The following is a 72,089-nucleotide window of genomic DNA, read 5'->3' as shown; positions in this document are numbered from 1 at the left end:
TACATGGTATTTTGAGAACTCTATGGTTGTATTGGTCGGAAATAACCATTCTTTACTTTGTGATTCGGAAGTGAAAGTTGTGAATATGGCGAAACATAAACTTACTTTAAGTGAGGTTTTGCAGGTGATTTTGGACAATAATTCTGATCACAATTTTAGCAGTTCTTAAGAAGATTTTAGCGACAATGATGATCAGTAACGTGCGCTGCATGATACTGTGAATGATGACGCATCGGATGATAGCGATGAGTGGGTGTATCCGCAACATCTCAACTGGACTGCTGCCTGTGGTGAACTACCATTTCTGTATCCGATTGAGGCAACGTGTAGATTTACTGTTGATGTAAACAATTACACTGCTAAGCAGTTTTATGAGCTGTTTGTGTCACCCGACTTGATCAGACATTTTGTTCATCAAACAAATCTGTATGCAGCACAGTTTATTGAGAAAAATCCCAATTTACCTCCACATTCCCGTGTTCATGCTTGGGTAGACACTGATGAAAACGAAATGAAAAAATTCATTGGGATTTTGATGTTGATGGGAATAATCAGAAAACCAGATATTGAGATGTACTGGTCTACAGATCCTATGTATGCAACACCTATTTTTGCAGCTATCATGAAACGTAACCGATTCTCTTTGCTGCTGAAATTCTTTCATTTGAATGACAACAGCAATGAGCCAGATAAGAAAGATCCAAACCGTGACCGCTTGTTCAAGCTACGTCCTTTGATTGACCATTTATTTGAAACATTTCAGTTACCCTATGTACCAGGCCCGTCAGTTGCAGTTGATGAAAGTTTATTTTTGTGGAAGGGCCGCTTACAGTTTCGACAGCATCTACTATTGAAAAGGGCACGGTTTGGTATCAAGATGTTTTGCTTAGCTGAGAATTCAGGTTACTTTTATACATTTCCTGTATATACTGGCAAAGAGGATCCTATGAGTAGTAATTCAGCAGTGTTGCCAGACGAATGTAAGAACTTTGGACTTTCAGAGAAAATTGTTGTGTACCTTGCCCTACCACTATTGGACAATGGGTACACCATTTGGATGGATAACTGGTACTCCAGTTGTAGGCTGTTCCATTACCTTCATCATCGTAAAACTACAGCATGTGGCACAAATCGTTCAAACAGGGTCCCTCCAGAAGTTCCCAATTCAGTGCCAGCACCGGGTCAGCACATTGCATACCGCAGTGGCCCATTGCTGTGCCTGAAATTTCGAGACAAGAAAGATGTTCACATGCTAACAACTCAGCACAATGAGTCTGTGCAGGAGGCTACCCGCAGAAGAGGATGCCCATCACCTACTGATGTCCGTTACAAGCCGCAATGCATCACTAAATATAACAGCAACATGGGTGCTGTTGACAATCAGGACCAAGTATTGGAACCCTATTCGGCTGCAAGAAAAACTATGAAGTGGTATAAAAAGTTATCAGTTCATCTGCTCCAAATGGCAATGCTGAATGCTCACATTCTGTACCAGAAAAATGGAGGCACAAAAACATTTCTGCAGTTTGAACATGACGTCATTGCAGACTTCATTTTCTCTGGTGAGGAACAACATGCAGATAGAGTAGAAGCAGTGGTGAGGCTCACAGAACGTCACTTTCCGGACAAACTCGAACCAACAACAACTTGGACCAAGCCACAGGCACTCTGTCGTGTATGTTCAAAGAAGGGTCAACGTGGAGACGTCAAGACCTTCTGCTCAAAGTGTCCCAGCAATCCAGGACTTTGTGCAGTTCCCTGCTTTGGCCTGTGGCACAGCAAACTCAAATACAGGGAATGAAACTATGATTGACCGAACTACTTCGATAGCTTTTGACTGTTCCGTTTTGTAGTAGACACTAAATCCAGAAGCCTAAGAAAATGTACATGTTTGTGTTTTATTACGCGTTTGCCCATTTCTAGAACTTGCACAACATTTAGTGGTAAATACTGCTTGAATAAATGTAAAAAAGTAAAAAAACGAAAATTGTTCAGATTTCGCCCGGCGTGGGGAATATTTAGGGAGTAGGCGGTTAAAGGGTTAAATACCTCGGGGTAAACATCATAAGTAATCATAAAGCTCTTTATCAACAAAATTTCACCGTCTGCATGGATAAAATTAAGCAAGACTTGCATAGATGGTCAACCCTTCATCTCACACTAGCTGGAAGAATTAACACTGTTAAGATGAATATTCTTCCTAAGCTCCTTTTTTTATTTCAAAACATCCCAATATACATTAATAAATCATTTTTTAAGCAATTAGATTCAACAATAACCTCATTTATTTGGAATTCAAAACATCCACGCATCAAAAGAGCGACCCTACAAAGACAAAAGGCAAAAGGTGGCATGGCTCTACCTAACTTCCAGTTTTATTACTGGGCAGCAAACATACACGCTGTAAAAACCTGGACACAAATAGAAGAACATACACAGGCTTGGTCCGCAATAGAAGTAAAATCCTGCAGTACTTCATTATATTCCCTGCTCTGTGCCCCAATAAATGCAAGTTATCGGCAATACACTAATAACCCAATTGTGCTTCACTCACTCAGAATATGAACCAATGTAGAAAGCATTTTAAGACGGAGAAGCTTCTATCTGTGGCACCTCTGCAAGAGAACCACCTCTTTCAACCTTCACAAATATATGCAGTTTTTAATATCTGGAAAAGATTTTGGATTAATTTGCTTAGAGATCTTTATATAGACAACGTCTTTGCATCCTATGAACAATTACATTCCAAATTTAACATTCCAGCTACACATTTTTTTCACTATCTTCAAATCAGGAACTTTGTTAAACAGAACCTTCCAGATTTTCCTCATCTTGGACTCTCATCCATGCTGGAAAAAATATTGTTCAATTTCAGGGACTCAGACACCATCTCTGCAATATATAAAATTATTTTACAGTCCCTCCCTTTCAAAGATCCAAGAGGACACTGGGAAAAAGATCTCTCAATTAATATATCAAAAAAGGAGTGGAAAGCAGCAATGCAGAGAACTCACTCGAGCTCCATATGCGCAAAGCATACAATTATACAACTCAAAATTATATATCGAGCACATCTGTCTCGACTAAAACTCTCCAAAATGTTTCCAGGGCATGATCCAACCTGCGAACGTTGCAACCAAGTGCTAGCCTCACTGGGTCACATGTTCTGGGCCTGCACCAAATTAACATTATTCTGGACCAAAATTTTTAATTACCTTTCAGACAGCCTTGGACTCACAATCCCTCCTAACCCATTAACAGCTGTGTTTGGGGGTCTTCCAGAGGGGCTCAAAGTGGAGAAAGACAAACTAATTGTGATTGCATTCACTACACTTTTGGCCTGCAGACTTCTTCTGCTAAACTGGAAGAACCCAAACTCTCCTCTTTTAAGTCAGTGGGAAACCGATGTGTTATACTATTTGAAATTGGAAAAAATCAAATACTCAGAGGATCTGTAGAGATTTTTTCAAAACATAGCAGGATCTAATCAGTAATATATTAAATCTAGCAAAATACCCACGCTTCACAGCGGCGAAGTACTGCCTTAAAATATTTATTAAGAAGAAAATGAAACCTTTTTAAACTGAGGGAAAATATCCCAATAATTATTTGTTAAGGATCTCTTTGTATGCCACATTGTTAGTTCGGCCCTCCAGTTGTAATATGACCAAGCTGTGCGCTGAGCTTACTCTTGAACATGTAACGTACAGATGGCCATGTGAACAGTAATCTTGTCTCAAATCTCACAGCTTGGATTGCTGCTGTCATAATCGGTTTGAGTTTCATGGTTTGTTTCAATTACGACAGTATTTGTAGGACTTGTGTTGAAGTGACATTCGACATCTGTCAAGCGTTGTAAGCATACAACCGGTTTCATCGATAACTTCACATCCAGCTTTTGAGAGTTTAAACATTCATAAACATCGAAGTGTCCACTACTGAAATCGTCACCTGTGAGTCTAAGATGTTTAGGAGGCATTGGCGGTTGTCCAAAGGTGTAAAATATTTGGCTATTTTGGTACACTTGAAAGCGACAACCGAACAATTCAGCAGCAGCCATCAACTCACATGCAGATCCATAGGTGAAGGGCTTAAGGATTTCACTCTTCTAGTGCTCCTGTGTAGTATAATTATCTCCTGTACCGTCATCAGTCCACACCTTGAACCTGTCCCAGTCATTCAATACATAAGACAGAATGTTCCTCCGGATATCAAGAGTGAGCCTGATATGGCCGTGCAATATGTAACACAGAGAATGGAAAAGGTAGGTGCCATCTCCGGGCATGGAAACCACTCGGTAAGTGACAGTTCTTTGATCGATGGTGATCACCTCGATAGACATGTTAATGCGGGTACGATTGGAATGATAAAGGAAATGGGTACCTGAACAATGTAAAGTAAGTCTAAAATACCTACACAATAACTATAATCGTAATAAATGAACAATAAAACAGCGGAGAAGCCGTGGATTAAATAAAAAGGCTGTAGTCATCAGCAGGGAGACGTGAATCCGGTGGCGATGCAAGGAAGGGAATGTAGAGACTGGAGCGACGGACGGCCTTATATAGGCAGGCAGCCAACAACGTGGGAGGCGTTGGGATGAGAGACCCAACGCCACCTCACACGGTGACCGAGCTGCAGGCTATGGATGTATATATGTACGTAAGTAGGATTCAGTTAGCGTTGGGAACCTGCGTACCAAATTTCTTGAAGATGGGCCCATAAGTAACAAAGACCGTTGAAAACTTCAATATGGCGGCCGACAGTGGCATCATACTACCGAAATAAGTACCAAATTTCAGCCTTCTACCTACACGGGAAGTTAGAGAATTAGTGACGTTGGAAAGTTCAATATGGTGGCTGACAGTGGCGTCATACCACCGAAATAAGTACGTACATCGGTTTTGCTTAGCGCAGGGAAGCCACCTACCAAATTTCGTGAAGATGGGGTCAGCCTTCTACCTACACAGGAAGTTGGAAAATTAGTGACGTTGGAAAGTTCAATATGCCGGCCGACAGTGGCGTCATACCATTGAAATAAGTACGTACATCGGTTTCAGTTAGTGCAGGGAAGCCGCCTACCAAATTTCGTGAAGATGGGGCCATAAATAAGAAAGTTCACTATGGCAGACTTTGTCGACCATTATCGACCATTATGACCGTTAAGTGTAGAATTTTAAAATGAAACCTGCCCAACTTTTGTAAGTAAGCTGTAAGGAATGAGCCTGCCAAATGTCAGCCTTCTACCTACATGGGAAGTTGGAGAATTAGTGATGAGTCAGTCAGTGAGTCAGTCAGTGAGTGAGTGAGGGCTTTGCCTTTTATTAGCATAGACTAGCAAAATACCCGCGCCTCGCAGCGGAGAAGTAGTGTGTTAAAGAAGTAATGAAAAAGAAAAGGAAACATTTTGAAAATAACGTAAAATGATTGTTAATGTAATTGTTTTGTCACTGTTGTGAGTGATGAGTGTTGCTGTCATATATATATATATATATATATATCTATATATATATCTATATATATATATACATACATATATATATACACATATACATACATACATACATACACACACACACATATATAAACATATACATACATATCTACATATATACATATACACACACAGTCTTTTGGGTGCGAGCAGCTGTTGCTGGAGGTGGCAGAATCCATAAAGGAAGAAAAATGAAAAACATTATTTGTACAAAATCTTAATTTATTTATCCATTCCTAAATAATTAAATGGGCAGGCTATTTCGTATCAGTGCAATACGCTGTTTGTTAAAATGGATGACTCCCGCTCTTACATGCAAGTCTGCGTGGATATTATGAACTATCGTATCTGTTCAAGTTCTATTTAAATTTTAAATAGAAGGAATTTTTATTTAGTTGACAAAATTCTTTTTTTGTTCTTCAAAGTCACCAAAGCGCCGTGTGAACTCAGCGCACTCAGTTTATCAGCAAAGTGCGTATTTGGGAACATCGTTGTGCCGATTTGGTTCAATATTACTTGGCAACAGGGAAAGTGGGGCAAGTTGCACTGGTGTATTTGTGTCTCCCATAAAAGCAGCTTCACTTGAAATCACTTTGTGATTTTGCACAGGTAAAAACGTCTGCTGAAGTGTCAGATGTTTTGTCTCATAGTGTCCTGATGTTTTGTCTCATAGTGCCGTTTTAGATTAAATTCTGTAATTACAGCCACATTTGCTCCACAAATGAGACACACGGGTTCAGTAAACATATACTCAGCCTCCCATTGGTTTTTAAAGGCTCTATTTTCAGAATCAACTTTTTTCTTCAGCATCGTATGAGCTAGCTTCGCAATAACTTGCAGCATCATAAGGTAGACTTGATTAACGCGGTAAGTGTTCGGCAAGGCAGCTGAAGCGCTGCATTATGGGATCTGTAGTTTATTGTGTTACCAGCTTCATATACCCGGCTTTAATAACAATAATACAGTATATAAAATGATCTCGGGCCGGATATAATTACGCCGGGCCGGATGTGGCCCGCGGCCCTTGAGTTTGACACATATGGACTAAATAGAACTTGAAAAGATATATTTTTTCGAATGTGATCACACAATTCAGATCGAGTTGACGCGCATTACAGTACATCGTGCCCGCGTGCTATTGTGGTTTTGCCTGCGTGCGTCAATAAGTCACCATCCCCTTGCTCTTACTTTTTTACCATTCATTTAAAAGTTTCTCTCGCAGTTTCGCTGAGTTTGTGCCAAACACCACCCTGACCATCTCATCTTCCTCTGCATAAGCACAGTCCTTCACCCATGAATATTTAGGAGCAGTGTTTTTATTGGATTGCCGTGACGGATGGCCTTATATGGGCAGGCACTAAATTACAAACGCCAGCGGCAGCCTGTCTATAAACTTAATATAAACTTACGGTTCACGCCGTGCTTTGTTTCCGCAGTAGCTGTACTTATGAATATCCTTGTATTTATGAATACGCTTGTATGCATCACTTGCTTCATAATCTTTTTCTGCCTTCTCAATTGTGAAATGGCGTTTTTTTTTTTTAGCGCATTTGGAGGTCTTCCTTGTTCTCTACGTGCTTACGTAGGAGGCGTGATGATGTCACACGAAACTCCGCCCCCCACGTACTTCCAGCTCAACTCCATTACATTATATGGTGAAAAATAGCTTCCAGTTATGACCATTACGCGTAGATTTTCGAAATGAAACCTGCCCAACTTTTGTAAGGAAGCTGTAAGGAATGATCCTGCCAAATTTCAGCCTTCTACCAATACGGGAAGTTGGAGAATTAGTGATGAGTGAGTGAGTGAGTGAGTGAGTGAGTGAGTGAGTGAGTGAGTGAGTGAGTGAGTGAGTGAGGGCTTTGCCTTTTATTATTATAGATAAGCCCTTAAAGCACAGATGAAGCAATTATTTCTGTATTTCTTTTTCTTCTCCATTCATCTCTATTGACTTATCAAACTTATCAATTTAGGTATGTTTACAAGTCTTAAGTTTTACTCAGTTTGCCTTGCTCTCTTTCTCAGGGGTGGGGGTCGACTTGTTCTCAATTCTACTTTTTGTAAAAACTGATTGATTTGTATGGAATGATTGCAATAAAATTATTTGATGTGCAGTTGCTGAAAAGCAAATCCCACTTTTGAATGATTGTGTCTCTGAATATTAGTTTGGTTTTAAAGTCTGTGTGATCCCTGGCATTGCAGCGGTAAATATTCACTCATGTTCACTCAAGTTGCTCCACCAGGGTACAAGTACTTTGAACTTAAGCAGACCTCTGGATGAGGTGGAGAGCTTGCGATATTTTAGAGAGTGGACACCTTCTGCTTCAGTAACGAGTCAGGTGCGTGGAGGTGGTCAGTTTGTTCACGTGAACAGTGATTGGTGCAGAAATGCTTCACTAGAGTCACGCCACTGCTATCCAGTGCTGCCATCCTGGAGTTTACTGTTGTTCATATTCTGCCATTTACATTCCACCACAGTTCATTGTAAAGAAGCACAGAGCATCCTTTACAAAACTATGAAGGAGCTGCAAGCCACGCATCCCGGTGCTTTTATCATTGAAGCTGGAGATTTAATCACGTGAACTTGAAGACAGTTCTCCCCAATGTTTATCATGACATGAACTTTCCAACCAGTTGAGAGAGCAAGCTGGACGTCATGTTCACAAGCTCTCATGATGCTTACAAAGCTGTACCTCGCTTCGCAGGAAGTCCAGGACCCAGATGTATAGGGAAGACTTGCAGTTTCTCTCATGGTGTTTCTGTGATGTCTGCATGCTGAACTCTGCTTAAAAGATCCAAACTCTCAAACAGATCAGCGTTTGGCCACAGGGAGCTGTTTCAGCCTTGCAGGACTGTTCTGATCATATGGACTGGGTCACGTTTAAAGCAGTTGCAACCTGTGGCCATCAGATCAACTTTGAGGATCAAATATGCATCATCAGTCACTGGCTACATTTACAAGTGCTTGGACGATGGGGCTGTCTTGCAGACCACCAGAACACATAAACGTCAGAAACCATTGGTGACACTGGAGGTACATGTATTGCATTTAAATCAGGTGACAAGGTAGCCTTCAGGACAGAGAGGGCAAACCTTCTGTATCTCAGGGCATCAAGCGAGAATATGCCTAGAAAATCCTCAGCCACTCTCAGGACACCAGAGACACTCACACAGTGCATGTGGCAGGGAATCCAAGCCATCCCCATCTATAAGACCAGACCACCTGCCTACAGTGGTGATGCCTCCCTTCCAGATGTCCTAAGTAACGTCTACACACAGTTTGATGCCCTGAACAATATCCCTGTGAGGTAATCCACCCTAGGTACTGTGCTTGTCCAGTGCTGATGTGAGAAGAACTTTGTTGAATGCAAACCCATGCAAACCTGCAGGGACCAAACAACACACCTGGAAAGGTGCTCAAACCATTTGTCAAGTCAAGTCAGGATTTGAAGGTCCTCAGTTACTTCTTTCCACCACACAACTTAATCTCTTATTCCATTTGTCAAAACCAGCTGACAGGTATCTGTACAGACATGTTTAACATCTACCTGAAGCAAGTCACCATCCCCAAGTGCTTCAAAATTACCGCCAGCTACCTGTAAGGAAGCAGTGCGTTGTCTCAATGACTGTCACCCTGTAGCACACACCTGTCATCATGAAGAGCTTCGAGAGGCTAGTCCTCGACCACTTGAATGCATATCACATGACCCTCTCTATTTTGTCATTCCACTGGAGATGCCATATTGACTACTTTTCATCTGGCTCTGTCCCATTTGAACAAAAAGAGAAATCTTTTCATTGACTTCAGTCATCCCATCATCCCCAGACGCTCATAGAGAAGTTGCAAGTCTTCCCTATACAAATGGGTCCTGAACTTCCTGGCAGAGAGACCCCAGACAGACCTCATTGGATACACCATCTCCAGTACCATCATATTAAGCATTGGTGCCCCCCAGGCCTGCATACTCAGCCCACTTCAGTTCACTCTGCTGACTCGTGTCTCTATGGCTGCATGATGAACACCATAATTAAGTTTGTGGATGACATGACCGTGGTGAGTCTCATCAGCAATAGAGGTGAGTCAGTTTACAAAATGGAGATATGACAGTTGGTGGACTGGTGGAAGTGGATCAATCTGTCCCTTGGCAAAGGGGAGCAGCAGGTGAATTGAGATGAGATGAAGGAGATGATTGTTGACTTCAGGAAAGCCCATGCTGTCCCCACTTCACTACACATCTAGGGAAATGTGGTGGAACTGGTCAAGAGTATCAAATGTCTTGGTATGTACGTACCTAGCAGATGTGTCTCTACTTCCTTCAGTAGCTAAAGAAGGCAAACCTACCTCCTGCCATTTAGAGCACACTCCTCAGTGTGATGGCGTGGGATGACTCCATGCTCCTGCTTCCCTTTGGGATCTTCTTGAACCCGCCACTATCAATAGTCATAATCAAGATGAGTCAGCCAAATGAGGACACACACCTACAGCAAGAGGTGCTTTTATTAAAAATCAAATCCAAACCAAACAGTGTCCAAATAAATAGTGCAGTACATCAAATCCATTAAATATCCAATACGTAATCCAATAAAATTTGTGAGAAAATGCAGAGGTTAAAATATCACAAACAAATCCATAAAAGCAAGGTTAAAATGTCAGAGACAGTTTCTTTTCAAACCTGAGCCCCAATGCTTCCATCTAAAGTTGACGTCTCCTCCGCTTACCCCAACTGGGCTCTTGCTGCCAGAGGAGACGACCACCAGACAGGTACAGACTATCCTACAGTCTATTCTTGGCTCGGGTCCCCATTGCCAGGCCCACGGCAGTCCTGGGGTGCCATGCCGAGCTGCACACGTCTCCCACTGCCTGTCCCTTGGCATCTGACAGTGACACTTCAGGTCAAGTCACTCTGGAGGAGCGCCCCTGCAGCCCTTAGGCTCACACCTGACCACCTGACTCTCTCACTGCTGTCTCCCTTCCAATTCTTTCATCTCCTTTACACCCCTGATCTCTCTCATTCTTTTTTTATTAAGTAAGACTCATAATGTTTAATCTGAGTGTCTCATTTAGATGTGACGACCGGACTGTAGACATACTAGAGACCTTATAAGGGAACTCCAATCGTGATTCAAGCCCTCGGTCTCTGGTTGTGTCTTGCTGGTCAGAAAATGGACAGGCAAAGGGGAGCAGCAGGTGAATTGGCTACACGAGAACTGAGTGTCAAAACAGAAATGTAAAGCAAGAAGATTGAAAATAAATCAGCAAGATTTCTTAACACTCACTGGGTATCCGTTTTCCAACTAGGCCTTTGTCCTGAGAGCTTATGAGAGTTTGTTGTTTTTTAATCCAAAGCACAGACAGGCTGGGCAGGACAGAACGCCACCATCTTAAAAAGGATCACTGCTAACAGCCTTGTTTCTGTGGCATGTCTGCTATTGTTCACAACACAGTTATCTGTAAAACAAGCACACATCCATGAACTACTATGTCAGTAAGGCACCATGCATTCTAAACAGCATGACAGAAGAAAAAGCCACAGTGTGAAAGCAAAATAAATATTTGAATTCTGCAAAGAAGATTTAGCCATGTAACATGGCAGGTTTAATTAGAAGCTGCAGGCCCCAATGTCACAAATGCAATTCTGTGTAAGAAACTTTCTTCTCACATTCAGCCATGTAGGACTAGGGGTGCCCAAACCCGACCCTGGAGGTCCACAATGGCTGCAGTTTTTTATTTAAATCCTTTTCTTAATTATTGACCAGTTTTTGGGCTAATTAGCTTTATTTAATTGGTTTGCTATTTAAGAATCAGACCCTTTAAATCAGGGATAATCAACGTCGGTCCTGGAGGGCCGCAGGATTTTGTTTCAACCCAATTGCTCCATGACAAGTCATTTATTGCTCAAGTGACATTTTCCTGCTTCATTTTAGTTGTCTTGCTTGTTAAGATTTTTAACCCCTAATTGCTTGTCCATGTCTTAAACAACTGCATAGATTGTCTTTAATGGCTCCTTATTAGGAAGAAGATGCAGATGACAAAGAAACTGGCAGGTCTCCATCTACCTTTCCTCTTTTTACACCTGTGTGTAATCATCACAAACTATCCGGTTTAATAAAATATTTGAAATTGAAGAAAAAAGGAAAGGAATGAGAATTAATCATTCATTTTAGGCCTCAAATTGTAGAAGCACTACGTGAGTGAAGAACTTCAACTCCTGGCCAACCCTGCTGTGGCCCTAATTGGACATCTGAGGAGAGTGCAGGGGCTGCTGGGGACAAGACTGGCGAGTGGGAAGTTTGAAAAGGGACATCAAGAGTCAGTAGATAAGGTCGGAAGTCTGCTGTTTGTGTCAACAACACCATCACCAGTGGATTGTCATCGTGGATCATCACACCTGTATGGATGTATGGACTGTCTTGTGCCTGCCTGTCATCTGTGTAGTGAGTCGGATTGATCATCGTGCTTCGTCAGAAGGAGCGCTCCATAATCTCACTACCCCTTGCCATATCAGGAATAATGGTAGGACTGTTTGTACGTTACGTACAGCAAGCAGTTCCCTGCATTGTCATTTTTCTCCTTCATTCCACATCATCTGTTGCTGCTCCATATTGGACTGTGATCTGGACTTTCTCGTTAGTGTTTCTTGTTAGGTATTTATTATGCTTGATGTTGCTGCCGGATTGAGCTAACTTTGGGATCGCTGATCGAGGGCTGGGGAGTTATTGGGGTTTGGTTTGTCTAGTTATATTTTACGTTTTATTTTTATTGTTATTTAATATATTTAGTTTGATTACTATTTAATTTGCTTCCATGTCTGTGTGTGTGAGAGGTGAGATTTGGGCCAAGGTTGGGTGCATTTCTGGGGTCCCCACAGGTCACGGAAGGTCAGATTGGGGAGCATGCACTGGTACAGTGTGTTACTGCACCCACCACATGATGAAACACCCCAGAAGGACACAGTCCCACCCTCTGGAAATGTCCATCTACCTGCTACAGCCAGGTGTTACGTGGGCATTCTCTTGCCTGGTCCAACCACGCTGGTCCTCAGCAATAAGGATCACCCTCATGCTCTCCCAATCCATCTACTTACTTCATAGGAAGAATCACCAGACAATGAACATCACTGCCGAGGCAAGTAAACCTCTCGATGAGGTCAACACTCTGCTGATGGCTGTGCCCAAGAGGCCATTAAAGGCCTGGCTCTTTGGTTTTTATCAGGACACTCACAAGCCCAGACACTCAGACCCATCACTCAAGAGCCCCCATTGACATTGTGAAGATCACAGCATCGTCAGCAAAGTCAAGATCTGTGAATCTTTCTTCACCAACAGATACCCCACAGCTGCTGGACCCCACAACCTTGTCCAACACCCAGTCCATACCAACACTGAACAGAGTAGGAGCAGAACACACCGCTGATGATCCCCAGAATCATCAAAACAGGGCAAAATGCAGAGGGTCTGCCTCCACTCTGCACAGCACTCACAGTACCAGTGGACAGGCCGGCCATGATATCCAGCAACTTTGGGGAATCCTGCAAAGTCTCAGGATGTCCTACAGGGCAGCTCAATCAACTGAGTCGAACACTTTATGAAAATCGACAAACGCTGAAAAGAAACTCTGCCGATATTTGTGTTTGTGCTGCATGAGAGCCAGGATGCAGTTAATGATCAACTTCTTAGGTGTAAAGTCAGACTGTTCCGGTCGCTGGTAGGTGAGCAACTGATCATGGATCCTATTGAGGATGACCCTAGCAAGGACCTCACCCGGCACCAAGAGCAGCGTTATCCCCTGCAGTTGCCACAATCCAGGTGATCACCCTTCCTTTTCCTGATAGGGACCACAAGTCCCATTTTCCAGTCAAGTGGGATAATGCCAGTCTCCCAGATGGAAGCAAAGATTGCTTACAATGCCAGGAGGACAGCCTTACCACCAGCCTGGAGAAGTTCACCCCGGATACCACAGATCTCTGCAGCCTTCCCTATCCTCAGCTGGGTCACCACCTGTGCAATCTCAGTGAAGCTGGGACCCCACAGAAAAAATAAAAAATAAATCACCATCCTTGCAGTGGTGTGAATCTTATCAGCACTGCATCCGCTACAAAATCTTTTGGGTAATATCATTAGAAAGGAAAAAAACATGTGATTTCAGAATGACCCATCATGGCAGAGTTAACACACTAACAAGTCATGATATTAAATGAGACCTGATATTGGAAAGGATTGGTTTCTAAGTAAGCAACTACATTGGAACAAAGACCTGCAGTCACAGCAGTCCTCCAGGACCAATGACATCAATCACCCTTGATCTGGGTTAGCAGCTCATTGTCATTTAAACCACGTCAATGGTGACATAAAACCAATTGTTATATTTCTGGGCATTAATCAACAGCACTGGCATGAGAAGTAGTCATCTTATGAAGGCTTCAGGCCAATCCAGAAGTGAGCTGAAAACTCACAAGAGAAGCGAGTTTCAGGTACAGTCAAGTAAATGTGTGCAAGAAAGGACAACTGCTTATCATCCCCAACTTTAAAAGAATTTGAAGAACAGATGGACTGAAAAAGAACGCTGACTGAGCTTCATGGAAAGTCCAGTGGAGAACACCGGACAAAGCGGAGCCCCCAAACCTACTGAATGTTCTCAGAGACCGAGCAACATGATGGAGTATTAAGAGATGGGACCCTAAGATATCAGACAAGTTGGTATAATGGAGAGTGTGAGGGGTTTGTAAATCAGCACAGGGAGCTGCCACCTGGTATATGACAGCATGTGATGTGGCACTTTACAATGTGTGATGGGCACAGTGATGGAAATGTCATCTAGTCAAAGTATGACAACAGTGACAGATTGTGCCCACCATGAATCTGAAGTTCAGGGTTGATTTCCAGTGGGCAGTCATGAGACTGCAGGTTTTATTATCAACTACATTTGACCAAGATATTTTTCTACACTGTACATTTCTTATGAGTGAAAAATCAATTTAACAATCAACAGAGTAAAATTTACACACACTCTCACACACACACACACATATATATATATACACATACATACATACATACACACATACAGTGATGCTTGAAAGTTTGTGAACCCTTTAGGATTTTCTATATTTCTGCATAAATATGACCTAAAACATCATCAGATTTTCACTGGTCCTAAAAGTAGATAAAGATAAACCAGTTAAACAAATGAGACAAAAATAGTATACTTGGCCATTTATTTATTGAGAAAAATGATCGAATATTCCATATTTGTGAGTGGCAAAAGTGTGTGAATTTGTGCCGGGTTATATAGCACCTTTTTCACAGTCTAAAAGTAAAATTCATATCTTATCCATATAGGCTAATATTTTTCAAACTATTGTGCCAAATACAGAAAGCCCTTGAGTCAGACCATCCCACATTTACGCTTTTGGAAATCACATGCCACTTTATAGAAAGGTAAGAAGCCATTGGCTTTATAAGAAATCAAGGAAACCCCTACATACTATATGTCAAGGTTGACATAACTTTTTGGACATTATACAGACTAAATGGAAAATACAAATAACAATTCCGTAAATGTAACTTTAGGGTAATAATAACATTTAAAACATACCAGAGATCTTTGGAACATTCATACAAAGATCAAAGCCGCTGTTTAGAGTTGTCTGCACCTTTCTAGTCACACTTGGGTTTCTCACCTGGTCGCTTGTCTGATTTATATAAGACTGTCAGAGTGGTAAGGAGACCTTCATGAAGTGTATTTAGATGGACAGAGTGTTTGTCCTGATTTAATCAAGTTTTAAACGTACATTCTCAAAAGCCAATCAGTCCTTGCTAAATTAACATTACAGTCTGTCTGGTGCTGTGGTCCTTTGATTTACTGAACAGCTCACTGATCTTATGTGGGGCTCCAGCTTGCTAGGATTGTACCAGTTCTGGATAAAGATAGTGTTAGTGGACTTGATGATTACAGGCCATTTACTCTGGTATGAAGGTCTTTGAGTGTCCGCCTCCAGTCCATTACTGATCTTCTCCTTGACTCACGCAGGTCACCACCAGAGCAAACCAGCCATTTGATGTTGTGGAAAGTTGGTTCCTCCATCACATTCTTACACATCTCAACTCTACTAATGCCTGTTAGGCCCTTGATTGTGAATCTCAGCTCCCCTTTCAACACTCCAGCCCCAGAATCACTTATTAGGCTAGTTGGACCCCCCGTACTGGCACTGGATGACCAATGTTGTGACTTAAAGGCCACAGTATGACAGCCTGGGCGCCCATCTGTCTGCATAGAAGATCCAAAGCTGTGACCTTTCACTCCTCTTTTTCTCACTTTACATTCAAGACAGCACTTCCTTTTACAATTCTACTGAAATTATCAGATTTTCTAACACTATGATGTCATAAAGATATCCCACCTAAGTGAAATGGAGCACCGTGTAGCACAATTTGCTTGTAAAAATACAGAACTCAACACCATCAAGACAGTGGAAGTAGAGATTGACTTCCACAGACTCCCTCCTGGATATCCACCTCTGGAAACTTGTAGCCAAGCTGTCTCCATGGTGCAGTGTTTTACCAACACCCTTAAAAGGGACAAGAACACCACCTCCATTTTTAGGAAGCACACCAGAGACTGTTTTTCTTACACCAGTCTAAGTAGCTCAACATTTCTCCCTCAACAACAGTGTTCTGATGTTTTCCGTCCCTTCTCCCATTCCAGTTCCAGGATACAGCGGGTGGTCTGCTCTGCTGAGAAGACCTTTGGCTTCCATAACTAAAAGAGTTCTTCATTGGCAGTGTTTAAGAATAAAGTGGGATGATTGCCACAGTCTCCACTCAGTCCAGCTGTTATTTCTCAGATTACATCCCAGCGCTGATACAAGTTCAATGCCACTCAAATGATGCACAATCTCCAAAGCTTATGTTATGGAAATGAAGGCCACTGCTGTCTGAAATCCTTAATCACATTCAAGACAATACATTTTTTTTGTCTGTCTTTACGTGTATGAATAGTTTCATGAAGATTCCTGCTGTTTGTTAATTATTTGTTGTATTTCAGATAACAGTAAGGTTTCTCTACTTTATGAATTCATACGTGGCTCTGAAGTTGTCTTACATCTAAGAATCATTTGCCACATTTAGTGCCATAAGTGTTTTCTCCAATAAAAATAATTACATTCTTGTTTACTACTTAAAATGAGAACCCTCTACCTCGTTCAAAAGATTTTTCTTCACTTTTCGGTGTTTGTAGAGACAGTGGGAAAATCATCTGTCACATTTAGTGCAGACTTTTCTGCAGTATGAATCTGTGTGTGCCTCTGAAAACTTTTTTTGCAGGAGTACATTTTTCCACATTCAGAACAGCTATATGGTTTCTCTCCAAAGTGGATTCTCGTGTGACACTTAAAACTACTTTTATGTGAGAATCGTTTGCCACATTCTGGACAGCAATGGGGTTTCTCTCCAGAGTGAATTCTCATGTGGTCTTTAAGATGCCTGCTGAGTGAGAAACACTTGCCACATTCAGAACAGCTATGATGTTTCTTATCAGTATGAATTCTTTTATGGTTGTGAAGACAACTGTTGTATGAGAATTGCTTACCACATTTAGTACAACTGTAAGGTTTCTCTCCAGTATGAATTCTTCTATGGTTATAAAGATAACTGAGACGTAAAAATTGTTTGCCACATTCCAAACAACGGTGAGGTTTCTCTCCAGTGTGAATTCTGATGTGAACCTGTAGGGTGTTGACTTGTGAGAATCGCTTACCACATTCTGGACAGAGGTGAGGTTTTTCCCCAGTGTGGATTCTAATGTGTCTCTGGAGACTGCTTCTACGTGAGAATTGTTTGCCACATTCTGGACAGCAGTGAGGTTTTTCTCCAGTGTGAATTCTTGTATGCATCTGAAGATAACTTAAAAACAAGAATTGTTTGCCACAATCTAGACAGGAATAGGGTTTCTCTCCAGAGTGAATTCTCATGTGTCTGTTAAGGTTCAAGGTCTCTGGAAAGTGCTTTCCACATTCTGGACAACAATACGGTTTTTCTCCACTGTGAATCTTCATATGTGTGTGAAGATTACTTTTGCGTGGGAAACATTTGCCACATTCCAGACAATAATGACGTTTTTTCCCATTGAAAATTTGGACGTGTTTATACGCTTGTTGTTGATCAGTTTTGACTGCTACTGTCTGTGTTACATTAGCAGCAGGAGGCGAACTGCACTGTAGAGAGTCTGCTGTCAAATTCTCTGATCCTCTTGTTAATTTCTTCATATGTTGCTCATTGTACTGAAGAGATTTCTGAGCAAATGAAGATGTGGAGATGCAGCCATGCTCTTCTGAATCTGGAACAACAGAAACAGTTTAGAGAAGTTAAATAGTACAAGAAGAGTAGTGGCACACAGGTTGGAGTAGCTGCCTCATAATTTGTTGCTATTCCTGGTCTGGCAAGTGTATGTGTGAACTTTACATGTTCTCCTGTTGTATGTTCATTTTTTCCTTCAGTGTGTCAGGTCTCAGATAAAGAAGAAGACGAGCTGTTTATTGATGCAGTAAGAAACGAATCGATGAATGAAACCTGTCATCTTTACAACGATTGACAAACACGGAATGTAACTTGAACACAACACATCGTACAAATACGACCCTGATTGAAAGAAATAATGATAATCAAATCCTTGATGACAGCAACATTCAATAACACTCACAAAACAATTACTGTATATTGACAATCATGTTACGTTAATTTTAAAATGTTCCCTTTTCTTTTTCATAACTTCTACTTCTCCACTGCGATACGCGGGTATATATTTAAATGTATATATATACCCCTATCTACAGTACATACTCGCATAGATAAGCCATATGCTGTGGCTCAATTGTAGAGTCTTCGCCTCTAATGCCGACATTCGAGGTTCGATTCGAGAGGGGATGCACTGAGTATGTACGCGCTACTGATTCATTTACCTTAGCATCTCCTTGGTTTAGGGCGTATGAAAAATATTCGGTTAGCGCAGAATCATGTTACGTTATTTTTAAAATGTTTCCCTTTATTAGCACAAGCACAGCTGAGAAGCTTCGATGCATGTACTCCATAACGCGTTAAAAAAATAACGCATTTAATCACACTTTCAATTCCAAGCAAACGGGAACTTTTGTCAATGCATCATTTCCTGGTACATCCATTACACTGATGCACACATCACAGCTACAAAAATGTTAGAGTCGGAATAAAGCGCGTTCCTACGACTGATCATTTCGACTTCCCGAGCGAAGCCTTGATAAAAGTGTGGTTTTGTGCACACTGAAAAGCAAGCAAAATTAGATGCATTACAGAAAGCGGACTTTGTGGCTCTTACTGGGGATCATTGGACTTCGTGACCGTTAGTAATTCTAATTACATCTAATTACAAAATGTTCAATGATCTCACTGTTTTAGCCTAATGTACAAAATAATTTTGGCTAAGGTTACTCAGAGTTTAAAGATTAAGTTGGTCAAATTACCTTTTATGTTTCTGACTTATTTTTTTCAGAAGAATAACTGCACTTTATGTTGAAATTTTGGTTATTATTATTTAAAGAAAATACTATTCTGAAAATCTACTTAAAGTACTTAAACTACCACTTTATTTTTAAGTCTGCCCAATTTTAACCAGGGATGATATTTTTGTTTCTGTTTTGAATTCAAATGCAGTTTAAAGGCTTTTTTTTTTCAGAAATTAAAACAGCTTCAGTTTACAATATTCATGTCCATGTCTATTATTTGATTCTGTAAGCCCACTAAAACCGTTTTAAATTAAAAAAACAAAAACATTTGCGATTTGGGGCAAATTTACGTGCGATTACATACGATTAATCAAGATTAATTCTTACACAGCCTCTAATTAATTGGATTAATTTTTTTAATCGAGTCCCACCCCTAATATATATATATATGTGGATATATATATGTAGATTTGTATATATAAATGTGTATATACAGTATGTTTATATACAGTATGTATATATATGTATGTGTGTATATGTATATATATATAACTGTGTATATATATGTGTATAGATGTATATATATATATTTATATATATATATGCCAGCAACACTCATGACAATGACAAAACAATTACATTGTCAATCATGTTACGTTATTATTAAAATGTTTCCTTTTCTTTTACTTCTCCGCCAAACCAGGTATTTTGCTATATATATATACAGATATATATATATACAGATATATATATATACAGATATATATAAATATATATATACAGATATATATAAATAGATAGATATGACAACAACACTCAATATCAATGACAAAACAATTACATTAACAATCATCTTACGTTATTTTTAAAATGTTTGCTTTTCATTTTCATAACTTCTTTAACACACTACTTCTCCATGCTTGAAGCCTTGGTATTTTGCTAGTATATATATATACACATATATATACATACATATATATATATATATATATATATACACATATATATACATACATATATATATATATATATATATATATATATATATATATATATATATATATATATATATATATATATATATATATATATATATATATATATATATATATATATATATATATATATATATATATATATATATATATATATATATATATATATATATATATATATATATATATATATATATACATATATATATATATATATATATATATATATACATATATACATATATATATATATATATATATATATATATATATATATATATATATATATATATATATATATATATATATATATATATATATATACATATATATACACACACATATATATAACATATATATACATATACATACATATCTACATATATACACACACAGCTATTTCAGTATCAGTGCAATACGCTGCTTGTTAAAACTCCCGCTCTTACGTGCAAGTCTGCGTGGATATTATGAACTATCGTATTTGTTCAAGTTCTATTTAAATTTTAAATAGAAGGAATTTTTATTTAGAATATTATTCCTGAATAAATCAACTCAAACCTTAAACAACTTATAATATTTTGCTCTCCATAAAAATATATCCTGTCTAAATTATACAAGTTAGAAATAAAGTAAACGTTAAAAGAACAAACATTCAAATTTCTTTACTCTTATGTAATTTTATATAAAAATAAACTTAGATTTTAAATATCCCAAAAGATTTTGCTCTCCATAAAAATATATCCTGTCAAAATTATACAAATTCAAATATGAACATGCTGCATAACAAAACCTGGAAATATAAATAAAATGTGTTCCTTTCAGCAATAACAAATCAAATCATTCAGTTGTCTTTGCTCATATGTCATTTTAGAGCTGGACGCCTGGCATCTTTTTTGGCCACAGGTTCGTTTCTGTTTGGTGTGAGGTTCTGTGTTGTGGAGATTCTCAGGATGGATTGCAGGTGCTCATCAGTGAGGCGACTCCTGTGTGCTGTTTTGTTAGTCTTTATCACTGAGAAGAGCTTCTCACACAGATATGTGCTACCAAACATGCACAAGGTTCGAGCCGCATGTAGACGGACTTTTTGTTCTTCAAAGTCACCAAAGCGCCGTGCAAACTCAGTGCGCTCAGTTTATCAGCAAAGTGCGATTTGGGAACACCGTAGTGACGACTTGGTTTAACATTACTTGGCAACAGGAAAGTGGGGCAAGTGCACTGGTGCATTTGTGTCTCCCATAAAAGCAGCTTCACTTGAAATCACTTTGTGATTGTGCACGGGTAAAACGTCCGCTGAAGTGTCAGATTCTTATTTAATTCTTCTGCTTTCTGTATCTTCTGCATTGCATTCAGGTTACCCTGATGTTTTGTCTCATAGTGCCGTCTTAGATTAAATTCTGTAATTACAGCCACATTAGCTCCACAAATGAGACACACGGGTTCAGTAAACATATACTCAGCCTCCCATCGGTTTTAAAGGCTCTATTTTCAGAATCAACTTTTCTCTTCAGCATCGTGTGAGCTAGCTTCGCAATAACTTGCAGCATCATAAGCTAGACTTGATTAACGCGTAAGTGTTGGCAAGGCAGCTGAAGCGCTGCATTATGGGATCTGTAGTTTATTGTGTTACCAGCGCTTCATATACCGGGCCATTAATAACAATAATACAGTATATAAAATGATCTCGGGCGGATATAATTACGCCGGGCGGATGTGGCCCGCGCCCTTGAGTTTGACACATATGGACTAAATAGAACTTGAAAAGATATATTTTTTCAAATGTGATCGCGCAATTCAGATAGAGTTGACGCAAGACTACAGCCTGCATGCCTCAATAAGTCATCCTCCCTCGCTCTTACTTTTTACCGTTCATCTAATGAATACACTGAGTATGGCTTTACCAAAACAATCATTGATGGCGAATAAAGTATCCATTATTCGAGTATGTAGATCGGGATATATATATATACATATATATATATACCAGCATATCGCAGAGAGAGTAGTGTGTTAAAAAGCTAGAAAAGAAAAGGGAACATTTTAAAAATAACGTAACATGACTGTCAATATACAGTATTTGTTTTGTGAGTGTTACTGAGTGTTGCTGTCATCAAGGATTTGATTATCATTATTTCTTTCAATCAGGTTCGTATTTGTAGGATGTGTTGTGTTCAAGTTACATTCCGTGTTTGTCAATCGTTGTAAAGATGACAGGTTTCATTCATCGATTCGTTTCTTACTGCATCAATAAACAGCTCGTCTTCTTCTTTATCTGAGACCTGACACACTGCATGCACGGGTTTTTTACACTGTCTTCCTTTAGCGGGACATTGACTTTTCCACCGTGTGCTTTGTTTCCGCAGTAGCTGGATTTATGAATATGCTTATCAGACCTTCATATTTTTGCTGCCTTTTCAATTGTGTAATTGGTTTTGTTCAGCTCTTTGGAACTGTTGCTTTTATCTGTGCACTGCGTCAGTTCACGTGAGCCGCTCGGTGTACATGCATCGAAGGTTCCCAGCTGTGCTGGTGCCATCTCGTGCTATGTCCATGGCTGTATTTAATGTTACCTTAGTCCTGGCACTTAAAACTTTCTCTCGCAGTTTCGCTGAGTTTGTGTCAAACACCACCCTGACCATCTCATCTTCCTCTCCATAAGCACAGTCCTTCACCCGTGAATATTTAGTGGAGTTTGCTATTGGATTGCCGCTGACGGACGGCCTTATATGGGCAGGCACTAAATTTCAAACGCCAGCGGCAGCCTGTCTATGAACTTAATTTAAAGTGTAGGTTTACATCGTGCTTTGTTTCAGTAGCAGAACTCATGAATATGGTTGTATATGTCACTTTCGCTCGCTTCTTATTGCTTCGCTGCCTTCTCAATTATATAATGCATGTTTTCTTCAGCGCTTTTTGGAGGTCTTCCTGGTTTTCTATGTACTGCGTGATTACGGGAGGCGTGATGATGTCACACTAAACTCCGCCCCACGGCGTTCAAGCTCATCTCCATTACAGTAAATGGAGAAAAACAGCTTCCAGTTATGACCATTACGCGTAGAATTTCGATATAAAACCTGCCCAACTTTTGTAAGGAAGCTGTAAGGAATGAACCTGCCAAATTTCAGCCTTCCACCCACACGGGAAGTTGGAGAATTAGTGATGAGTCAGTGAGTGAGTGAATGAGTGAGTGAGGGCTTTGCCTTTTATTAGTATAGATTCTTGAGCTAATACTCACATATCAGGGCACTATATAACCTGACATTCCATTATCCTTCTTAATGGCTTCTGAACACTGTCTGGCACTTGATAGTAATGAGTTCACTACGACTGTTAAATCCTTCTCATGAGGCATACTTTCGATTTTCAGAACTCCCATTGTGTATTCAAACCTAATATCTTCACTTCATGGGTGTAATACTTTATATTTAGTTTCATTAAATTTCATCTGCCACAAATCTACTCAAACCTGTATGCTGTCCTAGTCCTTCTGTAATGATTTAATGGATTCTTGATCATCTGCCAATACATCTATTTTGGTACCATCTGCAAACTTAACCAGCTTGTTACTTATGTTCCTATCCAAATCATTTTTATATATTAAAAATAGCAGCGGCCCCAGCACTGACCCCTGTTGGACACCACATTAACATCGGCCAGTTCTGATGAGGTTCCTGAAATCTTCACCCTCTGCTTCCTGTATCTGAGCCAATTCCGCAACCATCTAATAACATCACCTTGAACTCCCACTTCTTTTAATTTGATGCCCAACCTTTCATGTGGCACCTTATCAAATGCTTTCTGAAAGTCCAGATAAATAATTTAAGTTCCACTTTGATCATATACGTTTCTTGTATCCTCAGAATTCCGGCATGTTAGTAAAACACGACCTCCCTCTTCTGAATCCATGCTGACTATTCAGTAAAACTCCTGTTCTTGCCAGGTGTTGCTCAATCTTCTCTTTAATAATTCCTTCCGTTAATTTTCTTGTGACGCATGATAAGCTTACTGGCCTATAGTTGCTTGGATCTGCCCAGCTGTCCTTTTTATATAATGGGATATTTGCCATTTTCCAGTCCTTTAATATTTCCCCTGTGACTTCCTAAAAATGTGTGTCAAAGGTTTATATCTGTACTCACTAATCTCCTTAAGAACTCAAGACTAAATATTATCTGGTCCTGGTGATTTGTTTGATTTCAACATTTTAAATCTGAGCAGTGATTCTCCTTCTACAATTTCTAATTCCCTCAGTACTTCCTTAGTAGTCCTTTTTACCGCTGGGAGGTTATCCACTTTCTCACATATCCCCTTTACTATTCCTGATGCACTTCACCTCCTCCTTGACTGTTCTTTTACTACTAAAATACTGAAGGAAGCTCTTGGGGTCGTCTTTCGCCTTATCTGCTATTCGTCTCCAAATGTCTTTTAGCCTTCCTGATATCTTTCTTAATGGCTGCCCTCATGTTCTCAAACACCCTACAATTCACTTTGGAGTTACAAGTCTTAAATGCTTTATATCTCGTTTTTTTTTTTTTTAATTTTATTTTGCAGCTTCTTTTTCAACTCATTATTAACCCACTGCAGTTTTTTTTTTTTTTTTAATTTCCTACTAATTCCAAATGTAAGTATGTATCTCTCTTGCATTAAATGTAAATCACTTTTAAACTTGCTCCAATGCTCCTTGAATGTTTCCACACTTAAAAGCTTATCCCAGTTCATCCTCCTTAAACTTTGCTTCATCTGCTCAACATTTGCCCTACAAAAGGTCCACTTTAACAGTTTTTGTCTTTGCATTCCCACTCTTCCAATACACTCAGAATTGTATTATATTATGGTCACTTGACCTTATTGGTTCAATTACCTCTACACCCCCAATTCTCTCCTGAATCACCAAATACCAAATTCAGACAACCCGTGTTGGTGCTTTAACATACTGCATTAATAAACTGTCGCTGACTACTTCTAAACACTTCTGATTTGTGCTCTGCTATTTATAAAGTTATCTCAGTTAATGTTCAGGTAGTTAAAGTCCTGCTTGACTATAATATCTCCCTGTAAACTTGCCTTTTTAATATTACTAAAAAGATGTGCATTGAAATTACTGTCTGTAGAAATCTCCAAAAATAAGACCTCTCTCTTTAATGCTTTCCAGACAAACCCAGACATCCTCACAAAGATGGGACTGATTGTCTAAATAAAGAAGACATACCTTTAAATTATCTTTGACATAAACAGCAACCTCCTTTTCTGTTACGTCCATCCTGTCTAAACCTCGTGTACCCCTCTATGGTCTACTCATGGCCATCTCTGTTATTTAGCCAGGTTTCTGTTATTGCTATAATATCATACTTATGCTCTGCTACATACAATTTCAACTCACTAGTTATATTTTTTGATACTTCTAGCATTAAGGCAAGCTATTTTTAATGTGTTATTCATTTTACTTTTGCATTTAAACGTTGGGATAGAATTTACATTACCATGCATTTTTATTTTAATACTATATGTTCTTCAATGTATGTTCTAAACCTGGCCTGTCCTAAGCTCCCTGCCTCCCATACCTAGTCTATACAATCCTTGACTAACCTACTCCAACACACCGTGAGACTCTCCGTCTCTGGAGCAAACGTGTGTTTCAATCGCCCAACTATCACTTTCTGGGAACTGCTATTGAGGTGGCATGCATTCCACCTTAGAGTCTTCAGAGACACCGTCCATCTCCACAAGGACCTGAAAATAGTTTGACACTTCCAGTTCAATGGTTGATGCCCCCGGACAGTGGGTACCCTTAATCCTGCGCCTTGTGACCGTGACCCTCCTATTTCTATCTGTCTGGTCTGGAATCTCCTCCTGTTCCACTTTCGACGTGCACACTATCTGTCTATAGGACACCTGGGACAGGTCCACCAATTACCTACTGCAACGCAGGCCATCCAACTCCTCCTCCAGTTCAGTGACCCTGAGTCAAGGTGCTGGATCAGCTGGCATCTCCTGCAGATGAGGCCATCCTAGAAGACTGGCGCCTCCAAGTTGTCCTCTAAAAAGTGCAACATTCAGTAGGACTTGCATTGCACTGGCCTTATTATTAAAATTTGATTTTGGATTACTAAAACTGCTTGTTTTTAAAGTTGTTTTTTTTAATCAAAATTAAATTATTTAACTTAAATGGTAAAGCTAAAAAAAAAAATTATATTAAAGAACTGTTACAGTTATTTTATTCCTTCTTGCCCTTAAGCTCCTGTACTCTTCTTTGCTTTGACTGCCTGCCCTTCTGTGAGGTTAACTTTACTTTTCTCTGCCTGTCCTCCTAACTTTGCACTCCTCTTATTTCTTACTTAAAAGCTCTCCACTCGCACTGTTTGTATTCCTTCGTATTAATGAACCCTTACGCTGTCACCCCCTAAACTGCTCTGCTTTCCTGACCTCTAAGAACTGTTGAATGTAGAAGACCTTGTTTACTGAATATCTGCAATTAGTTCATTTCTTACTGTCTTGTCTTCTCTGACAGCCCTTTGTGCCCGATTGCCACCTTAACACTAGCTGCCTGCTTACATACCTGTGGAAGAATAATTTTAGGGTAACATGGCATTCATCTTAAAGAAATAGCATGAAGGGTTAATAAATGTCAGAAATCAGATAAAGATCAAGTGAACATCAAAATGTAGTGAAAGATGACTAAGAAGTCAGCCGATGTCCTGTAAACAACCAGAAAGGACAGTTGTTAGATGCACAGAAATTTCAAGGGTGGTGGCTCAACTAAAGGGTATAAAGAACCAGAATAGATTTTTATTTTATATACGTCGCTTGGGTGTAAACCAATGAACCAACCAGAGTGAAGTGTATGCACTGATTGACACTGTAAGTAAATTCAGTAGTTTATGAACTTCTATTCTTTGTTTCTCTGACCATTCCAGGCTGTAACGGACTGCTTCTGATGAATGCTCCATCTAAGGCATTTTGTTGAGAAGTAATTAAAAGATACAGCTTTTCTCCTGCCGGATTACTGATTTGTCCTGTTAGAGGATGTTTCTTTCTTTACTAAGATATTAAATTTCTACCACATACTGCAGAGCCCTTCTCTTTACTGCTTTAAAGTCAGTCGCTGACCTTTTTTCCCCCACTAAGGAATCGTCGTTTCTGTTACTTCCTCCAAAGCCGGTTATTTACTTAGAGATGCTGGTGTCGGCTACTGCTGCTTACTGCCCTGCCTCACTAATGCTAGTCTGAATACAAACAACCAGTACAAGTGACGAGTAATTTTTCCCAAATGCTTCCCCAAACATTCAGCTATTTTTTTCTCCTGTGTGGGCGAAAAAACAAGAAAAAACCCTTCTAAAGAGAACTCCTGCACAGCTCTTTAACACCAAGTGTTTTGGAGCAAAATGAATTTTGAATGAACTTCTCACACCACAGAACACAACAACTCTCAGCGGCTTCTCCTTCATTTGCAAGGATGACATCAGCACGTCAGTACGTGTCAGTCAGTCTCCATTGAGCAATGTGAGTTCTTTAGTTAAAATACAGGTCATTTATCTGAGGCTGTATAGTAGTGTGCACTGGCTGGCACTGCCACCTTTCAGAAACAACTTACTTGGGTCAAATCCAATACCTGATTATTGATGTGGAGCTTCTATGTTCTGTCCGTGTCCATGTGCAGTTTTACCCCCTCACATTCTCAAAGCCCTGTAGTTGCTTTAAATGGTCCCAGTGTGGTGGTGTGTGTAAGTGGCCCTGCAATGGACAGGTATGACAATGACTGACTAGGCCTTTTATTAGTTTGCCAGTCAACATATTTACTTTGAGATGACTATGAACTTCGCCAAGACCAGAGGACATTTCTAATACACCATAAAGGAATGTAAAGATGAATTGCGGTATCTTTGAGAAAAGCATTGTACAAAAATCCGTCTTGTTTGAGTTAGGGAGATGGCAGCCTTAGCAATGCCACAGCTGATATTCCTGAGAGCTTTTTACCTTTCTTTGTGTGTCACCAATGTTACTTTTCAGATTCAGATTTAAAGGCAGTCAGTTTACCAACAACACTTTAAAGAAATGATGAGAAGGCTGGTGCCAATTTGTGGCTAGTTGGTGACAATTCAAGACACTCATAATCGTCAAGTAAAAGGCGCAAAACTAAATACAAATTCATTAAATAATCCAAGTCAATTTCCTAAATGTTTGAATTGATTTAGCCTTCACTTTAACAAAGTTTATTTGAGTTTCTTTTAAACTTAAGGCATTACATGCTGCCTACAATAAACAGAGCAGACACACATGGGTAACACATACAGGACAATGCCGTGCAGTCAAATACTTCACACTGATAAGTGACTGGCAAGTTAGGCAGAAATTAAGATGAACTTACTTAACTCTTTCAGGGTGGATGTCGACTTTTGTCAAAATTCAGGTGTAGAGGACAGTAATCACCCGTATACTGCAACAATGTTTAGTTCAACTCTCTTTTCTAGAAAGAAAGTGAACTTCATTGATTTGACCTCAATTACCTGTGCATGCTTGAGAAGCGAAGAGCAAACAACCTCTAAAATGGCATCAACATCTGTCAATAGACCAAAGCGAATGCACAAAGCAAAATACCATGGACAACATTTTGCGTATTATTGCCAAATCGGAATCTGACTTGTTGGACTCTGATTTTGATGCAAATGATCTGGAGGTGGAGATTGAAAATGAAATTGAGGGACCCGCTTCAGCTGATCGTGGTGCTGAACACGCTTGTGTAGCTGACGCATCTGCGGCAATATTCGCCTGGGAGGACCGCCACTTATGAGGTCAAGAGGTACAAGCCAGATTGTGTTGCACTTCCACGTGAAGATGGGCCAGGCAGCTTGCCCTCCACACATTCCTACCAGCCATCGAGCTGCCCCCACACAGCCACCAGAGATGCTGAACAGGCACAGACAGCAGCCACAGCAACAAGCGTTTTACTTTGATTTACACGTGAAACCTTTGCTTTGTGTGCTTTTCAAAAAACGGAGTTGCCTGCAAAAAATATTCTGCCCTCAAAGAGTTAAAGGTAAAGGCAAGGTCTCAAAGATGGCCGATTAAATTCAATCCGTTTCCTCTTTTCTCATAACAGGGTAGTCATCTTCAGTTCATTGTAATGCAACATTTTTCAAAAAACTAAAAGAGGACCATTCTTTAGGATTAGTCCTCTTAGCTCTGAAACACTGTCACCGCCAGTTATGCTAAATCACTAGCTGCCCAACTTACATGCTACACATGCATCATTATGTACTTTTTAATGAATGTCTGACACAAGCAAAACACTCCAAGTAGAACCAGTTGCATCAGATCAGATGCTAATGATTAGAACATCAGTAGACAGGGTCTTGTCTGAACCCTTATTTAAACTTCAGACATTTTGTTTGGTTTGCTCTTTGTTGTTTGACGTGTGTGCTATCACTATTGCCAAGGTCAAAAGTGTTATCTGAGATCTTTAGAAAGAAGGTCATACATGCCTATGAGTCTGGGAAGGGATGTAAAAAACATTAACTGTCTAAAAGATCATCTACAAGAACATTTCAATCTTCTGTCAGCTTGTCCATGCAATGCTGCCCCAGTAATTTTGGCCAGAGAGCAGAGCACAAGATGCTTAAAGTTGTCTCTAAGAAGTCCAGAATTTCATCATGGATCCAACAGGTCACTCTTGCTATTGTTGATGAGTTTACCATTACAAACATAGGTGTTCATGGACGTGTGCCTGGAGGAAAACTTTGCTGTTCAGAAAGAACAACAGGGCAAGACTACAGTTTTCCCATGAACACCTAGGAAAAGACCAGGATTCTGGAAATATGTGCTCTCGACAGATGAGGCAAGATAGGGTTATTTGGCCACAGCACCAGACGATGAAAATGAAAGATGGCACCAGAAGACCACATACCAACTGCAAAACATGGCGATGGAAAGGTCATGGTTTGCATCAGGGTCAGGGCAGCTCACAATCATAGAATCCACTATGAATTTTTCATTGTGCCAGAGGGTGCTTGAGGAGAATGAGAGACCATGTGTTTGAAGGTTAAGGTTTAACTGAAAGTGGACCGTGTGACTGGACAATGACTCTAAAAATACCAGTAAATCCACCAAGAAATGGATGAAAAGAAAGAAATGGAGCGTTCTGAAATGGCCAAGTCAAAGCCCAGATTTGAATCCCATTGATATCCTGTGGGGAGATTTGAAATGAGCTGTGCAGTCAGGACACCCCTCAAACACTATACATATGAGACTACTCTGAATGGTGGAGTAGGAAAAACTTCTTTCCATTTGATATAAGAGACTGCTAGATGGTTAGCGGAAATACCAGCACCAAAGTAATACCAGCTATCAGAGTCAAGGGTCTACTTACTTTTTTAACAGACAGAAATGGCACGTCTTTTCTTTTCAATTGAACACATTATTGTAAAGTCAATTTTCCATTGTTGCGTTTTTAAATGTATTTACATTGTACTATTTGAATGAAGATCATATGTCCACAAATCACATTTCATGGGGTGTACTTGAGTGTTTATGGGTCCTCAGTGTATATTATGCCACCCTCAAATTCTGCAGGTGTAGATTAAATCATAAGCAGCATAATGAGAGGACTGTGACAGAGTGCAGTATCTGGAAGTAATCAAACAGAAGGTAGCGGGCACTATGAGGGGTGGAGAGGAAAAGGAAGAGACAGGAGCAAATAAAACAAACACACAAAGTTAATCTGGTAACCTTATTATTATATTAAGACAGCAGGGCAGAAAGTCCACTGTGAATGTCTGTCTGCATGTCAGGATACAACTGTGTGGACACAGCAACTTAAAAATGGAATCCCTAAGTTGGAATGAAATGTGGCACAGCATTGGAAAGTGACAGCCATGCACTGGGTTGAGCAAAATAACTTTTATTTAGTGCACAGGGGTAAGGATTTTATTCAAATTTATTGATTTGTTTTTGTAGACATCTCTGCTCTGACTGCAGCAAAATGTACAAAATATACATCTTTCCCAACATTTATCTTTTGCTATATTCATTAACCATGATGCGATACTGTTCTAGCACACAAAATGTAATGTAGTTTAATCTAATTATTCAGATTCAATCAACCATGCACCCCATTCTTATTTCATCCATCCATCCATCTATTATCCAACCCGCTATATCCTAACTACAGGGTCACAGGGAGCCTGATGGAGCCAACCCCAACCAACACAGGGAGCAAGGCAGGAAACAAACCCCAGGCAGGGCGCCAGCCCACCACAGGACGCACACACACACACTAAGCACACACAGTAGGGACAATATAGAATCACCAATGCACCTAACCTGCATGTCTTTGGACTGTGGGAGGAAACAAACCCATGCAGACACGGGGAGGACATACAAACTCCACGCAGGGAGGACCCGGGAAGTGAACCCAGGTCTCCTATCTGCGAGGCAGCAGCGCTACCACTGCGCCACCGTGCCACATTCTCATTTCAATCTATTAAAAGCAGCAAAGCAACCCCCATTAGATGATGAAAATGTTCACAGTATCACTTTATTTTACATTTCATCTCATTACTTACTTATTCTCACACTTCTAGATGACCGTTGCTCTTCTCCTTCTCTCTCGTTCCCTTCAGTGATGTTTTCTTCAAACTCAGATAACTCAGATTTCAGCTCTACAGAATCCCCCTGAGTTGCCAAATGTTCCATATTAGTGAACCAAGGTGGTACACTAGAATGAAACTCTTCACAGACATCTTGCTTGAAAATATTCCCAGTTTCATGCTTTTGAAGTTCAAGGCCAACTGAGAAATCATTTAAATCCTCAACTTTAATGTCAACAGTCCCCCACTTGGGCTCCTCTTTAAAAACTGAAATCCCTTCTTTGTGATCCTCCAACTCCACACACAAACTCTCTGGTGTGTCCCACTCACAGTCCTCTTCTTTAATGTGCACCAGTTTTTCGTCCATGCCACCTTCTTTGGTTGAGGCCATGCTCCCACTCAAAGTGTCTGCTCTTTTCTACGAAGATCCCCTTCTCACATGGACAGCCCCAGGCTGGAGGTCATTAGGCCCCTCAGTGTATGTCCATGTGAATGGAAGAGGCTCCTTTGTACCCTGTGAAAATAAAAGTGGTACAATTACTTCATAAAGTCATCAAAAATATCAAGCACATTTCAGGGTCGACTTACAGTTTTTATCTAATCCAGAACAACACCAACTAAGTTTTTATGAGAGACTGGAATGCTGTGAGCTCTCCATTTTAGCCTAAGAATCCCTTTGCAGATATGAAGGGAAAACCTACTTGAAATGGAGACAAAGTCCAGCTGACTAAGACAACAAGGAAATGTGTAAAAATATATTCTTTTTTTCAGTTTGAACCCTTTCATGTTGACAGCACTGGTCTAATCAAAGCTGGACCAAACACAACAGTCAAAGATCCAAAGGCCAAAGTTTTCCCTGAACTAAGACTACCATTTGAAAGAGACTTGGGCTATGATGTACTGATATGACACATCTCAGCTACAGTGGAAATAACACAAATGAACACTGAATAAAACACCTGGACCACAAGCATGCATTGTGTCCAGTTTGATTGATTGACTTGATCCAGTCCTGTTGATCCTGGTCTGTTAAGAAGGTTGACTCTGCCAATGTGCCTACTGCTCCTCTTCTCCTCTCTCTTACTCTTGCCAGTTGACCCTGTGCTCCAACATACCTTCTACTCCAGACTCCATATACTTCTGGCATTGAGAGTGCAATAGACCCTGCAAATCCAAGTGGACAAAGGCACAGACAGGAAAGGGAGATGGAGCAGGAGATGAAAAGGTATAAAAAGCAGTGGACACAAATCATAGACAGGAGACCAGCAGGAGTTGAAGAAACCGAGAGAAACACACAGCACATGATCATGACAACCAGAACAGGAGATCCAACAAATCACAACAGAGAAAAATGGAAAGGAAAAGGAAAACACCTCCATCTTTTATAATAACTATGCAGACGACATGCCATAAGACGACTCCAATTTATACATTTTGTAAATATTACACTTTTACTTGTCTGACAGACACCCCAGTGGGAATGTGGATCCCCAATACACATCAGTCAAACACTGGGAGAGGGGCGCCCAAGCTGCCTGTACTCCAGCTCACTTCTCCTGCTTCTTGTGGTAAAATTTATGGCCAAAGACATGAGGACCCCCTCCAAATGACTGAGTTCAGATGTTTCATTGTTTACACGGGCATCGAATCAAGTCATACACCCTTCATTGACAAACAAACAAACTCAGTGACTTTAAACATGGCACTCGCATTAGTATGTGAACTTTAGGCTATGCTAGATCTGCCCCAGTCAACTAGAACAGCCATTATTATGACAGCCATTCTTGTGACCGGCCACACAGACTCACAAAGCGGGGCTAACCAGTGCTGAAGTGTGCTACAAATGGCCTGTCCTCTGTGGCACCACTCACAAAAAGAGTTGCAAACTACTTCTGGAAGCAATAGTAGCACAAGAACTGTGTATCAGGAGCCTCGTGAAATGGCCAAGCCTGACATCTCTGTGGTCAATGCCAAGTGTTGGCTGGAGTGAGTGGTGTAAAGTATGTCACCACTGGACTCTGGAGCAGTGGAAACGTGTTATCAGAAGTGATGACTCACGTGTCACTATCTGGCAGGCTGATGGAGGAATCTGGCCAGGAGAATGCTGCCTCCCTGACTGTAAAATTGGATGAAGGAGGGAAAAATACCAGAATTTGGGCTAGACCCCATTGGTCCATTGCAGGGTCCTGTTTATGCTACAGCAGACAAAGACATCTGAGACAATTCTGCAGTTCACTTTATTGAGGGCCCTTTTCCAGTATGACTGTGCCCCAGTGCACAAAGACAGGTCCATGAAGACATGGAGGAACTCTTGTGGCCTGCACAGGGCCCTGATCTCAGTCCTACTAAACACCTTTGAGATGAGTTGGAACAGTGATTGTGAGCCTTGTCTTCTCATCCAACATCAGTGACTGATCTCACAAAGGTTCTTTTGGTTAAATGTGCACAACTTCCCACAGACACACTCCAAAATCTTGTGGAAAGAAGACTGGAGGCTGTTATGGGGAATTGACTTCACATTAATGCCAATGTTCTGCAATGGAATGTCCAACAAGCTCACACTGGTGTGAAGGACAGGTGCTGTTCCTTTAGGGGGCGATAGCTCCCTAGTTGGAATAAGTTCTTTTGTAATTGCGGCGTTTTAAGTAACCCGAAACTATGTATAGATATAATGTAAAAAGGCGACATCCCTCCTATAGTGATACGGCGGCAAAAATCACATACGAGAAAATAACTTAGCTTTCTTTAATGACGATTTATGCGGCATAACAGACAAGGAAGCCATGACAACACTTTGTGTATAGTTTGTCGTTTTTGTCGCCGCACTGAAAGGATTTTCAGGACAGATGACGTAATCACCCATCCGTCCAATGGCTTCAAAGTATTTGGCTGCTGTCCAAGCCTTTTATACTGGTTCCTCCACATGCAGGCCCTTACTTAGGTAAATAGTTCATTTCCAAACAAGGAAAGAAGATTTTGTGCTGACTTTTAACAGAGGACAAAGTAGTATACACCTGTCTTTAGGCGGACTATACATTCCTCCAGCTGTCTTTGTCCATCTTGTCCTATGCTTGGCTCAGCAATTCTAAATGCTGAGAGTCCCTGTGTGCTAACTTTGGCCTGACCTGTACATGCAAGTGGATTTATAAAATAACTTTTGTACAGAGCACAGTGACATTAAACTCATATTCTGATTACAGGTGTCCGCAGACTTTTGGCCATAGGGTGTATTTGAGAAATAAACACACTGTGCACAGTTCTGTGGAGGATCATCTGTAACAAATTTAAATGCAATCCAATTTGTTAACTACATTACAATGCAATACATACACATATGGTACATTTAATTTTGGCAATTTTTAAATGAATTAATAATTAAAAACACATCAAATAAATGATCGCTTGCTTTACAATGTGTATCATCATTTTAATGTTAGTTTAAAATGTAAAATAAAGGTGTACTGCGTTTTAACTCATGTCCATAGATTGTGTGTCACAACTCAAATCAAAGCAAATATATTGCACTTCGCTTAGCAGCCACGGTGAGTGGATTGCCTTTCAATTCAAGACCACACATTCGCCAGGCCAAACTGAATGTAATCAAATGAAAATGAAAATGAAATGACTGTTGTGGAGGAAACCTCTTCAGAAAAAACACATAGAGTTTCTGGGTAGGCAGTTAGGGTAAACTTTACAGCAAAGCATATAAAACCATAGCAGAGCACACAAAGCCCTCTCAGTTCAGCGAGGTGTGCCCAGTAGTTCAGGCGTGGCTCATATTTATTTCAGTTCTAATTACAAAACAACCCCACTTAGCACATTTTTCTCATCATCTACTTTATATGTTACTTTTTGTAGACTTTTCCCTAATAATCGTAAATATTTTCATAACAATCATTTTGACTTAAACATTTCTACTTGCTTCCTGGCCTGGAGGTGACCGGCAATTAATCATCTTTCATATTCCTCACATTCCTAATCTAATACATGCGCTAATAAAAATTGGTGGCCTTTCAGTTAATCAATTGTCACCATTAAGACAGAATCAGGGAGGACCCACATATAGAAACTGAATTGATCAATTAATAAGAACTTGTGGCACCAGCATCACGTAAGGCTAACATCATAGGCTGCTATGCCGGTAAGTGACTGCTAGTGTGCAGCTTCACTGATAACTGAAAACAAGCATAGAGCTTCCTGACCGCTTGGATGAAAGAAAACATACAAGTGTTTAACAATGAACTCTTACAAAACTTAAAGCTAGCCAATATAATAAAGTGCTGTAACGTGATTAATAATTTGTCAGGTTTCTGAACTCTTTTAGGACACACCAAACCCCCGGGCTACTTGTCCGTCGCCCGAAAATTAACGACGGAGATGACAAGTGCGAGCGGCGGCGCGTGCGCGTGCCAGTGCGGAGCATGCGTAAAATCAAAAGGCAAGGCGAGCCGGGCCGGAGAGGCAGGCAAGCGTGAAGAGAGCGGAAGGAATATCGATTTAATGCGCCTGCGCCAAAAGAAAAGACATCAACCACAGCCCACAGGCATATAATCCTCACAGCACGGCAGCTGAAAATGCGCGACGCTCGTGATTCACAATTAACTTAGGAAGGGGCGAAGGTGGGATTCGTTATCTCACCTCCTGAACTCCGTAAAGATGGACAGCAAGAAGCGCTCGATCCTCACCGCAAAATTTAACCAGCCCACGCGACGCTGGGCACCTCCTCGAAATTCGAATCTGTCGTTATGTCGCGTTATGCCCCTCGGTCGGCATTCCCACCCTAGCGCGATATCCCCACCGCCGACTCGGACTGACCTTCCGCACTGTTATTTGTCCTTATGGCCCGAAAGAAGCCCAGCGTATCGAACAGGAGCACGTGCTTGAATGAAGGCAGCGCAAGAACAAACACGTCATCAGCAGGCGACGAGGGAGACGTGACCGAGGCGGGCGTCCTCTTATTTATATGATTTCATCAAGTTTAGAGGGTCGTTACTGTCAAGTAGGCTTTCGAGGGCTTAGGAATTGGAGGGCTAGACGATCCGCAGGCAATATCGAACACAATAAACGATCTCGACGAGAAGGAGTAGATTGATCAATGTGAATAGTAGGATACCGGTAGGGGGCGATTGCATGCTGTTAAAATTCGAGCTAAAAAATAAGGTATTAGACAATCTCAGTATTTGGAGCAAATTGAATAAATGCACAAAGTTTGAAGTTCATGGTCACAAAGAGACTCGGTGGTGTCATGGTATCGTGTTGTAGTTGGCGATATGGACGTCCTTCTAAGACGTGACTTTCATTTAAAACGACTGCCAGTCCACTGATCACAATTCCATCAAGACCTGTCACTGCATTGGGAAAGAATCTGCAAACCTACACTGTGAAAAACAGGCAGGGCACAGAATGTACTCAATAAAACTGTGCCAGCAATTTACACTCATTTTTTAATAAATTTAATCCATGCTTAGGAGTGACGTTTAACTAAATGTAACACAGAATATTCATAAAGTAAGCCATGGGACGTCAACCTCACATTTTTAGTGTATTCTGCCTTCTAACATAGTTTGGATATTCTTTAAAAAGCAGGTAACAAATAATTGTTAATTTATCTTCTAGCTAGTTGTCTGTTTTCCTGCTTTAAGTTGTATAGTCTAAGGTTATTTTAAAGTCACTCGCAGGCTCCCAAATGAACCTCACACATTTTGGAACTCATGACTATTACATTGAATCTAATTCTCATTTGTGACTTCATTTATTATTTGCTCTATGGGTTTGCTCCAAACGCTATTTCATTGTAGCATACAGTGACAATAAAGGTATCTTGCTCTTTCTCTTTTGATTTTATTGTGGCACAAGTGCCCTGAAAGGGGGTACAGTGGGACCCCTTTACATTTTGTCTTAAAGTATCCAGTTATGTGCTTTCATGGTTCATATCTTAGTATAAACACCATTGACAAAGAATATTGATATAACAGTTCACTTCTTTGTCAGTCTTGGCACTAAGAAGTCAGAAGTTGACAGCATTTTAAAATTCAAACCACAGCTTACACTTCACTCTTTTATGGCACAAACATAATCCGATACCCGTGGAGCACTTCACCTGTGGCATGTTATAAATTAACAGTATACACAGAAAGAACAAATTGTACTAATAACTGTACCATCCTTATCGTACAACAGCTTTGAAACAATACACTTTGATTTACAGAATAGACAGTTGTTAAAGAAAAGCAAAATACATACTTCTAACTGACACAGGCTTTCTGCCAAAACAAAAAAAATGCTGTTTAAAAAATAAAGTTTTCAGTTTTTCAGGACACAGTGAAGTTTCAGCAGCAAGGAATAAGAAGAATGTTACCCGCTATAAAGGGAGTAATGACATTCAAGACAACAGTTTGCCCTTTGGTGCCTCCACTTTATTAAGTAAGCAGCCTCATCCCATCAAGCTCTGGGAACATCTTTAGGAAAACACGGGGGTATACTTGAGTTTTTCTGAACAGACCTGAAGGCACAAATGAGTCCCGCCATTGGAGTGCAAGCCTTGGCTCTGTTTCCACAATCAGTCAGCGCTTTACAGTCCTCAGTAATAATAATGGCAGCATTCACAAGATAGGACTGGCACGGTTTGTTGTGCTGAATGGCCAGTTCCTGTCTGATTTGTTCTAATGTACTAAAATCCACTGGATCCTCTGCTGTGGCACCATGGAGAACACAGATCTTCAAGATGTGCCAAGTGTTCCATCTTCACTGTTAATAATAATAACACAAAGGGTGACAGATTAGACCAAATGTAAGGATGTGAACTGTACATTGTGAAAAGGCGCTATATATGCACCCGACCCGACACAGATTGGACACGGAGCCACACGTATAAAATAAATAAACTATTTTCTTCACCTGTGGGGCATGCCTCCCCCGTAATCCCCACAGGCACAACACAGTCCCAAGCACAATACACCAATACAACGCGCTCTTTCTCTGCACCACCACTCCTCCCAGGCAACCTCGTCATCCTCCTCCACCCGACTGGCCCCTAAGTGGTAGTTGCTGGCTCCTTTTATTGGGAAGTGCTCCAGGTGCTTAATTGCTGACATCCTGCTGCACTTCTTTGTGTGACGAAACCAGTGCCCAGAAGGCTCCAGCAGCACCCCCTGGTGGCGCCTGCAGAACCCAACAGGGCTGCACAACACTCCAACCCCCATGAAGCCCTGGGGGAGTCCGAGGCACCGCTACAACCCAGGGAGGCTGCCATCTAGTGTCCAGGGGGAGATACTGTGTTTTCCATGCTTGCTCCCCTGGAACATATGCTGCAGGGGCGTCCCGGCCAGGCATGGGCCCAGCCATCTGTCACAATATTTAGAGCACAAAGTTTTGTTTTTTTTATCAAATTCTGTATAAATAATTATACTCCAAAGCTTCTACTGAATAAAATATCTAATTCCTTCAGTAGCCAAAATGAAAGGACATGACTGGTACTCTTGAAGAGCTCCTCCTTACTTTCTCTGAGTTTAAACAGTGATTTCTCCATTTCTTCTTCTTTATAGATTGCGGCTCTGATGAGACATCATCTATAGACCCATAATATTTTAAAAAAGTCATCACAAACTTCAAAGGATTTTGTTGGACAGTCATCTTATCCAAAGATCTTGACCATACATTGTTCTTCTCTCTCTTGTTAAATTAATCTTAGCCTGAAGCAATCTATTAATTTTTTACATTTAAGATTTTTCATGTAAAGGTTTACCAGTGTTGTTTCTTGTCCTTGTGTGGATATAAACGCAGGGAACTCCAGTTTCTGTATTCCATCTCACCTGAAGAAGGGGCCCGAGTTGCCTCGAAAGCTTTCATATTGTAATCTTTTTAGTTAGCCAATAAAAGGGGTCATTGTGCTTGGCTTTTCTCTACAGTCCATTTCAAGAGAATTCATTTTACACATCCTACACTAGACGTTGTTTCTGGTACATTTCCAGTTCAAAACACTAAAACTCACAATCATTTTAATGTGGCATTATTTTAGATTAGAATGAACTGAAATATGCAGTTTCATGAGTTTTCATTTTGTACACTTCCAACATTTTTCTAGAGCCAACCTTTGCAGCAATGGAGGCTTTGCAGCCCCCCAGACTGAGCATTTCTCAAACAAGCAGCAACGTCTGGCAGGGACACCATAGCGGGCTGCACCGTCTATTCTGTTACAAAATGCCAAGGGTGTTTTTTTGTAAGTAGCGTAACCCTTCCACCATTATATTTTTTTTTGAAGTGTGTGCCGTGTTTACTTGTATCGAATTGTACAGTAAATAAATTTTACAAACTTGCTGTTCAACAGAATGACAGGACTGGCTGTGGGTCTGATCATCCCAAATTCATTGCGTTACTACATATACCTTATTCAAGCCATCCAGGATTGTATTTGTCTTAGTTAGCTCTTAAAGACGCGACGTGTATGTGTCAAATCTGCTCAGATATATTTGCTTCAGGCCAATAGTGATAATTCTGAATTCTTCTTTGACATTGTGAGTCCATAATGCGTTTATTGTGCAATTATGAGAAAACTTTTGTGAATTGTTTGGAATGACCTAGAACTCTGAATTAATGACTGATATAATGTGGTTTGATCTTCAAATATATTAAAATTAATGGACTATCATGGCCAGGAAGAGCCCACGATAAATGGTGGGGAGACAGCCAGGCAACCCCGTTTAATGAAAGAAACACAAAAGTATTGGGGCTTGCTACCAAAAGAAAGGTTGGCCAATTCACCCTCTACAGAAATAAATAAAGCAGCCATGACAACTTTTCAAAATATACAAGAGGTGAAGAACGTCTGTTTCAGGCAGCTCTAGAGCTCCTTCCACGTTTGAGTTCAGGGTCCAAGTGAGACATGGTAGTCCAGGTAAGCTCTTTCTATTTGGCCTCATCCAGAAAGAGAAGGAGCCTTCAGAAGGGCAGAGGGCACAGTCATTTGCCGAGACTCTTCTCAGTACTGTGGACGGAGGAGAGAGTAAGGTTAGTGACCGCACCTCCACCCTGTTTGATGTGGAATCGCTTACCTTGCTGAAGTCCTGAAGGTTATCCCCAAACTCATGTATGTGACTCGACACAGAAACAGTCATACAGCTGATTATAAAATGTCCACAAACTGTCTTGCAAATGCAAAAAGTACCACAATATGAAACCCTGGCATACCTTATGAATGATCAAGCAGCTCCACCTGATCCAGCAGTGTGTTGGTGACAGCGTGTGGCGTTTCAGAAATCCGACTGTGGAGGAAATAAATGACGTTAAAGTCTCATATATTTTACCAGGCAGTACAGTTCTCTTTTAGTCTGTGATAAACAGGTTTCTATTTGCGTTGCACATATAGTTTATACAAAATGTAAATGGTGCCAAGCTTTGACGTGCACCAGTTAAGTGACCCATTGAAGAAGGACCAATTTATAATGAAATATAATTTAGGGATTTAACTGGATTGGAAACGCATTACACCTGATACTGCTGCTTACACAAAGTTCTTTTCCTATTTATTGTTCATTCACTTCTGTCTGCTCTGTTGCACTTTTAACATCCAACTATGGTGGCTGATGCCCTGTAGCTCACTGCAGAAAATCAAATCAATAAAATCAATCAATTTTATAAATTCTCTTAAAATCAAACTTAAAGTGAACACTTTTTTCCCTCAGAATATACATTTGTTAATAATCTGGATGGAGAAAGTATGATTAATGACATTTACATGTGACACATAGATGTTTAAAATTATGAGCAGTAATTCACATTTTTATTCAATTTACTATGAAATAGAAATTCTCTAATTAAACCATCCATCATCCAACCCTCTATATCCTAACTACAGGGTCACAAGGGTCTGCTGGAGCCAATCCCAGCCCACCGCAGGGCACACACCAAGCACAATTTAGGATTGCCAATGCACCTAACAATTCCTTAAACTGGGGAAAGGGGGTCTTTGATGTCACATGCAGCTAATATGCGAGCAGCGTGCTGTTCTTGAAACTCCTTCAAACGGCGGTAAAGCCCACTTTCTTCATGTCGGTTGTCATCTAAGCCGGTTAACATCCAAATGACTTCAAAGCTTTGCTGCTAGTAACGAGCGTATTCGCTGTTTCATCTCACTTCTGTTGTCGAGTCAGTCCTTCTAACACCGTTTTTAAATTGTCACTTTGAAATTATCAGGTTCGCCTCTTTCCATTTGCTGCACATCATTGCCATGTTTCAACATCAGCAACATTTATTTCTAGAGCACATATTCATACAATTGATGTAGCTCAAAGTGCTTTACAAGATGAAGAAGGAAAAGTTTACAAACTAAAAAAGTTAAGATTAGGCAATATTAAATAACATAATAAAGTAAGGTTCAAATGGCCAGGAGGACAGAAAAACAAAAAAATTCCAGAAGACTGTAGAAAAAACAAAACAAAATCTGCAGGGGTTCCAAGGCCACGAGACCACCCAGCCCCCACTGGCCATTCTGCTTCTCAGTGATTTACGTATGGCCGTTGTCGTCTACCGCGGTGTAATGAGTATGCTTAGCTGTGGAGCGCCGTTACCCCGCCACGTTACACATTAATGCACAACTCCAAATATTGGAACGCTCAGCATTCAATTTTCAATAAATGCAGTGAACCAACTTTACAAAGTAATGTCATTGTAAGTTTTTACATTTTTTGCTGCATTGGCATTTTTATGTCGCACAACTCAATTTTAAACAGCATAGGGTTGTGTGGTGTTCCCAATATCTCTGCAAAAGGACGAAGGTCTTTAGAGTCCTGGTGCTTCCGTCTTGCTCCCTGTTTGCGAGACATGGACGCTATCCAGTGACCTGAGATGAACACTGGACTCCTTCGGTACTGTGTCTCTCCGGAAAATCCTTGGGTACTTCTGGTTTGATTTTGTGTCGAATGAGCGTTTGCTCATGGAGTCCCGAATGAAGCACATTACCTGCATTGTGAGGGAGCATCAGTTACAGCACTGCGGCCGATTCCCCGAGAGTGATCCAGCTCACAGGACCCTCATTGTTAAAGGCCCGAATGGCTGGACCAGGTCAAGGGGACGCCCACGTAACACCTGGCTGTGGCAGATAGATGGTCATTTCCAGAGGGCGGGACTGGACCGCATGTCTGTCCTGGGGGGGTTGCCAACCGGAATCCCAAACTGTTTCGTCATGTGGTGGGTGCGACGACGTGCTGTATCAGTGCATGCTCCCTGATCTGACCCTGACCTGTAGGACAGGAGAACAAACCAGGATGACGGAGTCTGTTTTCAGCAACAGTGTCATTTTCACATACATTTGAGAATAAATATTGTAACGACCAACTGTAAGGGAGACTGCTTAAGAGACTAAACCACCATCTCGATCTGCCATTCATTGGCCAAGGAAGACGCCACCACCAGGGATGAAAGAGGCTATGAGTGCCAGGCAATGTCTGGCAGTGGCGTTCCAATTGCACAGTCTCTCCATACCAGCTGTTCATGGGCGTTCTGCCACATAGCTGTTCTGGCCCCTTTTTATGTCACTCATCGGTCACAGCTCTGCCCCCTTTCTCAGCTGCTGTGCAGACCTCACCTGTCATGGTGTCTTTGGAGGCTCAGTGTTGTGCCATCAAATACAGTATTAGTGTTAATGACAGCTGCCGTCAGCCATTAATAATGTTGTGCTCTTAAATGTATTGACCTGGGGACTCGAAAGCTCAAGTCAAAGAGCTTCAACTCCACAGTAAAATGAACTTACACACTCCATGTTGTTAACTTTCCCAAAAACAAATTAATAAGAACGGGAGAAACTGCATGGCCTCTGAGTAATGCAGCCGGCTGTTAATTGGCATTTGTGAAGGAACTGAAGCCCAATTCTTCTATGTGTGCGTGCAGATAAATGTCACCTATAATAAGAACTATTGAACTCCACCTGGTGTGAAGGTCCACAGCATTCTAGAAGTTTCTTTAACGAGACTGCTTGATGTGCCTCCCTCGAATGTCCTGCATTGTCCAGTTGCCTCCTCCACATTCTCCAGGAAATGAGGCGCATGTGCGTGTTATACATTTGAGTCAATTTAACTAGGCTTTGGCATGAGGAGGGCTTAATTTTTATTTATTTTACTTGAATTACTTTACTGCATTGCACAAACAATTTAAACAATACAATACAATATAATCTTCTAAACTGTACTTTATACTGTTAAAAATGGGCAGCGGATGTGAATTTTACCCCGATTACTTCACATAAAAAATCATTTAATGTAAATTTTACTCCTTTCATACATATTATATTTAACACCCCAAAAATCCATTTTTATCAGTGTAATTTCAAACCTCTGTGGAATCACTGATATGCATTGATTAGAAGAATCTGTAGGAATTTCTTGGAAAAGGGGATGTGTGTGATTAGACAGGAAATTTTATGTTATATGAAAATTTCTGTACGAATTGTAAGAGTTAATGGATTCCTCAGTCAGTTTGCGTCACAGAAGGCTTTAAACCCCTTATCAAGCGGGGTCATTTTTGTTAAATCGCTTGTAATTCGACCTCTCCAAATTAGAATCATTGCTGTTATTGAACTATCTGGAGTATAAACACATGTTTGGTCTCTTTGTAAAGGTAACATTCTCTAGTTTCACCCTTAGTAGTCAGAATCACTGTAGGTGTGACTGATCAAAAGTTATGCACATTAGAACTCACAAAAAAAAAATTTTATGAAAATAAAGGAAAATAAAGCTGCAGTAGGTAGGTGGGGACAGAAACACACTATGTACCAACAGAATAACTTGTTGACTACTCACATTTCAAATTTGAAAAGAATACCTGTCAAAATGACATTTTGACACCAGTTTTTATGTGGGCATGCCCAGGGCTTTTAGAGGGACCATTATCCACATTTTGGAACGTATGTTAAAAGTGTAATAACTTTTGAATGCTTCAACCCACAGATATCAATGAGGGCTCTACTGAACGCTTACACCTAAAGGAATCTATATCTACACACAGTGTCACTCTATTAGTTATAAAAATAATAAAAACAATAAAAAATACACATTTCTATGTAAAATAGTCAATACAAGTCTTATGGGCCAAAAATATATTTATATTTTTATTTTTACTTTTTTTATAAAATGCACACAAACTATATACATTTCTTTTACAAACTGTTACAACACAGCTCAGCGTTTTCCATGTGCCACTTGATGGCAGCAATCACTAGCAAGCAGAAAGCACAAGGGCGTGGCACATGTCGCTCTCTGCCATTAGACGTCTATAGGGCTGATTGAATACTTTCACGCTGCGTACATGCATCTATTATTTAATCGAGCGTTTATTTACGTTTTCTACTTTATTCATATTTAAAATGCGAAAAAACTTGGCAAAATCACAATAAACAACCACGCACCAACTCTGCAGACTGGCACAAATGCCACCTTCGCAGCTCGATCGTTTGTTTACAAGTTAGTATGGCAAGTTACATATCAAAATGCTCGGCTGCTCATTGGCTGTAAGTTTTGAGTGTCAGTCACAGTGTCCAATCAAACTGGTAGATTCTACCAGGGTTTAGAGTGCACGTCATCATTCAGCTTCTGTGACACTCGTTGGCTATACGAGGTGCCAGTCAACCCCAGACCCGTCGTAATTGGCCAACTTAGGTGTCGATCAGAAGCTAACACTTCCGTGTTTCATGCGTAGCATGGTTATCGCCGACAGAAACAAATTACGTCTGATATGATCAATAGAAATGAAAAAAAATTACGTAGGTGGTCTCAAGTTATGAAACGTTTTCTGGAGTTTTTGTCCCTTTGAGGATATATCGTGTGTTTTGGACCTAAATCGTTTTACTGGATTATATTCGCTGGAGCCTTACGGACACAATGGGATCAATACTGCTCGGAAATATTGATGTTTGACTTGCAGGGGGTCTTCAAAGGTAGGGAAAGTCAACTCTTAAAAGTATGTACTTCTCTGTATAAAAGGCTTTAGTGTCAGTGCTGTGGTTGTTGTGTGTCAAAATGGTTTATATCATCGGTAAGACGAGACTTTGAAGTTTCATTTGATGGGTAGTATGTCGAGATGCATGGCAGATGGGCATGCACACATTACTGTAACGTTTTTAAAACGCTGTTATGTCCCGGGACCGGTACGGGTGCGCGTTAAGGGGTGTTCTGCTCTGTCTCCAAAAGTGCTGAGTGGGTGAGCATCGTCACTGGCCTCAAACTTCTAAATACCATTAGTCGGGTATTTTTAATGACAGGTCATTCAATTTTCAATCAAACAGAAATTCAGTCAGCGATTTAAAAAAAAAAAAACAAGATAATGAGGAAGAACTTAAGGACAAATTCTATTCAATTTACAACAACACCAAAAGTGAAAGAAATCAGAATTCTTAACAGGGACTGATGTGTATGCACAGGTGAGCCAAGCAGCTCTGAGACCCTTTTGAGAAGTCCTCTTGATGGCCAGGGCTGGAGTTGGCCGTCTTGTCCAGTGCAGTCACGGAGGTCTTGTGAAGCTTGATAGCACAAGTCGGCCCCTCTGTAAACTCCTTGTAATTTAAGACATTTTAAACGTTCTGCTGCACAGTAGGAGAGCCGCTTCACCAGACACACTTTAATTTGATGTCCTGTAGGTCGTATTGGTGTTTCAGCTTCACAAGAATTCCGCATTTACAATTCATCTCACAACCCGGGCCCTGGCGGTGTGGACTTAATAATCTATCTATCTATCTATCTATCTATCTATCTATCTATCTATCTATCTATCTATCTATCTATCTATCTATCTATCTATCTATCTATCTATCTGTCTGTCTGTCTGTGTGGATTTCCCTTTAACACCCCAAGCCTTTATGCTGCAGCTTATGGTTGACTCCATTCTGTCCATGGTGTCAGTCAGTGTGTCCTGCATTGGGCTGCCGAGCTCCTCATGCCAGCTCAATGAGTGGCGTCTTATTTTGTGAAAGTTAACACATCAATAAAGTGTGATATGCCAATCCCATCGACAAGGTGCAATGGGTAGAGTCAAACTGAACGGACCCTGCAGATCATTTCAAAACTGTTGTAATGTTTGGGTTCACAGACTTGCATCAGAGAGGAGGAGAAAAGCATCTTTATTGTTGTGGAGACAGGAATATTATCAGAGTATTTGTTCTAACTGGATCTGTCACTTCAGGATGCACAACCATGCAGCCTGCTCCAACTCCCTTCTTCTGATTAAAAGAACAGAAAGCCTTTCTTGGAGAGAAGACAGAGAGCGAGCACACGCCCAGGTCAATGGCTGGTTTTAAGTGTCCCCGCATCAACCAGCGGGTGACAGACATGTTACGTGGGAAGCCTTTGAACTTGATTGACAGTGACAACAGACAACCATTGTGCGCTTTTCTCTTATTAATTGAGCACATATTAGACGTTAGGTGAGACCTCATTACTGCAGTTGTAACATAAAACGGGTCTGCGATTGAATGTGTGACAAGTGACAGTCTGCCCGTGTGTTCTGTGAATGTCACGCTCCTCGCTGACGAGCTTGCCTGCCCATTGTGCCTATGGGCACATAAACCAGGCAGCAATGTGGCCGAGCCCGTTCTTCCTTTTCTTTTCATTTACAATACATTTAGTCAACATCAGGGAAATGACATTCAGTAACATGTCAACTCAGATCTCATCTACCAATGAGACATGCGTGCGTTTGACAGCAACAAACCACCACCATGGCAAAGCCATCATCAAGAGCATGTGATCAAACAGTAATCCAAATCCATGATGCAAAGGTGGAATTGTGCAAGTACAACATGTCACGCTACTGACTCAGCTGGACCTCTCAGTTCAGTGCTATGGCACTACCTGCAGAGTTTTAAATGAAAAGAGAATTGAGAGAAGTCGTGATATATATATATATATATATTTATATATATATATATATATAAAAGCAAACAGTCAAAACCGCAAAGCGTGAAATAAATGAAGTTCAGGACGTAAATGAAAGATCAAAGTCAGGATTGTGCTGCCCAAAGGGGACACTGAATCACAGACATCTCGAAAACTCAAGCAGATGTTAAACAAAGTCAAAAAACAGAGGAAGAGTTTGTACCCAGAAATACTAATAAGTGTGATCACTAAAGTTTTTAGGGACTAATCTGAAATGTCAGGCGATGAGAAGAAGGCGCACGCTGGCCTACATGTTACCATGTTAAGGATGCGATGCGCCACACACCCCCAGTCTTGCCTGGTAACTGAATCGCCACAGGAACATTTTACTGCTCAAAGGGTGATCTTTGATGGCTCGTGAGACTTAAAACAGATTCTCACTTGTGTTTCATGTAAGAATCGACTTTCTCTCAGATGTTTCGCCTAAAATTCCTTAGGAGAAAAGAGGTGTGAGATACAACTGAGGCAATAGGAGATCGAATTGAGAATTTTGGTTGAAAGGCATGCACGTTATACTTTGTGAGTTGTCTTTCTAGTTGTTTTAATCACTTTTAAGACTTGATTGTTTTTACTTATTATTGGATTGCTGCCTTCAGCCAGGTAAAAAAATCATACTGAAGTGTAGTAACGCTATGTGCTAAAGTACAAAAGATACATTCAGACCAGGGCTAACGACAAGTCAAGTGTGTTACATTGGAACAAGTCATTTTGTGCGAAATGGTTTTAAATTGCACAAATGTTTTACACAATACCAACATTATTTGTGTTAAATTTACTTGAACTTACTAAAGTGGGACTATTTTAAGTATACTTCAGTATATTCAATTGTATTGCTTTATATATACAGTACTTTTTGAAAGATCTACACATATTTACAAATGATTTAAAACATAATTTTTACCTATTACAAGTGAATAATAAATGTATTTGAAATAATTGACAAATACATTTAAAATATTATTATTAGTGTTTGGTCATACTTTGAAGTTTATTTAAATTAGCAAAATAGTACACTAAAATGGAACTTTAATTGTACATTATCATAAAAGTTATATACATTTACCATAAACTTACATGACCACTATAATTATATTTTAAGTGAATAATAAATATCTTTGAAATAGTTAAAAAATAAATGTATAATGTAATTATTAGGATAAACAAACTTTGGTTATGTCTTAATAAAATCACACTTTTATAATGTTCCAAACATGCTAAAATATATAATGTAATGTTAATGCAATTGTTTTTGTATTATTAATATACTAACAATCTGGTAAAATATATTATGTAATGAAATTAGTACATATGAGAAAAATGCACAAATTTAAACTAATTGAAAGTCAGACTTTCTTTAATAATAATTACTGTATTTATTTATAATAAACTGAGGGCTCTTACCTTCAGCCCCAAAACAGAACAATATGAAACACAACAACATAAATGAAATCAAAAGTCAAGATAACATGTCTAACCTAACACTTGAGGGCTGTTTTAAAAAACAGTTAAAAGACTTTTCTATTTAAGCATATTAACAAAATTGCCTCTAATTATTCTTTTATCTTTGTTTTTATGTTGTTGTGTCTTTGTTTAAGTTGTTTATGTAGCACTTTGAAGTTTACTACAAATGTAAAGTGCCTTTTAAATGAAATGAATTACTGCAGTATATTATTATTATTATTATTATTATGACTTTTCTTGAAAAATGTACATTTATAAAGAAAGCTCAGCTAAACTAAGACCATCCCAAATAAAAATGTCACTTCTTTCTAGAAAACAGTTCATTGTTGATTTCAGTCTTATGCACAATGCAAAATATGAATAATAAAAGTAGTAATATTAAAAGTATTGTATTTTTTGCACATTTTCATGTTGCACAGTTTCTGTGTGGTGTTAGAGAGTCTGATGGGCGCTCCTCCTGTGTCTTCCACATCGCTGTCATTGTTAATCGGCCATGGAAAGAGAAACACAAGTCGACTGCTGATCTGCCTACTCGGTGTTTGGTGTACTCAGACAGTACTCTACGTCACTCTACGTCAAACGCATTCTGGTCAGGCGGGCTCTGCTCGGATCCCTCCTGGTCCTGAGCTACTTGTGTTTTTTCACTATAAATAACAACATTTATTTATATAGCACATTTTCATACAAAAAGTAGCTCAAAGTGCTTTACATAATTAAGAATAGAAAAATAAAAGACACAGTAAGAAAATAAAATAAGTCAACATTAATTAACATAGAATAAGAGTAAAGTCCAATGGCCAGGGTGGACAGAAAAAACAAAAAAAAACTCCAGACGGCTGGAGAAAAAAATAAAATCTGCAGGGATTCCAGACCATTAGACTGCCCAGTCCCCTCTGGACAATCTACCTAACATTAGTCAAACAGTCCTCTTTGCATTTAGGGTTCTCACGGAAGGACTTGATGATGATGATGGTCACGTGGACTTCTGGCTTTTAGTCCATCCATCATTGTTGGAACATCATGAAGCTTTGAGTAGGTGGTGGAGGCGCAGGCCACCACCACAAAGAAACCGGAAAAAGAAACAGAAAAGAGAGTAGGGGTCTGTACGGATTTTAGAGCCACCATGAATAGTCATTATGATAAATTGAACATACAGAGTATCAGGATTAAGTTAAAGTGAAGTTATGAGAAGGCCATGTTACAGTAATGTGTTTTCAGCAGTGTTTTAAACTGCTCTACTGTATTAGCCTGGTGAATTCCTATTGGCAGGCTATTCCAGATTTTAGGTGCATAACAGCAGAAGGCCGCCCGCCTCACCACTTCTTTTAAGTTTTGTTCTTGGAATTCTAAGGAGACACTCATTTGAGGATCTGAGGTTACGATTTGGAATATAAGGTGTCAGACATTCCGATATATAAAATGGAGCGAGATTATTTACGGCTTTATAAACCATAAGCAGAATTTTAAAGTCAATCCTGAATGACACAGGTAACCAGTGTAGTGACATCAAAACTGGAGAAATGTGTTCGGATTTTTTTTCCTAGTTAGGATTCTAGCAGCTGCATTCTGCACTCGTTGCAAACGATTTATGCCTTTTTGGGTGGTCCTGAGAGGAGTGCGTTACAGTAATCTAGTCGACTGAAAACAAACGCGTGAACTAATTTCTCAGCATCTTTCAGTGATATAAGAGGTCTAACTTTACTTATGTTTCTTAAGTGAAAAAATGCTGTCCTAGTGATCTGATGAATATGTGATTTAAAATTCAGATTACAGTCAACAATTACCCTTAAGCTTTTTACCTCCGTCTTGACTTTTAATCCTAATGTATCCAGTTTATTTCTAATAGCCTCATTGTATCCATTATTGCCAATCACTAAGATTTCAGTTTTCTCTTTATTTAACTTGAGAAAGTTACTATTCATCCATTCTGAGATACAAGTCAGACATTCTGTTAGTGAATCAAGAGAGTCGGGGTCATCAGGTGCCATTGATAAGTACAGCTGTGTGTCATAAATGAAGCTTTTTTAATTATTTCAGCTGCCGCTTCCACCATTTGTCGACACGTGCCTTTGCCTCTGAGCCCTGCCGCTGGTGAATCTTCGTTTATCCCGACTTGTGCAGGTAACGCAGAGTCGTTCATCATGCCTTATAGTGCCAGGGTCTGCACGGGTTTTTAAAGTATTCCCCATGTATTTATGGACTGATTGTTATTTGTGCAAACTAAATGAAACTCTTAACACGCTCCATTAAGTATTCTTCATTTTTGTTCTTCTATACTAATAAAAGGCAAAGCCCTCACTGGCTCACTCACTCACTCACTGACTCATCACAAATTCTCCAACTTCCCGTGTAGGTAGAAGGTTGAAATTTGACAGGCTCATTTCTTACAGCTTACTTACAAAAGTTGGGCAGGTTTCATTTCGAAATTCTACACGTAATGGTCATAACTGGAACCTATTTTTTCATCCATATACTATAATAGACTTCTGCTCGATGCCCGTGGGAGGTGGAGTTACGCCTCCCACGTAATTTAGTGCCTGCCCATATAAGGCCATCCGTCAGCAGCAATCCAATAGAAACACTGCCGCTAAATTTTCACGGGTGAAGGACTGTGCTTATGCTAACGAAGATGAGATGGTCAGGGTGGTGTTTGGCACAAACTCGGCGAAACTGCAAGAGAAACTTTTAAATGCCGGGTCTTAGCTAACATTAAATACAGCCATGGACATCGCACGAGATGGCACCAGCACAGCTGGGAACTTTCGATACATGTACACCGAGCGGCTCATGTGAACTGACGCAGTGCACAGACAAAAAGCAACAGTTCCAAAGAGTGCTGAACAAAAACCGAATTACACAATTGAGAAGGCAGCAAAAAATATGAAGCGTCTGATACATACAAGCATATTCATAAGTGCAGCTACTGCGGAAACAAAGCACACGGTGGAAAAAGTCAATGTCCCGCTAAAGGATGACAGTGTAAAAATAAACCCGTGCATGCAGTGTGTCACGTCTCTGATGAAGAAGACGAGCTGTTTATTGATGCAGTAAGAAACGAATCGATTAATGAAACCTGTTATCTTTACAACGATTGACAAACACGGAATGTAACTTGAACACAACACATCCTACAAAAACGAACCTGATTTAAAGAAATAATGATAATCAAATCCTTGATGACAGCAACACTCATAACACTCTGTTACTGTATATTGACAATCATGTTACATTATTTTTAAAATGTTCCCTTTTCTTTTTCACAACTTCTTTAACACACTACTTCTCCGCTGCGAAGCGCGGGTATATATATATATATATACAGTGGAACCTCAGTTCACGACCATAATTCTTTCCAGAACTTTGGTCGTAAACTGAGTTGGTCGTGAACCGAAGCAGTTTCCCCCCATAGGATTGTATGTAAATACAATTAATCCGTTCCAGATCGTACAAACTGTATGTAAATATATGTAAAGATTAAGCACAAATATAGTTAATTACACCATAGAATGCACAGTGTAATAGTAATCTAATGTAAAAACATTGAATAACACTGACACAAAACACCCAGGCTCCCTGCTCGCGCTCTCTCTCTCTCTCTCTCTCTGTAGCACACACACCACCAAAGCCCCTCCCTCCGCTACAGGAGCAGGCTGGTGTAGCGCTGTGCGTGCGCACACACACACACACACACACACACACACACACACACACACACACACCCTATCCCCCCCCATCCCTTCCCTGTCAGCTGCCCCCTCTCTCTCTGCGCTTGCTCAAGCCTCTAATCTCTCTGTAGCACGTGTCACAAGCATTTTTTAAAAATGAGTTTTAAGCACAGCAGAAAAAAACGAACATTAAAACAAATCCGAAGTGCATGCAAAAAGAAACTCGCAAGCAACCAAAAAAGAAAGATTGCAGGAGATCACGCTATTAAACTTAAAGCCTGATCGCTGTAAACACTGTTTTTAAAAATGAGTTTTAAGCACAGCAGAAAAAAACGAACAGCGGACAAGTCTGAAGTGCATTTAAAAACCAACTCACAAGCTATGAAGTCCTCCATGTAAACAATTTTTTTAAGGAGTTTTAAGCACAGGGAAAAAAAACGAACATTTGAATAAAAGAGAAAAGTAACACTGCAACAAATCACAGCATGATCTGAAAAACTAACTTTTGAAAAATCCGTAATACAAAAACTACTGTACAGTACAGTACAAACCACCAAGAAAACTAACCTTGCATGAGTCGAGTTCTGGCATGAAGTGTTTTCCTTCAGGTGTTTTCTCTCTTGTGATTTCTTGGGTTTCTGGTGCTTTTAGCTGTTTAGCTGGTGGGAGTGAAAGCCTCATGCAGCCATTCCAAAAACAAACTCCTTGTGACCCAATCCTTCGTGTTTGCGCCCCACATTACTGGCAGTCTGGCTTTGTTTACATTGTGCTGCTTGAAGGCACGAGGGTTCTCAGATTTGTAAATGAGTAAACTGGTAAACAGTTTTTCCACCTCTTGTAATTTCTTACTTTACTTCGATTTCAGTTTTCTTCTCACCACTATTCACTTTCTTAGAAGCCAATGGAAGGAGAACAATGAACAGAGCTCTTGCAGCCACGCGGCTCGCTCGCTTTCTCTCTCTCTTTCTTTCTCTCTCAGGCTGCCTGTGCTGGGGGGATGGTGCGGTAGCACGTACAGCGTGCAAATAGCCAGGCAAAACACGTGCAGCAATCTCCTCCTCCTCCCCCCCCTCCCCAGCAGGCACGTGCTCGCTCGCTCGCTCTTGCTCTCTCTCTCTCTCTCTCAGCTCAGCTCAGGCAGGCAAGGGAAACTGGCTTGTTCGTATACCGAGTGTGTGGTTGTGAACCGAGGAAAAAGCTTGGCGAGCTTTTTGGTCGTGAACCGAGTTGTACGTGAACCGGGACGTTCGTGAACCGAGGTTCCACTGTATGTATATATATACCCCGATCTACATACTCTCAAATAGACAAACCACACGACGTGGCACAATGGTAGAGGCTTTGCCTCTAGCGCCGACGTCCAAGGTTCGATTCCCGAGAAGGGGTACACTGAGTATGTACACACGCTTCCCGATTCATTTTACCCTCGCATCCCCTTGGTTTGAGATGTATGAAAAAATATGCGGTTAACGCAGAAAGACAGATCACCAATTGAAGCTTTATGAATAATGCATACTTTATTCGCCATCAATGAATGTTTTGGTAAAGCCATACTCAGTGTATTCATTAGATGAACGGTAAAAAAGTAAGAGCGAGGGGAGGGTGACTTATTGAGGCACGCAGGTGAAACCACAATAGCACGCTGGCTCGATGTGATGTGCGCGTCAACTCGATCTGAATTGCGCTATCACATTCGAAAAAATATATCTTTTCAAGTTCTATTTAGTCGACACAAATATCTTTGGTTGGAATGTAAGGCGAATTTACTCTTTACATTTGTATGGTGAAGAAAAATTTATGCAATGATGCCTACATTTAACTTACATTCCTACCAAAGATATTTCTGTCGACTAAATAAAAATTCCTTCTATTTAAAATTTAAATAGAACTTGAACATATCGATAGTTCATAATATCCACGCAGACTTGCGTAAGCGAGGAGTCATTCGTTTTAACAAACAGCGTTTTGCACTGATACGAAATAGCCTGCCCATTTAATTATTTAGGAATGGATAAATAAATTAAGATTTTGTACAAATAATGTTTTTCATTTTTTCTTCCTTGATGGATTCTGGCACCCCCAGCAACAGTTGCTCGCACCCCAAAGAGTGTGTATATATATATATATATATATATATATATATATGTGTGTGTGTGTGTATGTATATATGACAGCAACACTCATCACTCACAACAGTGACAAAGCAATTACATTAACAATCATGTTACGTTATTTTCAAAATGTTTCCTTTTCTTTTTCATTACTTCTTTAACACACTACTTCTCCGCTGCGAAGCGCGGGTATTTTGCTAGTTTAAAATAACTTGCTGCTGACTTTTTGAGAGCAAGTCTTCTCGACGCTCTGTAAACCCGAATCACCTCTTGAGTTTTCCAGACCTTTGTGCCAACAAGCAGAACAGCCAATAACTGAATGAGAGCTTTTATGATGCCAGCTTCTGAGATATGTGGTTGGTTGTGAGCAAAAAGGGGCGTTTCTAGGCTCTGAAAACTTCTGGGAATATCCCAGGGTGCTTTCCTGCGTGTTCTGGGGCCTCATGCATAACATAATGTGTGGAATTCACACTATAACATGGCATGCAGACAAAAGCGGAAATGTGCTTAAAAAAAAATCCAGATGCATAAATCTGTGCAAATGCCAACTTCCACATTCTTCTGCTCCATAAATCCCGGTCAGCGTGAAAAGTAACGCACGTGCACGCGCCTGTTGTCCCGCCCCAACTCCTCCCAGAATTACACCTCTTTGAAAATGCAAATTAATATAGATAGCCCTTAAGCTCAGCATTCTGTGAAAAGACAATGGCAAAAGCATGGGGGAAAATAGAAGAATTTCAGCGAATACCAAGTGTAGGCAAAGAAAAATGTACTGTTTGGTGGTTTAAACAGTGGAATAAACAACAAAAGGAAGTTGATTGACTGACATAGCGTGTCAGAGAAACTTGAAAGTTCAAGTTCACAAAGTTGCACAGTGCCCGAAATAAAAAAAAAGTTGTCAGATATCAAAGTCGCCGTGAAAAGGCGAGTCATAGCCCACCTTCTGAGTGTCATATGAAAGCTTATTAGGGTACAGAGAACAATAAAAGGCACAGAGTGGGAAAAAAGCACAAAATGTCAACTTTAGTCTCGAAATTTCCATTTTAATCACACAGTTTATTTTGTCATTACAGTAGAACATTATAAAATTCATCTTTAAATCATTTACTAGTTTCTCAAATCACATCATAACTAAAGTAACACGTTAAATGCTTTGTTTTGTATTTGATCTTCTATGTGCTCTGTGTGTGTGAATCGCTACGTGCTTCCGGACTTTCTCTTCCTCCGACAGGACACAGAATCCATGACATTCGTAATATTACAGCTTTCTGAATAATTAAAATACTGAGATGTATACGTGATATCATTTTCATGATACCTTATCGTGGTGGAGGGGTTTACGTGTCCCAATGATCCTAGGAGCTCTGTTGTCCGGGACTTTATGCCCCTGGTAGGGCCACCGAAGGCAAACTGGTCCTAGGTGAGGGATGAGACAAAGAGCGGTTCAACAAACCTCCAATCCAAAACTTTGGATGACATTTTCCCTTGCCCGGACGTGGGTCACCGGGGCCCCCCTCTGGGGCCAGGCCTGGAGGTGGGGCTCGAAGGTGAGCACCTGGTGGCCGGACCTGCACCGAAGAGGTAATGTGGGTCCTCCTTCCCATGGGCTCACCACCTATGGGAGGGGCCAAGGAGGTCGGGTGCAATGTGAGTTGGGTGGTGGCCGAAGGCGGGGACCTTGGCGGTCTGATCCTCGGCTACAGAAGCTGGCTCATGGGACGTGGAATGTCACCTCTCTGAAGGGGAAGGAGCCTGAGGTAGTGCGCGAGGTCGAGAGGTTCCGGCTAGATATAGTTGGGGAAAGGGTCCTGACTGCTGCTTGTGCATATGCGCCGAACAGCAGTTTGTAGTATCTACCATTTTTGGAGTCCCTGGAGGGGGTGCTAGAGGGTATACCTTCTGGGGACTCCCTTGTTCTGCTGGGAGACTTCAATGCTCACGTGGGCAATGACAGTGAGACCTGGAAGGGCGTGATTGGGAGGAATGGCCCCCCCGATCTGAACCTGAGTGGTGTTTTGTTATTGGACTTCTCTGCTCATCATGGATTGTCCAAAACGAACACCATGTTCAAGCATAGGGGTGTTCATATGTGCACTTGGCACCAGGACACCCTAGGTCGATGATCGACTTTGCGGCCACATGTCTTGGACACTCGGATGAAGAGAGGGGCGGAACTGTCAACTGATCACCACCTGGTGGTGAGTTGGCTTCGATGGTGGGGGAAGATGCCGGTTAGATTTGATAGACCCAAACGTGTTGTCCTCAGAGTCCTCTGTCAGAAGTAGCTTCAACTCCCACCTCCGGCAGAACTTCGACCACATCCCAAGGGAGGTGGAGGACATTGAGTCCGAATGGGCCATGTTCCATCCCTCTATTGTTGAGCTGTGCCCGTAAGGTGGTCGGTGCCTGTCGTGGCGGCAATCCCCGAACCCATTGGTGGACACCGGCGGTGAGGGATGCCGTCAAGCTGAAGAAGGAGTCCTATAGGACCTTTTTGTCCTGTGGGTCTCTGGAGGCAGCTGATAGGTACCAACAGGCCATGCAGAATGCAGCTTCAGTGGTTGCTGAAGCAAAAACTCGGGCGTGGGAGGAGTTTGGGGAGGCCATAGAGAACGACTTTCGGACGGCTTCGAGGAGATTCTGGTCCACCGTCCGGCGTCTCAGGAGGGGGAAGCAGTGCAGTGTCAACACTGTATATGGTGAGGATGGTGCGCTGCTGACCTCGACTCGGGACGTTGTGGGTCGGTGGGGGGAGTACTTCGAAGACCTCCTCAATCCCACTAACATGCCTTCCGATGAGGAAGCAGAGCCTGGGGACTCGGAAGTGGGCTCCCCCATCTCTGGGACTGAGGTCACCGAGGTGGTCAAAAAACTCCTTTGTGGCAGGGCCCCGGTGGTGACACGTCTCTGCAACATTGCATGGGCATCGGGGACAGTGCCTCTGGATTGGCATACTGGGGTGGTGGTCCCCTTCTTTAAAAAGGGGGGCCGGAGGGTGTGTTCCAACTACAGAGGGTTCACACTCCTCAGCCTCCCTGGAAAAGTCTATTCAGGGGTTCTGGAGAGGAGGGTCCGTCGGATAGTCGAACCTCGGATTCAGGAGGAACTGTGTGGTTTTCGTCCTGGTCGTGGAACAGTGGACCAGCTCTACACCCTTAGCAGAATCCTGGAGGGTGCATGGGAGTTTGCCCAAGCAGTCTACATGTGTTTTGTGGACTTGGAAAAGGCATTCGACTGTGTCCCTCGGGGAATCCTGTGGGGGGTGCTCCGGGAGTATGGGGTACCGGACCCCCTGATAAGAGCTGTTCAGTCCCTGTACAACCAGTGTCAGAGCTTGGTCCGCATTGCCGGCAATAAGTCGAGCCCGTTTCCAGTGAGAGTTGGACTCCGCCAGGGCTGCCCTTTGTCACCGATTGTGTTCATAACTTTTATGGACAGAATTTCTAGGCGCCGCCAGGGTGTTGAGGGGGTCCGGTTTGATGGACTCAGGATTGGGTCACTGCTTTTTGCAGATGATGTTGTCCTGTTTGCTTCATCAGGCCGTGACCTTCAGCTGTCTCTGGATCGGTTTGCAGCTGAGTGTGAAGTGGCTGGGTTGAGAATCAGCACCTCCAAATCCGAGACCATGGTCCTCAGCCGAAAAAGGGTGGAGTGCCCTGTCAGGGTTGGAGGAGAGATCCTGCCCCAAGTGGAGGAGATCAAGTATTTCGGGGTCTTGTTCACGAGTGAAGGAAGAATGGAGCGTGAGTTCGACAGGCGGATCGCTGCGGCATCCGCAGTGATGCGGGCTCTGCATCAGTCTGTCGTGGTGAAAAAAGAGCTGAGCCGTAAGGCAAAGCTCTCTATTTACCAGTTGATCTACATTCCTACCCTCACATTTGGTCATGAGCTATGGGTAGTGACCAAAAGAACGAGATTGCGAATACAAGCGGCTGAAATGAGTTTCCTCCTCAGGGTGTCTGGGCTTTCCCTTAAAGATAGGGTGAGAAGCTCAGTCATCCGGGAGGGGCTCAGAGTAGAGCCGCTACTCCTCCGCATCGAGAGGAGTCAGATGAGGTGGCTCGGGCATCTGATCAGGATGCCTCCTGGACGCCTTCCTGGTGAGGTGTTCCAGGCACGTCCAACTGGGAGGAGGCCCCGGGGAAGACCCAGGACACGCTGGAGGGACTATGTCTCCCGGCTGGCCTGGGAACGCCTTGGAATTTTCCTGGAAGAGCTGGAAGAAGTGGGCATCTCTGCTCAAGCTGCTGCCCCCGGTACCCGACCTTGGATAAGCGGAAGAGGATGGATGGATGGATGGATAGGAGTTAAAACATGTTATTAAACATGGAAACACAGTGGTGTAGTGATTGTTCATGTCTCACACAAGATGCTTGCTGTGTCGTGCGCGACCTTCGATGAAATAATTTATTATAACAGTACTGTCTCTTTCAAACGTCCTAACCCCCAGTTCCTGTCCTTACTTCCCCTTTCCATCCTCACCATGTTCTACAGAGGCACCATTGAGAGTGTTCTGACCAGCTGCATCACTGTCTGGTATGGCGACTGCAACATATCTGACTGCAAGCGCCTGCAAAGAATAGTGAAGACAGCAGAGAAAGTTATTGGGGTGCCTCTCCTTTCACTACATGACATATTTTACAAACGCAGTGTCTGCAAGGCCTGCAGCATTGAGCAGGACCCCTTACACCCCTCATATGGACTTTTAAAATTTTAATTCTATTTTTAATTTATTATTTGCACATCATGTTGTTACACTGTAGACCCTGAGCTTCGCAATTGTGTCTATCTGTATACTTGTATATGGGTGAGATGACAATAAAGTTCACTTTGACATTTTTTTTTTACTTTTCTTTCTCCAAATACCCAATCACCACACAATCAGCTCAGTAATAGACATTAAGCCATCTGTTAGCTTAGAATGCCGATTTTTCAAAACTTTTAAGGAACGTTGAAATATCTTCCTAGTACATGTTTAATTATTCTGTCCATCTATCCATCCAGTGTCACGTCAGCCCCAGCAAGAATACAGCGCGAGGCAGGAACAATCTGTGAACGGAGCGCCAGCGCCTCGCTAGCACTGCGGCACCGTGTCCTCACATGTTTAATTATTAACAATATAGATTATTTAAATGATGTTAAAGTTTAATCTGTATATTATAATAAACATATTTTGCTGCATTTCATCTTTAAAATTATATCGTCATCATATGTAAATACGTGCTTTATAAAGTGGCTCAGGTTGTGTAATATTATAACTGTAGTGCCAATTTCCAGTGAGGTGATTGTACTTATAAGTCCAAACAGTTCTACCGGGAGCACCTGATGGACTGATTGAGTGGCTTTAGAGTTCTTGGGATGAAACTGTTTCTGAACCGCAAGGTCCGTATAGGAAAGGTTCTGAAGCGTTTGTCGTATGAGAGAAGTTCAAATAGACTGTCTGCATTGCTGAGACAGCGTGTGCTTGATGCTGTATCCCGATAATTCTCTTTCCGATCAGCTGCTGTAGATCTGTGATCCACACTCAGATACAGTGATATAAATACTCCGAGTGGTGCAGTGAGAGTAATATGGAAAAAGATGATCCGCTGTGGCAACCCCTAACGGGAGCAGCTGAAAGAAGAAGAAGAAGGTGCAGTAAGAGTAACAACGCTAAAGCAGCTATGGTATTTAGAATAGTTTGACCATTCTGTGGACCATTATTTTGTTACAGGTTAATTACAATCAGATGCATTAAACTAATAAACAATATGCGGTTAATTTCAGTGTATTTATAAAGCCACGTCAGGGATGTGGATCTGAAAAAGAAAGGTTAACCACACAGGAACAGTAGCACTGCTTTGACGCTCGGTGCTGCTAGTTTGCAAAACTGAGCAGAGAACTTGCGTATGACAAGGTATGAGGTACCATGGAAATGTGTGGCTTTACTCCAACTTTAGGTTTTATACATTGCGATTTGAATGTGGAAACGTTCTTACACATCATTTTTGTGCATAGGCACCATTTATACATGAGGCCCCTGTTGTTTCGTGGTTCAAATCAGGTAACGACTCGTCCAGTCAGGGCTGCCTACTGTCAATGAATGACAGCATGGAAACTCCACGGAGGAAAGACAGTGCAAAATCTCCTCCTGTAGGGGAGTCGGTGAAACATTTTGTTTCTCAGTAAAAATGCCTGAGTTGTAGAAGCGTCATCCCCAAAGATTTAATAAATGCACCTGTAAGATCCTGGCAACTGTATTGTTTTAATATTGATGTGTATTAAAATCTAATATTTTTAAGTTGTAGTTAATATTTGGTTTATCAGAAATGTTTGTTTCACTTAACATTTTCAGTGACCCATTTTTGTTGATAAGTTGGGCCAATTTAAGCCCCTTACCTGCTGTTGAAACAGTTTGCAAAGTTCACATCAACCTGAAACAAAACTATTAATTAATACACCTTATATTGGGATAATAATGAAGAAAACAATTTATTAGAAGAACATTTTATTAATTGTTAAAAGGTTTTCTTTATCACTTTAAATTTTTTTTTATAAGAATCTTTAAAACTACTACACCTGAGACCACAGGTCCACCACACTCTCGACCCTCTGCAGTTCGCATACCAGTAGAAGGTGAGAGTGGAGGATGCCATCATCTATATGCTACACCGATCCCTGTCCCACCTGGACAGAGGCAGTGGTGCTGTAAGAATTATGTTTCTGGACTTCTCTAGCACCTTCAACACCATCCAACCTCTGCTCCTAAGGGACAAGCTGACTGAGATGGCAGTAGATTCACACCTGGTGGCATGGATTGTGGACTATCTTATAGACAGACCTCAGTTTGTGCGTCTCGGGAACTGCAGGTGGGGACAGCAACACAGGAGCGCTGCAGGGGACTGGACTTTCTCCGGTCCTGTTCAGCCAACATACATTAGACTTCCAATACAACTCAGAGTCCTGCCACGTGCAAAAGTTCGCTGACAACACTGCTATGGTGGTCTTCACCAGAAGTGGGCAGGAGGAGGAGTATAGAAACCTAATCAAGGACTTTGTTAAATGGTGCGACTCAAACCACCTACAACTGAACACCAGCAAAACCAAGGAGCTGGTGGTGGATTTTAGGAGGTCCAGGCCCCTCATGGACCCTGTGATCATCAGAGGTGACTGTGCAGCCTGGGAGTGCAGCTGGATGATAAATTGGACCAAACTGCCAATACTGATGCTCTGTGCAGGAGAGGACAGAGCCGACTATACTTCATTAGAAGGCTGGCGCTCTTCAACATCTGCAATAAGATGCGGCAGATGTTCTATCAAACGGTTGTGGCGAGCGCCCTCTTCTATGCTGTGGTGTGCTGGGGAGGCAGCATAAAGAAGAGGGACACCTCACACCTGGACAAACTGGTGAGGAAGGCAGGCTCTATTGTAGGCATGGAGTTGGACAGTTTGACATCCGTGGCAGAGCGATGGGCGCTGAGCAGACTCCTGTCAGTCATGGAGAATCCACTGCATCCACTGAACAGTGTCATCTCCAGACAGAAGAGCAGCTTCAGCGACAGACTGCTGTCACCGTCCTGCTCCACTGACAGACTGAGGAGACCCAACACTATGCGACTCTTCAATTCCACCCTTGGGGTAAATGTTAACGTTATACAAAGTTATTGTCTGTTATACCTGCATTGTTATCACTCTTTAATTTAATATTGTTCTTTATCATTATGCTGCTTCTGCTGCTTATTATGTGAATATCCCCTTGGGATTAATAAAGTATCTATCTATCTATCTATCTATCTATCTATCTATCTATCTATCTATCTATCTATCTATCTATTGCCAAAAATAAAACTTGTATAATTCTTAATAAATGATATAAATCTTACTAAATGTACCTTAACCTATTTAAAGTGTTTAAAATGTATCTCATACAAAATATACAACACACTTTACTTTTGAATGCTTAAGTACACAAAAGGCAATTTACATTAATAATATATTATTTTAAAGCATACAAAAAATACACCAAACTGTACTTGTAAAGAAGCATATTTAGGTTCAGGTATGCGTATAGTACACTAAAGCCAATTCATATTTATAATCTACTACTATAAAGTATACAAAAATACACCAAACTGTAGTTGTGACCCAGTATACTTAAGTACACTAAAGGAGATTTACATTTATAATATATTTTTAAATATATATAAAAAATACACTAAACTGTACTTTCAAACAAGTACACGTAAGTCCAAGTATGCTTAAATACACTAAAATACATTTCTATTTTCATTTTCTTTTTTAAGTGTACAAAATTACCATTAAAGTGTGTTTGAAAAAAAGCACTTAAAGAAAAAATATTTTTGTGATCCTTTTAAAACTTGTAGCACATTATTAATATATTCCAGTCTGCTCTTTTGTTTCACTAGGATATCCACGATGGTGCAGGACGTTTGAGATACAAGAGGCTCCTTTTCTTTTGCTTTTCCAGGTGGAGCAGCGACACATGAGGTGACCCACTCAGGGTGACACGGTGTCCGCCGCAGGGTTTGAACTTCACCGCACCACACAGCCAGCCTTTTCTTCCAGCTGGAGCCCAGCAATATCAATTTGGACAACTAATACAGTAGTTTATTACTCAGAAGGAAGGACTACGGTTTTGTAATCAACATTAAAGAGTTTTATTACCACAAACAACTGCCCATACATTTCTCCAGATATTACTGAGCACACAATGCAAATCCTTTCAAATTGCAATAAATAAATCACTACTTGGAAGATCTGAGCCCTCTGTGTGACTTTAATCTCTCTCTGTCACATTCCAGTAAAAGTCCTCCTTATTTTTGTTTAGTTTTTAAAATCTTAATCTTCGATTTTGGCATCAGTGGGAACAAAAGAATAAAAATAAACTGCCCGCTGCAGTGCACGTGACTTTCTGATGTCGCTAACTTACTGGCGCCTCTGCGTAGAAGAACAGCAGCGACGAGCACCTTTTGGGCTCACATGCGCCCCCTTCAGGCCGACATGGTGCTGTCTGCCTCCTTGCGGTTTTATGTGAGATCAGCAAGACTAAATACAACTGCTGGTCATAAAAATAGAATATCATGATAAAGTTGATTTATTTCAGTAATTCCATTCAAAAAGTGAAACTTGTATATTAGACTCATTCATTACACACAGACTGATGTATCTCAAATGTTTACTTCTTTTAATTTTGATGATTATAACTTACAACTAATGAAAGTCCCAAATTCAGTATCTCGGAAAATTAGAATATTGTGAAAAGGTTCAATATTGAAGACACCTGGTGCCACACTCTAATCAGCTAATTAACTCAAAACACCTGCAAAAGCCTTTAAATGGTCTCTCAGTCTAGTTCTGTAGGCTACACAATCATGGGGAAGACTGCTGACTTGACAGTTGTCCAAAAGACGACCATTGACACCTTGCACAAGGAGGACAAGACACAAAAGGTCATTGCTAAAGAGGCTGGCTGTTCACAGAGCTCTGTGTCCAAGCACATTAATAGAGAAGCGAAGGGAAGGACAAGATGTGGTAGAAAAAAGTGTACAAGCAATAGGGATAACCGCTTGTACCCTGGAGAGGATTGTGAAAAAAAACTGTGGAGGAGATTCACAAAGATTGGGCTGCAGCTGGAGTCAGAGCTTCAAGAACCACCAGGCACAGACGTATGCAAGACATGGGCTTCAGCTGTCTGTCACATTCCTTGTGTCAAGCCACTCTTGAACAAGAGGCAGCGTCAGAAGCGTCTCGACTGGACTGATGCTGAGTGGTCCAAAGTTATGTTCTCTGATGAAAGTAAATTTTGCATTTCCTTTGGAAATCAAGGTCCCAGAGTCTGGAGGAAGAGAGGAGAGGCACAGAATCCACGTTGCTTGAGGTCCAGTGTAAAGTTTCCACAGTCAGTGATGGTTTGGGGTGCCATGTCATCTGCTGGTGTTGGTCCATTGTGTTTTCTGAGGTCCAAGGTCAACACAGCCATCTACCAGGAAGTTTTAGAGCACTTCATGCTTCCTGCTGCTGACGAACTTTATGGAGATGCAGATTTCATTTTCCAACAGGACCTGGCACCTGCACACAGTGCCAAAGCTACCAGTACCTGGTTTAAGGACCATGGTATCCCTGTTCTTGATTGGCCAGCAAACTCGCCTGACCTTAACCCCATAGAAAATCTATGGGGTATTGTGAAGAGGAAGATGCAATATGCCAGACCCAACAATTCAGAAGAGCTGAAGGCCACCATCAGAGCAGCATGGGCTCTCATAACACCTGAGCAGTGCCACAGACTGATCGACTTCATGCCACGCCGCGTTGCTGCAGTAATCCAGGCCAAAGGAGCCCCAACTAAATATTGAGTGCTGTACATGCTTATACCTTTCAGTTGGCCAACATTTCTAAAAATCCTTTTTTTGCATTGGTCTTAATTGATATTCTAATTTTCCGAGATACTGAATTTGGGACTTTCATTAGTTGTCAGTTATAATCATCAAAATTAAAAGAAATAAACATTTGAAATACATCAGTCTGTGTGTAATGAATGAATCTAATATACAAGTTTCACTTTTTGAATGGAATTACTGAAATAAATCAACTTTGTCATGATATTCTAATTTTATGACCAGCACCTGTATGTCAGACACCTTCTTTAAAGATATTCGCCAGACTGTGGAAAGCCAGGGTGTATAAGAGAGACAGAGACAGACATGCGCCAGTCGCAGACATCAACCCCGTCAGTGTGTGAGGAGAGCGCAGTCCGAGGGGAGCTGAGGCTCGTTGCTGTCGCCCCTCGCGTTTTTCCTCTGTATTTGAACAGGAAATGCGCCACTTCAGTGATTTTGACTATAAAAATGATAAAAAAAACTATTGGAATCATACAGAAAACAAATGTATATCGCAGGCAAGTGGATACATTTATTTTATGTTATCATTATTAGTTGTTTTTACTTTTCATGATGACCCTCCCCTGACCGCATGTCTCCTATAATGGAGTTTAAAGTCTCCAACACGATTAAAATTAGAAATAAAAATGCTAAATAGTATTTAGGATGAAAAAAAAAATGGCAGAAAAAGTGCACTGAAAGAAAGTGGCAATTTAAAAAGTAACATTGAAACCGTGGGACCATGAAATTCCATTTAGTTGTCATTGTGGTTCCTGTTAAGATTCATCTTTGTTAGACATTCATAACCTGTGTAGCCTGCTGCTTTTATTTACTTGCATGGAGCACCGGCCTGCCCCCCTCCACAGTATTGGCATTACGTGTCTGAATGAACGAGCGGCTGCCATTGGACTGTCTGAGCTCGGAGTGTAAAGACATTCAGTTAAGGGAACCCCTGATAGACGGCCAACTCGGAGAAGGACGTTAAATCAGAGAGAGGCGGCCATGCAGAGAAGGGTCAATGTGACGAGTGGAGGGCTCTGTGACAGACCTTTCTTGGTTTGTTTAGTCCAATTAAGTATTTAAAGTATTTACACTGCTATAGTAATTGTTGAGAGGCAGTAATTTATGTGCAGGAAAATAATACAAATAAACAAAGATTAATTAGTTGATGACTAAATTCATTTGAGAGAAAAAAAGGTTTGCTTCTGAATATTTAATATTTGGTATAATGAAAACGTCTCCACTTTTCTTATAAAAATGTTTATAAATTTGCAAACATCTTTCCTTCAGACCCTTATGGAAAAATGTTCTTTTAATAAAAAGAGAAACTACAAAGAAGACAATCTCTGTCAAGAATAAAAGTGCTGCTGGTGTGTGTGTGTGTAAGGCAGTGGCGTAGCTAGGGGCGGGCGGAGGGGGCGGTACGCTACGGGTGGCACATTTTTGGGGGCGGCGTTATTGGCCAAAAGGCTCAGTACAATTCGTTTGAAAGCAGCAGGGATCGGAAAAATATCACTCATGTATGAAAAATGTCAAATTCTCTGATTTTTAACCACAATTGCTTGAAAAATAATGTTCAGACTGTCCTTCTGCATCAAACACAGCAGTTGAAATTTCTGAGGCAATGACAAAAATAAACATAAACATTACACCGATAATAATTTCTAGGAAGATAAACAACTAATTTATAATTTTGTTTCGTTATTAATCCGAATGCGTTCTTGCTCTGCGCAGAAAACATCCCCACCTATCACTTGTACCGTACTTTGGTTCTGGTTTTCGTAGTGTAATTATATTAAACGAATAATAAGAATATGGCTTATCAGTGCGTCTATACTGTAGTCTTGTCTAGTTGATGATAAATGTATATAAAAACATTATTGCTGGTTCTTTATATATGAATAAATCTATGCAAAATGTATCTTAATTTTTTTCTATACGTCATTTTTATTTTCTATTTAAATAGTTTAACATATTCAGATATGTTGGAGGGCAGCACGAACTCGAGCTACGCCACTAGTGTGAGGCTGAGTACATTGTGCTGCTTTGAGAGGTGCAGAGTGTGGCTGAGTCGAAGAAAGAGTACTGTGGTGGCACAGTGATTGGCACTGCCGCCCAGCAACAGGGAGTGAAGGTTTAGGACTGTATGTTAGTGTGTAGAGTGAAATCAGTGTATGCATGAGAGGCAAACGTGTGTACAAATGATGCTAAATAATAATAAAAACGTGAATAAGTTTAAAAGTGTTAAACGCAGTTTAAGTGGTTTTGAATGTGTTGTGCAGTATGTAAGGGTTTGAATGAATCTAAGGGTATGTTTGGTTAAAGACAATGTGTGAAAATATGTGGCAATTAACTAAAACATTCCTAAATGTATATGTTATAAGTCCATCCATCCATCCATCCATCCGTTATCCAACCCGCTATATCCTAACTACAGGGTCATGGAGGTCTGTTGGAGCCAATCCCAGCCAACACATGGCACAAGGCAGGAAACAAACGTCAGGCAGGGCGCCAGCCCACTGCAGGGTGCACACACACACACATGCCAGGCACACACCAAGCACACACTAGGGGCAATTTAGGATTGCCAATGCACCTAACCTGCATGTCTTTGGACTGTGGGAGGAAACCCACACAGACATGGGGAGAACATGCAAACTCCACACAGGCAGGGAGACCTGGGAAGCGAACCCAGAAGGGGTCACCTTACTGCGAGGCAGCAGCACCACCGTGCCACCCATATGTTTTAAGTTCAAACTGAACATTATCTGATTAGGTCCAACAAAAAATCTCCAGATTTGGTATAAATGTCTGCCACTTACCCTTTGAGTAATAGAAGAGGGCTTTCTTTAAGTAATTTTAAATGCATTTTAAAGTAAAAGGAGTCATATTCTGTACAGCAACACTGAAGAAAAGGGAAATGGCAGGTTGTTACATTTACAAAAATGTATTTACTTTGTATTACATGTATTGTTTATGTTCCACTTTTAAACACAACTCAATCACGTTTTAATTTAGTGAACCTTGTGGGATGTGCAGTATACTCATTTCAATCATTAAGTCACATAGTTCTGTTTAGTCCTCACCGCACCAAGTGGATTCACCATCAGCGGAGTTTGGGTAACTTGGCGGTTTAGTCACGTGACTTTCAAAGAAGCATCAGAAGCAGTGTTCTTGTACAACCCGTTGAATCTGAACACAGGGTCCTGCTGGAGCCAATCCCAGCCAACACAGGGCACAAGGCAGGAACCAACCCACACTCACATACCAAGCACACACCAGGGCCAATTGAGAATCGCCAATCCAGCTAACCTGCATGCCTTTGGACTGTGGGAGGAAACCCACACAGACACGGGGAGAACATGCAGACTCCATGCAGGGAGGACCTGGGAAGCGAACCCAGACGGTCTCCTAACTGCAAGGCAGCAGCGCTACCACTGCGCCACCCTGTACATTTCAGCTTTTGAATAATAATCTTTTGTATTATTTTTACCAAGTCAAACCTGTTTATTCCTTATTAATAACTTTGAACATGAACTATAAAATGATACTGGAACAAGTATAGTTGACAACCTACAAAAGTTATAGCTAAGTAACTCGGTGAGGTGCATTTTTAAAAAAGTTTATAGAACAATATTACACCTTATTGGCATGTTCATTTAACATAATATAATTAATTTAACAGAGAATAAAACAGTTTCACTCATTTTATATTAAAATATTATGTTGTCTCAGGATATATTCATTTAGTGCATTAAACATAATGAAATTATTTTTGAAGAAAACAATTGTATTATTTGCAACTGATGTACAGATTTTTTTTTTTATTATTTTAATCTGATATGCCATTTGTTTCAGTGAAGGAAGTCAGGCCTCCAGTCCTGGTAGTGTTCCAGACTAAGATATGCTGTGGCTTCACTAACCAGAGGTAGACTGTGCGTTTTCTACAACACCAACACTCTGAAAAGCTGCCAGGAACATCCAGAAGATAAAAATGAAAAAGTGTGCAAGAACAACGAGCCTTAATAGGAGGTTATGGGTGAAAGAAATCAATGTTATTAAGCACAGGTACATTTTATATAATAGAAGTTTGTTCTTATTAACTGACAAAGGAGCAGAAACCTCCCTTTTCCATTTGTGATGGTGTGATGCACTAAATAACAGGAAGATATTTTAAATGCAAATAGATTTTGAATTATAAGGCATTTGATGCATATATTGATTTATTGATTGATATAGAATAGAATGTTAATGTTTGCACACACATTGCTGATGGAAAGTTTAATTTTATTTTCTATAATCTGATGTTCTAATGAAGCGTTACAGACACTTTGTTAAGATTGTGAAACTTAAGGTAGAAATGTTTGTGTTAATTTAATTCAGTAAAATAATAGTTTAAAGAAAAATAACTGGAATATATATAAAGAAACTTTGAGCTTTCAGAAATAATGTTTACAGATGTTAATAGGTGTATTCTAAGATCATTTCTGCTAATTTAAGTGACCTTTGAAATAGTTAAGGAACTTTGTGTAGTAAAATGATAAAAAATGATCTTATATGAATTACCCTGATTAGCCTTAGACGCAGTGAAAAACCTCAAACTGAAACTTGTGACTGCAAAATAATGTAACAATATTTATAGAAAGGAATGTGGACTTTAACTGTTTTAGTTTATTTTGACCTCATTTCTATAAATAATTAAATCTTCCCAGTCCAGGCTGTGGATTTCACCCTTGACTTCTGCCTGCTATGCCGACTGAGGACGTTGGTGTTTTTTTACCGTCCTTTACGCTGTGGTTGGCCAGAATGCCTCCCCAGGCTCCAGTTCAAGACTGGAATATGAAAGGGAAGTAAAATCCCCTCCAAATCATTTCTGCAGGACCCCCAGTAGAGCACGGCTCTTTAACTGACATCCCCTCTGCCTTACCTTTCCTTTTGCTGGACGTATTTGCGTCCTCTGTAAAATGCGCTGTGACGTTTGGCTCCTATCAACTTGTAATATTAGTGAGACAGACCGGTCTCACAGAGTTCACTCACAGATACCCTCCCTCTAAGGGGGGAGCGATTGATTTTAAATTTAGGATAAGTTTAAATTAATTTGAATTTGCCAAGTTTTTTTTCATAACAGCAAAATTTATGTGCCAGTAGTTTGAGTATTGTGAGACCAATTGAATGTTTTTTTCCCCCTTGGTGTATATTAAGATTGACTTTATTTGTATTGTGATGGTTTACTTGTTGAGATTCTGTTTTCAGTTGAGTGGAGGCGACAACAATGGCCAAATTAGATACAGTAATAGGAGAACATGTTTTTATTGAGGGATCTTTTTTGAACACAATGGGTACAATGAATGGAAACATCCACATTATGCTTATCACCTTCAGAATTCACTTTGATCATTAAAGACAAATTGGTCAAGAGACAAGTAGTAATTCTAATAACAATATTACTAATACATGTAGTACGACTGGTGCGGGGTGGTGCCCTCTCCTGTAAGATGTTGCACCACTTTCACCAATTAGTGCTAAAATATTACAATATTGTTTACTAATGAGAACGTTCTTAAGTTTGCTTTACCAGCGGATGATTTACCTTCAGCACAATAATATAATAACTAGAAGAGTCACCAGTCCTATTTGGATCCCCTCATCTTGCTGCTGGATATTTTTACCCCAAGTATAATCAGACAGTTTACTAAGTAAACCTCCATTTATTGAAACGGCTTCAAGTTCCAGCCTCAAGTTGTAGCTGCCTCTTGAGAAGAGAGAGAAGAAAGAGAGATGACTTAGAGGCTGAGGGAGAAGCCACTCAGTCCGAGGATCAAGTAAACCTTGAGATGTAATCCTAATTGGTGGGTCCCGTGACCTTAACAGCAGGACGAGACACACTTTGAGGCCTACTTTAACATTAGAGCAATACTATAAGTTAATAATATTAGTTAGTCTAAAGTAATACTTAATGTGAAAAATGTAAATAAGTTAAAAAATTACAGCTGCTGTCATAACAGAAGGATACATACAGGGAGGGCTATTTAATACCCATTTCCATTATTCTCTTGTTTCGATGCTGTCGTTCTAAGTGGTTTGTACAAACATTTTTGCCCTTCCCTTTCTAGGTTTGGTTATATGGCTCTATCACTGTGCTAATGCAGACACACATAAATCTGTAGACTATGGTAATAATTGGTATTGTTTTAGGGAACTAAAAAGGGGGGACCAGTGAAATTGTGAATTATAAAGGCAAGGAACTCATTCTAGCTTTGATCTGTTACCTTAGCTCTGCAACACTCCCAGCTATCAGCATGAGCACATACAAGGTTACCCCTGGGACTTTATGAACTTTATATATTCATCTGAGCTGAAAAACAAACTACCCTGTGTCCTGTTACTCCGTGGAAAGGGCAGGATTGACTGTTTCTTCTTGATTGTTGCCTTGACTTTACTGGTGAATGGAATGAGGAGTTTGATGAACTTAATGGACATCTAACTCCTGACAAATTTGCATGGAACGAGTTTACCTGGTCTTCTGCTCCAGTAGCTCTGAACTTATTTAGTATGTGGCAAATAGGCATATCTGTTGTTGTCCAAAGGGTGGTGCAGCACTTGTTATATTTGGCCTGTCTCTTTCTGCATACGACTGTCCATTCTGGCTTTCCTTAGTCACAGTCACCCCATTACAGACTCAAAGGAGCAAACAGAGAGATCATTTCTATTGACTGGAAGGCTGCACCAGTTCCCAAACAGTTTGTTGCCAATGTCACATCTACTGTAATACTTTGAGTCAAATGTCAGATGAAATGACTGCTATTAGGATGCTGGCTCTTCAGAAGCGAATGGCCTGTGATATGAGAGTGGAGTCTGAGTGGGCCTTCTGTCCTGTACTGGGAGCTTCATGTTGCGCCTGCATTACTGATATGAGAACCAACGTTTCATCTTTAGCCAACCACATCCAAAAGATTGCAACTCATCCAAATTCTCCTGTATTTGACCTTAAACTTGATTCTAGCATAATGGACTGGTTG

The 72,089-nt window shown here is 40.7% G+C and overlaps 2 protein-coding genes across 3 annotated transcripts in view; one reads left to right on the top strand and one right to left on the bottom strand.

The window, feature by feature from the left end:
- LOC120517421 overlaps window positions 1-10,425 on the top strand; it is a 47,731-nt gene extending 37,306 nt beyond the window's left edge. The window contains exon 3 of the mRNA XM_039739751.1: window positions 10,305-10,425. Within this exon, the coding sequence (XP_039595685.1) occupies window positions 10,305-10,425 (121 nt within the window). The remainder of the gene's footprint in view (window positions 1-10,304) is intronic.
- Window positions 10,426-14,720: 4,295 nt separating this feature from the next.
- On the bottom strand, window positions 14,721-36,590 carry LOC120520521 (zinc finger protein 501-like). Of its 2 annotated transcripts, none has more exons than XM_039742838.1 (3): window positions 36,356-36,590; window positions 31,517-32,054; window positions 14,721-17,828 (listed from the first exon to the last, which is right to left on the bottom strand). In XM_039742838.1, exons 2-3 carry the CDS (start codon window positions 31,929-31,931, stop codon window positions 16,711-16,713), a joined length of 1,533 nt encoding a protein of 510 aa, XP_039598772.1. In that variant the 5' UTR covers window positions 31,932-32,054; window positions 36,356-36,590; the 3' UTR covers window positions 14,721-16,710. The 2 variants fall into 2 exon arrangements, with proteins under 2 accessions (XP_039598772.1, XP_039598803.1); XM_039742869.1 differs by lacking the exon at window positions 36,356-36,590 and adding an exon at window positions 36,179-36,340.
- Window positions 36,591-72,089: the final 35,499 nt, after the last annotated feature.

Source organism: Polypterus senegalus, chromosome 1 (genome assembly GCF_016835505.1).
Source record: "Polypterus senegalus isolate Bchr_013 chromosome 1, ASM1683550v1, whole genome shotgun sequence".
Lineage (NCBI taxonomy): Eukaryota > Metazoa > Chordata > Cladistia > Polypteriformes > Polypteridae > Polypterus > Polypterus senegalus.
Note: the sequence above shows the minus strand (reverse complement) of the source record. Positions and strands in the feature narration are given on the sequence as shown.

Excerpts from the sequence above, each read along its gene's own strand:
- LOC120520521 (XM_039742838.1), bottom strand. The coding sequence starts at position 31,931 with ATGGCCTCAACCAAAGAAGGTGGCATGGACGAAAAACTGGTGCACATT. Across the intron at positions 17,829-31,516 it reads ATCTAGAAGTGTGAGAATAA|ATTCAGAAGAGCATGGCTGC; the intron begins GTAAGTAATGAG and ends CTGTTGTTCCAG.